We start from the raw sequence: 65,171 nt of genomic DNA, 5'->3' as shown, positions 1-65,171 counted from the left end.
ACATAGGAAATCTGTCAACTCAACCAAAAAAATTTGTCAGAACTAATCTACAAATTCAGTAACTTTGTAGGATACAAAATCAACATATAGAGATCAAATGCATTTCTACATGCTAACAAAGAAATATCTGATTCCTCCAGCTCCGTTTTTCTTTCTCAAGATTGCTTTGGCTATTCAGGGTCTTTTGTGTTTCCATACAAATTGTGAAATTTTTGTTCTAGTTCTGTGAAAAATGCCAGTGGTAGTTTAATAGTGGTTGCATTGAATCTGTAGATTGCTTTGGGTAGTAGAGTCATTTTCACAATGCTGATTCTTCCAATCCAGGAACATGGTATATCTCTCCATCTATTTGTATCATCTTTAATTTCTTTTATCAGTGTCTTGTAATTTTCTGCATACAGGTCTTTTGTCTCCTTAGGTAGGTTTATTCATAGATATTTTATTCTTTTTGTTGCAGTGGTAAATGGGAGTGTTTTCTTAATTTCACTTTCAGATTTTTCATCATTGGTGTATAGGAATGCAAGAGATGTCTGTGCATTCATTTTGTATCCTGCTACTTTAACAAATTCATCAATTAGCTCTAGTAGTTTTCTGGTAGCAACTTTAGGATTCTTTTTGTATAATATCATGTCATCTGCAAACAGTGACAGCTTTACTTCTTTTCCAATTTGTATTCCTTTTCTTTCTTTTTCTTCTCTGATTGCTGTGGCTAAAATTTCCAAAACTATGTTGAATAATAGTGGTGAGAGTGGGCAACCTGGTCTTGTTCCTGATCTTAGTGGAAATGGTTTCAGTTTTTCACCATTGAGGACGATGTTGGCTGTGGGTTTGTCATATATGGCCTTTATTATGTTGAGGAAATTTCCCTCTAAGCCTACTTTCTGGAGGGTTTTTACCATAAATCAATGTTGAATTTTGTCAAAAGCTTTCTCTGCATCTATTGAGATGATCATATGGTTTTTCCCCTTCAGTTTGTTAATATGGTGTATCACATTGATTGATTTGCATATATTGAAGAATCCTTGGATTCCTGGGATAAACCCCACTTGATCAAGTGTACGATCCTTTTATGTGCTGTTGGATTCTGTTTGCTAGCATTTTGTTGAGGAATTTTGCATCTATGTTCATCAGTGATATTGGCCTGTAGTTTTCATTCTTTGTGACATCTTTGTCTGGTTTTGGTATCAGAGTGATGGTCCCTGACTTCCGACTATACTACAAAGCTACAGTAATCAAGACAGTATGGTACTGGCACAAAAACAGAAATATAGATCAATGGAACAGGATAGAAAACCCAGAGATAAACCCACGCACATATGGTCACCTTACCTTTGATAAAGGAGGCAAGAATATACAGTGGAGAAAATACAGCCTCTTCAGTAAGTCGTTCTGGGAAAACTGGACAGCTACATGTAAAAGAATGAAATTAGAACACTCCCTAACACCATACACAAAAATAAACTCAAAATGGATTAAAGACCTAAATATAAGGCCATACACCATCAAACTCTTGGAGGAAAACATAGGCAGAACACTCTATGACATAAATCACAGCAAGATCCTTTTTGGCCCACCTCCTAGAAAAATGGAAATAAAAACAAAAATAAACAAATGGGACCTAATCAAACTTAGAAGCTTTTACACAACAAAGGAAACCATAAACAAGATGAAAAGACAACCCTCAGAATGGGAGAAAATATTTGCAAATGAAGCAACTGACAAAGGATTAATCTCCAAAATTTAGAAGAAGCTCATGCAGCTCAACATTAAAAAAACAAACAACCCAATCCAAAAATGGGCAGAAGACCTAAATAGACATTTCTCCAAAGAAGATATACAGATGGCCAACAGACACATGAAAGAATGCTCAACATCATTAATCATTAGAGAAATGCAAATCAAAACTACAATGAGATATCATCTCACACCAGTCAGAATGGCCATCATCAAAAAATCTAGAAACAATAAATGCTGGAGAGGGTGTGGAGAAAAGGGAACCCTCTTGCACTGTTGGTGGGAATGTAAATTGATACAGCCACTATGGAGAACAGTATGGACGTTCCTTAGAAAACTAAAAATAGAACTACCATGCCACCCAGCAATCCCACTACTGAGCATATACCCTGAGATAACCACAATTCAAAAAGAGTCATGTACCAAAACGTTCATTGCAGCTCTATTTACAATAGCCAGGACATGGAAGCAACCAAAGTTTTCATCAACAGATGAATGGATAAACAAGATGTGGCACATATATACAATGGAATATTACTCAAAAGGAATGAAACTAAGTTATTTGTAGTAAGGTGGATGGACCTAGAGTCTGTCATACAGAGTGAAGTAAGTCAGAACGAGAGAAAAAAATACCATATGTTAACACATATATGGAGTCTAAAAAAAAAACAATGGTCATGAAGAACCTAGGGGCAAGATGGGAATAAAGATGCAGACCTACTAGAGAATGGACTTGAGGATATGGGGAGGGGGAAAGGTAAGCTGTGACAAAGTGAGAGGGTGGCATGGACATATATACACTACCAAATGTAAAATAGATAGCTAGTGGGAAGCAGCCACATAGCACAGGGAGATCAGCTTGGTGCTTTGTGACCACCTAGAGGGGTGGGATAGGGAGGGTGGGAGGGAGGGAGATGAAAGAGGGAGGAGATATGGGGACATATGTATATGTATAACTGATTCACTTTGTTATAAAGCAGAAACTAACACACCATTGTAAAGCAATTATACCCCAATGAAGATGTTTAAAAAAAAAAAAAAGAAGTTCTGAAAAAGCTGATAAAACAACAGTCCCCACAGACCTAGTAGAGAAAAAACTTGAGGATACAGGGAGGGGGACGGGTAAGCTGGGACTAAGTGAGTGAGTGGCAAGGACATATATACACTACCAAATGTAAAATAAGTAGCTAGTGGGAAGCAGCCACATAGCACAGGGAGATCAGCTTGGTGCTTTGTGACCACCTTGAGGGGTGGGAGAGGGAGGGTGGGAGGGAGGGATACGAAAGATGGAGGAGATATGGGGACATGTATATGTATAACTGATTCACTTTGTTATAAAGCAGAAACTAACACACCATTGTAAAGCAATTTTACTCCAGTAAAGATGTTAGAAAAAAAAAAAGAAAGAAACAGTCCCATTTACTATAGCATCAAAAAGAATAAAATAATTAAGTATAATTTTGTCCAAGGAGATGAAAGATCTGGACACTGAAAACAAGACTTTGATGAAAGAACGTAAGACACAAATAAATGGAAAGATGACCCAAGTTCATATTAGAAAAATTAGTATTTTTACAATGTCCATAGTATGCAAAGCCATCTATAGATTCAGTGCAATCTCTCAAAATTCTAATGACATTTTTCACAGAAATAGAAAAACTATCCTAAAATTTATGTGAAATCACCAATGACCCTAAATAGTCAAAGCAATCCTCACAAAGAAGATCCAAGCTAGAAGCATCACACTTTTGATTTCAAATTATACTACAAAGCTATAGTAATAAAACAGAATGGTACTGGCATTAAAATAGACCATAAACCAATAGAAAAGATTTATGATCCCAGAAATTAAGTCTTCAGATACCATATGTGGTAAAGAAGCCAATAACAGTGTCTTCAGTAATGGTATTGAAAAAACTGTATAATCACGTAGAGAAGAATGAAGTTTGACCCCTATATACACAATTGAAAAAATTCACTCAAAATGGATTAGACTTACACAATACCCTGAAACAGTAAAATTCCTAGAAAAAAAGATAAGGACAAAGCCCCTTGACATTGGTCTTGAAAACAGTGTTTTGGATATATTAGCCTTCTGAACTGTCATAAGGGTACATCTCATTGTTTTCATTTGTAATTCTCTAATGATTAGAGATGTTATGCATCTTTTCATATACCTGTTCACTATTTCTGTGTGATCTTTGGAGAAATACCTATTGATTTCCTTTGCCCATTTAAAAAGTCAGGTTATTTGTGGATTTTTGCCATTGGTTGTAGTAGTTCCCTGTAAATTTTGGATAGTAACTCTTTATCAGCTCTATGACTTTCAAATATTTTCTCTCATTCTGTAGGTTTCCTTTTCATTGTGTTGATCATTTCCTTTGGTTTGCGAAGTTTTTTAGTTGGACATAATCCCACTTTGTTTTTCCTTTTCATGATGGTGTTCAGAAGCTTTTTAGTTTAAAATCTTTAGCTTAGCTATAAGGTTTCCTCTTCTTTCCTTAAGTTTCCACACTCATCACCTGTCATAACCCACTTCCACGCACAGCCACACATATCTATCACCCTATGCCCATATAAAGAGATCAATCAGCATTTTACTGTGAATCATCATAAAGGGTTCAGTTGGAAGACTGGCCAATATGAGCACTCTGACCCTGAAATCTTTTATGAATTACACTGAGGTGATACATTCAGAGTCCACAATTTTCAGCTGTAGGATTAAATGACGTTAGGCTTACAGACAACGAGGGATACTTTAAGCCTTTCACCTCCCCTACAGGAGACTTGCATGTATGGCTGCCATGGTTGTCCTCTTACTTTCAAATGATTACTGCCAGGCACAGAATAACCCAAACCTCTCACACACAAGTTATAACACCAGGGGTCTACAGATTAATTACCTTACACGTTTGCAAGTATTACCTCTAACGAGGCTTTTTTTTTTTTTTACAGAATCAAACATCCAGATTAGAGCCACGACATGTCTTAATTCAACTTCAGTACCAAATAACAAAGCACCAGGTTTCATAGAATGAATACTAATTACAGTGGGGTAACCACAGCATGATGACTGATGTAGGAAGCCACAACATTTAGCTCACTGAATCTGTAAGGTACTTAATATAGAAGCTATGGCAAAGGCCTGCATTCCTTTTACTTCCCATTGGCAACTCCTTCTCATCTTTATAAATGAAGTTTAGGGCAACTTGCCTCTAAATGCTGTTCTGAAATGTTCCCAGATCTCATAAAGAGGTCATTTCTGTCTCCAGTACAGAGAGCTCTGTGGCAACAAAATGGCATTTATCACAATGAGTCTAATTCTGCATTTCCATCTATAGCTGCCTGGGAACCAAGGCAACCCACAACAGTTTAAATTGTATACTGGGGGAGCTCGATAAAGACTTCTTTATGAAACAGTTAATCATAAACTGTGAAAACACCACAGAGGAAGGGCAGCAGTGCTCTGGAGACACTCACCTGTCTGAGAGATGGCCATATATGAGGCCCCCCACCAGCATTCCAGCCATGAATCGGGATTGAACCACTGGTTTCTGTGACTGATGATCACATACGAGGTCCCACCGGAAGAGAAGGAAACCAGCACAGAGGAGCTTCACAGCATCTTGTATCCCTTGATGTGCACTGACTCCAATAGCCCTCAGTGAACACACCCTCTGGCTTCCTTTACTACATCTACTCATCTGAATCATTCATGTCTCAGCTTAAGCATATATTTTCTAGAATTCCTCAGCTAACTCTCCTAGGTTATCTTGGGGCCAATCTTTACATTCACTTAGCACTGCATACCTCAGTAGACCTCAATATTTGCACACATTGAAAACACTGAAGTTTTTTTTTTTTTGAAGATGTTGGGGGTAGGAGTTTATTAATTTATTTATTTATTTTTGCTGTGTTGCATCTTCGTTTCTGTGCGAGGGCCTTCTCTAGTTGTGGCAAGCGCGGGCCACTCTTCATCGCGGTGCATGGGCCTCTTACTATCGCGGCCTCTCTTGTTGCGGAGCACAGGCTCCAGACGCTCAGGCTCAGTAGTTGTGGCTCACGGGCCTAGTTGCTCCACGGCATATGGTATCCTCCCAGACCAGGGCTCGAACCCGTGTCCCCTGCATTAGCAGGCAGATTCTCAACCACTGCGCCACCAGGGAAGCCCCACTGAAGTTTTTTTTCGACACTGTTTCCCAGATTTCACAGCCAGAGTGAAATGCACTCCGATCTGTTTCTCAGACAAGTAGCAGGACATGGAATTTTTTAAAAAACTAACAAATAGTTGCAATTTGCAACTAGGTTGAGAGCAAATGACCGAGAATAATTTTCCACAATTTATATCAAGTACTTATCCAACCATCAATCTTCACATTAAATTTAAAGCTTTGTGATAGTAAAATTCATGTCCAGTTTGTTGATTTCACTGTCATCAATTGTGCTGTAAGTGCTTGGCAATTAAATAGATAAGCAATCACTTTTCCTAAAAGAATGAAGGAGAGGTGGCTACATTATCCACTCAGCAACTGAACAGTTGAACTGTGTTTATTTTATGCTACTGTAAACACCCACAACATGAACTCACGAGAGGTAAATGGGGCCTTTACCTCAGTCACGATGGTGGAGGAGAAGGAGCTTCGGTCATACACCCAGCCGCCCACGCAGGGCTCCGTGTCCAGGTCAGTCATGTTAGGGAAGGTCCCATTCAGGTGAAGGAGATGCCACTGGGGGAGGAGGAAATGATGGCATTTCTCTGGTTTCAAGCTAGCATCTAACGGGATGGAGATTCTCAGGAGGACATCAGGGCTGAGGGTCCCAGTGTCATTATCAGAGACAGTGCCATTATCAAGGATGTGGACCCAGCAGCGATGACCAGGAATGGCTGCAGTGAAATTCTCCAACGGTAGATGACAAACTACTATCATGAGAGAAGGAAGAATTAAAACCAGCTGAAGGGGCTTCCCTGGTGGCGCAGTGGTTGGGAGTCCGCCTGCCGATGCAGGGGACGCAGGTTCATGCCCCGGTCCGGGAGGGTCCCATATGCCGCGGAGCGGCTGGGCCCGTGGGCCATGGCCGCTGAGCCTGCGCGTCCGGAGCCTGTGCTCCGCAGCGGGAGAGGCCACAACAGTGAGAGGCCCGCGTATCGCCAAAAAAAAAAAAAAAAAAACCAGCTGAAGGATCTGGAAGTTCCCCAGGTCACCAAATTCATCCAGGAGTTCCTCAAAGGCCATTGTGTACAGGTGATCCTCACGAAGAGTCAGGATGACTTTAGCTACAACTTCAAAGGGAGAAAAACATTTCCTTTCACTAATTGACACTAAGTCTATGCGACCTCACACCAGTTTCTCATCACTGGTTCCTGTGACCTCAGTACTGCAACAGAGCAGTGGAAGCAATTTCCCCAGTCCTTTTGGAATCAGGAGGTATTTCTTCTTTAGAAAAGTCACAGAGAAAATAATTTACCAAAGATACTTCTCTCTGATGACCATTAAATCTGTTTAAAGTTTTACTTTCTGAATGTGCTTGGGCTCAGTGATTTCTGTAAAGTCAAATTTGGACTTTGGCATGTACAATGGTCTCTAAACAAGCTAAAATAAGGCTGATACAGGGTCTTCAGTCACTTCCAGAAAATGGAATTTGAGACACACAGAAGTGAACTGCTTTATGATTTTCCGGTGGAAAGAACAGAAAACAAGTGTTTTTATTGTTTACACTGAATTTAGATTAAAATAATTAACAAAATACAATCTTTTTTTTTTCAGTTTTAGGATCAGCTTTATTCTGCATTTTATCTTCACCAGTGAGAAGAAGACAAAGAAGCTGGAGAACAGACCAGCCTGCACCACACAGTCACAGATCTCACATCTCTGAAGAGGAGACATGGTGGAAATTAAGGGCCTAAAGCAGGTCAGCAGTGAAGCACAAAGATCAACCACCAGGATCCCAAACATCTCATCTCGTCTTTCCTTATTGGCTGTTTGGAATCAGTCATTTATATTTCATTTAGTTTCCTTTTCTAAAGCACAACCAACATTCCAACAAATAATCGTTTTCTGTTCTTTTTTGGGGATGCAGAGACAAAATTACCCAGTTTTTGATTTTTTCAACATCACCAACTTGTTCTCCACAACCATGGTGATGGTGATCCACACAGTCCACAAAATTCAGTTTATTTTGAGGTTCAGGTGAGAGGTTGACACTCTGAAAGATGGATGGAGGCATCCTGGGCTGTTACACACCCTGGGCTGGGTGAATTTTTGCCCCAAAGGAGCTGAACTAGGTTTCTGTGGTCTCCCCTGATAACCACATCATTCCTACAGCTGAGACCCTCTTTTATTTTTTTTAACATCTTTATTGGAGTATAATTGCTTTACAATGGTGTGTTAGTTTCTGATGTATAACAAAGTGAATCAGCTATATGTATACATATGTCCCCATATCTCCTCCCTCTTGCATCTCCCTCCCACCCTCCCTATCCCACCCCTCTAAGTGGACAAAAGTACCGAGCTGATCTCCCTGTGCCATGTAGCTGCTTCCCACTAGCTGTCTATTTTACATTTGGTATTGTATATATGTCCATGCCACTCTCTCACTTTGTCCCAGCTTACCCATCCCCCTACCCGTGTCCTCAAGTCCATTCTCTATGTCTGCGTTTTTATTGCTGCCCTGCCCCAAGGTTCTTCAAAACCATTTTCATTTTTTTTAGATTCTATACACATGTGTTAGCATACGGTATTTGTTTTTCTCTTTCTGACTTACTTCACTCTGTATGACAGTCTCTAGGTCCGTCCACCTCACTACAAATAACTGAATGTCATTACTTTTTATGGTTGAGTAATATTCCATTGTATATATGCGCCACATCTTCTTTATCATCTATCGATGGACACTTAGGTTGCTTCCATGTCCTGGGAATTGTAAATGGTGCTGCATTGAACAGTGGGCTATATGATTCTTTTTTTTTTTTTTTTTTTTACGGTATGCGGGCCTCTCACTGTTGTGGCCTCTCCCGTTGCGGAGCACAGGCTCCAGATGCGCAGGCTCAGCGGCCATGGCCCACGGGCCCAGCTGCTCCGCGGCACGTGGGATCTTCCCAGACCAGGGCACGAACCCGTGTCCCCTGCATCGGCAGGTGGACTCCCAACCACTGTGCCACCAGGGAAGCCCCTGTTTGTGGATTTTTTGCTGATGGCCATTCTGACCAGAGTGATGTGATACCTCACTGTAGTTTTGATTTCCATTTCTCTAATGATTAGTGATTTTGAGCATGCTTTCATGTGTTTGTAGGCAATCTGTATATCTTCTTTGGAGAAATGTCTACTTAGGTCTTCTGCCCATTTTTGGATTGGGTTGTTTGTTTTTTTGATATTGAGCTGCATGAGCTGCTTGTGAATTTTGGAGATTAATTCTTTGTCACTTGCTTCATTTACAAATATTTTCTCCCATTCTGAGCATTGTTTTTTCATGTTGTTTATATTTTCCTTTGCTGTGCAAAAGCTTTTAAGTTTCTTTAGGGCCCATTTGTTAATTTATGTTGTTATTTCCATTTCTCTAGGAGATGGGTCAAAGAGGATCATGCTGTGATTTACATCATAGAGTGTTCTTCCTATGTTTTCCTCTAAGAGTTTTATAGTGTCTGGCCTTATATTTAGGTCTTTAAACTATTTTGAGTTTATTTTTGTGTATAGTGTTAGGGAGTGTTCTAATTTTACTCTTTTACATGTAGCTGTCCAGTTTTCCCAGCACCACTTATTGAAGAGGCTGTCTTTTCTCCATTGTATATTCTTGCATCCTTTATCAAAGATAAGGTGGCCATATATGCTTGAGTTTATCTTGGGGATTTCTATGCTGTTTCATTGATCTATATTTCTAGACAGTACCATACTGTCTTGATTACTGTAGCTTTGTAGTATAGTCCGAACTCAGGGAGCCTGATTCCTCCATCTCCATTTTTCTTTCTCAACATTGCTTTGGCTATTCAGGGTCTTTTGTGTTTCCATACTAATTGAGAAATTTTTTGTTCTAGTACTGTGAAGAATGTCATTGGTAGTTTGATAGGTATTGCACTGAATCTGTAGATTGCTTTGGGTAGTATAGTCATTTTCACAATGCTGATTCTTCCAATCCAAGAACATTGTATATCTCTCCATCTCTTTGTATCATCTTTAATTTCTTTCATCAGCATCTTATAGTTTTCTGTATTCAGGTCTTTTGTCTCCTTTAGTTGGTTTATTCCTAGGTATTTTATTCTTTTTGTTGCAATGGTAAATGCAAGTGTTTCCTTAATTTCTCTTTCAGGTTTTTCACCATTAGTGTATATGAATGCAAGAGATTTTTGTGCATTAATTTTGTATCCTGCTACTTTACCAAACTCGTTGATTAGCTCTAGTAGATTTCTAGTAGCACCTTTAGCATTCTCTGGTAGCATCTTTAGGAAACGCTATAGTTTCATGTCATCTGCAAACAGTGAGAGTTTTACATCTTCATTCCCTCTTAGAATTCCTTTTATTTATTTTTCTTCTCGGGTTTCTGTGGCTAAAACTTTCAAAACTATGTTGAATAATAGTGGTGAGAGTGTGCACTCTTGTCTTGTTCCTGATTTTAGTGGAAATAGTTTCAGTTTTTCACCATCAAGAATGATGTTGGGGCTTCCCTGGTGGTGCAGTGGTTGAGAGTCTGCCTGCTGATGCAGGGGACACGGGTTCGTGTCCCGATCTGGGAAGATCCCACATGACGCGGAGTGGCTGGGCCCGTGAGCCATGGCTGCTGAGCCTACACGTCCGGAGCCTGTGCTCCGCAACGGGAGAGGCCACAGCAGTGAGAGGCCCGCGTACTGCAAAAAAAAAAAAAAATATATATATATATATATATATATATATAGTCACCTTATCTTTGACAGTGGTGGCAAGAATATACAATGGAGAAAAGACATCCTCTTCAATAAGTAGTGCTGGGAAAACTGGACAGCTTTATGTAAAAGAATGAAATCAAGACACTTCCTAACACCATTCACAAAACTAAACTCAAAATGAATTAAAGACCTAAATGTAAGGCCAGATACTATAAACCTCTTAGAGGAAAACATAGGCAGAACACTCTCTGACATATATCACAGCAAGAGTTTTTTGACCTACCTTCTCGAGTAATGGAAATAAAATAAAAAATAAACAAATGGGACCTAATGAAACTAAAATCTTTTTTCACAGCAAATGAAACAATCAAAAATCAAAAAGACAACCTACAAAATGGGAGAAAATATTTGCAATTGATGCAGCTGACTTGGGGTTAATATCCAAAATATATAAACAGCTTGTAACACTGAAGAAACAAATAATCTGAACAAAAATGGGCAGAAGACCTGTACACACATTTTTCCAAAGGAGACAAATGGATGACTAACAGGCCAATGAAATGATGCTCAACATCGCTAATGACTAGAGAAATGAAAATCAAAACCACAGTGGGGTATTAGCTCACAGCTGTCAGAATGGCTGTCATCAAAAAGACCACAAATAACAAATGTTGGTGAAGATATGGTGAAAAGGGAGCCCTCGTACACTGCTGATGGGAATGTAATTTGGTGTACCCACTATGGAAAACAGTGTGGAGATTCCTCAAAAAAAACTAGAAAAGAAATTACTATATGATCCAGCAATTCCACTCCTGGGTATACATCCCCCAAAAACCAAAACACTAATTAGAAAAGATACAGGCACACTAATGTTTGTAGCAGCATTATTTACAATAGCCAAAACATGGAAGCAACTCAAATGCCCATCAGCAGATGACTGGATTAAGAAGATATATTCCATATGTGTATATAGAACATTACTCAGTCAAGAAAAAGAATGAAATATTGCCATTTGTAGCAACATGGATGGATCTAGAGAATATCATGCTTAGTGAAGTAACTTAGATAGAGAAAGACAAATACTATATGATATCAGTCACATGTAGAATCTAAAAAATAATACAAACGAATATATATACAAAACAGAAACAGACTGACAGACATAGAAAACAAATTTATGGTTACCAAAAGGGAGAGGGAGTGGGAAGGGACAAATTAGGGGTATGGGTTTAACAGAAGCAAACTACTATACATAAAATAGATAAGCAACAAGGATTTACTGTGTACAGGGAATTATACCTAATATCTTGTAATAACCTATAATGGAAAAAATCTTAAAAATCCCTGAAACACTATGCTATACACCTGAAAATGACACAATATTGCACATAAACTATATATGAAATTACAAAAAAAAAAAAACCCTAACAATCTGATTTAAAAATGGTCCGAGGAACTGAACAGACATTTCTTCAAAGAAGATATTCAAAAGGCCAACAGATGCATGACAAGGATTTCAACATCACTGGTCATCAGGGAAATGTAAATCAAATCTGCAGTGAGATACTACCTCACACCTGTTAGAACAATTATTGTATAAAAGAGGGGAGATGTTAAGTGCTGGTAAAGATGTGGAGGAAAAGAACACATGTAGACAACTGATAGCAATGTGAATTGGAACAGCAACTAGAGAAAACAGTATGGAGGGTCCTCCAAATATTAAAAATATAAACACAATATGATCCAACCATCCTACTTCTGGGTACTTAACCAAAAGAATGAAATCTCCATCTTAAAGAGATATCTGCACTACCATGTTCATTGCAGCATTATTTATAATACCCAAGACATGGAAACAACCTAAGTATCCACCAATAAGTGAATTAGAAAAATATATGTATGTACCACCTATGAGATATAGATAGATGAAATATAACAGATAGAGATATAATAGATAAATAATATGGAGAATATTATTCAGCCATGTGAAAAGTCAAGAAGTCCTGCCATTTACAACACGGATGACTCCTTGAGGGCATTATGCTAAGTGAAATAAGTCATAAAGAGAAAGACAGGGCTTCCCTGGTGGTGCAGTGGTTGAGAGTCTGCCTGCCGATGCAAGGGACACGGGTTCGTGCCCCGGGCCGGGGAGATCCCACATACTGTGAAGTGACTAGGCCCGTGAGCCGTGGCCGCTGAGCCTGCGCGTCCAGAGCCTGTGCTCCGCCACGGGAGAGGCCACAACAGTGAGAGGCCCGCGTACCGCAAAAAAAAAAAAAAAAGAGAGAAAGACAAACACTGTATAACCTTCCATATATGTGTAATCTAAAAAGCCTGAACTCATAGAAACAGGGAAGTGATTACCAGGTTGGTTGCCAGGGGTAGCAGAATTGAGTGACGTGTTCAAAGGGCACAGACTTCCAGTTTACACTTAATAAGTTCTGGGAATGTTATGTACAGCTTGTTGACTAGAGTCAGCAATATTTTACTGTAAATTTGAAAGTTCCTAAAATATTAGATTTTTAAAGTGCTCAACAAAAAAATATAACTATGTGAGGTGATGGATGTGTTAACATACCTTATTGTGGTAATTATTTCACAACATGTACCTATATCTAATCATTATGTTGTACATTTTAAATGTACACAATTTTATATAAATCTTATCTCAATAAGCAGAATTTTTTTAATTTTAAAAAAGAAATAATTTGATTTGTAATCTTTTGGAATTGGCTTTTTTCACTAAGCAAAATTATACAGCTATCCATCCAAGTTGCTATGTTTATCTATAGTTTGTTTTCTTTTTATTGGTGAGTACACAAAACGTATATGCAAAAGTTAGTTTAACCAATCTTCTGGGGAAGACCATCTGGATTGTTTCAAGTTTTTGTTTGCTTGTTCTTTATTGTAATATAATTGACATATAAGCTGTATAAGGTTAATGTACCCAACATGTTGATTTGATACATTTGTATATTGCAGTATGATTACCAGCATAGTGTTAGCTAACACTTTATTCATGTCACAAATTTATTATTTATTTTTTGTATTGAAACCAATTAAGATCTAACTTATCAAGTTTGACATTTATAAAATAGTATTGTCGACTATAATCACTAGCTGTGCATTACATCTCCAGACTTTATTTATCTACTAGTTGCAAGTTTGTAACATTGAACGTTTCCCCATTTCCCCCGTCCCCTGATAACCACTATCCTACTCTCTGTTCCATGAATTTTTTTTTCTTTTTTAGATCTGACATCTAAGTTACCTACAGAATCTGTCAATCTCTGTCTAACTTAATCTCACTTATCACAGTGTCCTCAAGGTCCGTCCATGCTGTCACAAAGAGCAGCACTTCCGTTTTTATCATGGCTGAATTATATTCCATTTTTTATACATATATCTTTGTCCATTCATCTGTGGATGGACACTTAGGTTGCTTCCATATCTTGGCTATTGTAAATAATGATGCAATAAACATGAGAGTGCAGGTAACTTTTCATTATCTTGCTTTCATTCCCTTTAGATATATGACAAGAAGTAGGATTGCTGGATTTTATGGTGTTTTTAAAAAAAAAATTTGTGGATCCTTCATACTGTTTTCTGTAGTGGCTGTACCAATTTACATCAGCATCAACAGTGTACAAGTATTCCCTTTACTGAGCATAACTTATTATCTCTCGTTTTCAGATGATAGCTGCTGATGAAAATTAATCAATCTTCAATCAAAAGGGAGAAATAAAGAATTTTATTCGAGCCAAGCTGAGCACTATAACCCAGGAGAAAGCCTTCCAGAAAATTCTGAAGCCTATCCTGTTTGTTAGAAGTCAAAGGCACAGTCACATACATCTTTGAGACAAAGAATTTTGCATCAAAATGACACACTGACATTTTACATCAAGTTCACCAAGGATACATAGTCCAGTTCTGCACATACCAAGCAAGCAGCAGGCCACCATGACCTGTAAAATCAAGCATGCATTCCCTCCTTTCAGGAGGTCTGGTTAATGTATAATGCAGAAGCACATTGCCTACTAAGGAGAGCCCAATATGGGCAGGGAATATGCTATGCTTAAAATTTCTCGTCCTGCCTTAAAACATAAATTTTTTTCCATCATAGTCATTCTAAGAGGTTGAGATGATTCCCCGTTGTATTTTTTTTTTTTTTTTTTTTTTTGCGGTACGCGGGCCTCTCACTGTTGTGGCCTCTCTCGTTGAGGAGCACAGGCTCCGGACGCGCAGGCTCAGCGGCCATGGCTCACGGGCCTAGCCGCTCCGCGGCATGTGGGATCTTCCCACACCGGAGCACGAACCCGTGTCCCCTGCATCGGCAGGCGGACTCTCAACCACTGCGCCACCAGGGAAGCCCCAATACGTTTTTATTTAACTTTTATGTCAGTGCTAAAAGGTAATTTACATATCACTGGTCCAGTATTACGTTATTATTTGTCTATATATTTCCCTTTCCCTTTATCAGTGAGATTTGCACTTTCTTATTCTTTCATATTGCTGCTTAGCATCATTTCATTGCAACTTAAAGATCTGCCTGAACTTCTCTGAGATGATTAGTTTGAATTCTTTGTCAGGCAGTTCATAGATATCCATTTCTTTAGGGTCAATTAGTGCAGCTGCATTTTGTTTCCTTGGTTGTATCATATTCCCCCAAGTCTTCATGGTCCTTGCAGCCTTGCATATCTGTCTGCCCATTTGAAGAAGCAGTCACCCTTTCCAGTCTTTACCGACTGGCTTAGGCAGGGAAAAGTCTGCACCAGACAGCTTGGCCAGAGATTCTGTACAGTCCAGTTGTCAGGGACCCTGGGCAGGCTGCCTGGTGACGTCCATGGTTGTGGCCTGATGCTAGAATCCAGAGTCTTTCTCTCTCCTTCACCAGTGAAAGAACTTGTGGGCCAAGGGGATCTTTCTCAGTGCTGCTCTGTGACTTGTTGGGAGGAAAGTGGAACTTTTCTGTTCACCCTTTCAAACAGGGCTTTTCTCATTTCTGTGCTGCACCACGCTGATGAACCCTCTCACCTGGATTCCAGGTATCTCATAAAGGAATTTTCATCATGGACAGTTGTTAAATTGGTGTTACTGTGGGAGAGGAGGGCTGGGACCTCCTATCCTGCTATCTTTCTGATGTCAATCTCTTTTATCATTTGTTCTTTTGTGTCACATTTAAGAAATCATTGTCTAACCAAAATTGTGAATATTTGCTCTTATGTTCTCTTCTGAAAATTAATAGTTTTAGTTCTTAGATTTAAGTCTATGATTCATTTTGAGACTCGTTTGTTTATGGTATAAGGTAGAGGCCCTGAAACTTTTTGTATGTGTGTATCTATTTCTCCAAGCATCATTTCTTTTTTTACTGTCAAAGTAAGATGAGCAGTTTATTAAAATAAGCAGCAAATTTGGGGTGGCAGGCCGGCGAGGGCTTGACCTGCAGAGATATGCGGAGATGGTCAATATAGCACAATACTTCTAAAAGTAACTTACATGGAAAGCTAACCAGGATATTGCTTAATTTCTATAACAAAAAATCAAGGATGTATCTTTTTGAATTAGTGTTGGGGGGATTTTTTTGGATAAATACCCAGGACTGGAATTGTTGGTTCATATGGTAGATCTATTTTTAGTCTTTTGAGAAACTTCCATAGTGAGTGCACCAATTTACATTCCCACCAACAGTGTACGAGGATTCCCTTTTCTCCACATACTAGGCAACATCTCTTATCGTGGTCTTCGACGATATCCATCCTGACAGGGGTGAGGGAACGTCTCATTGTGGTTTAAATTTGCATTTCTCTGCTGATTGAGGATATTGAGCATATTTTCATATGCCTATTGGACATCTGCATGTCTTTTTGGAAGAATGTCTATTCAAGTCTTCTGCTCACTTTTTTTTTTTTTTTTTTTGCAGTACGCAGGCCTCTCACTGTTGTGGCCTCTCCCGTTGCGGAGCACAGGCTTCGGACGCGCAGGCTCAGCGGCCATGGCTCACGGGCCCAGCTGCTCTGCGGCATGTGGGATCTTCCCGGACCGGGACACGAACCCATGTCCCCTGCATCGGCAGGCGGACTCTCAACCACTGCGCCACCAGGGAAGCCCTTCTGCTCACTTTTTAATCTGGCTTTTTTCTTTTTTGATGTTGAGTTGTATAGGCTGTTTATATATTTTGGATAGTAATTCTTTATTGGTCATTATTTGCAAATATTTTCTCACATTCGGTAAGCTGCCTTTTCATTTAGTCGAAGGTTTCCTTTGCTGTGCAAAAGCTTGTAAGTTTAATTAGGTCCCATTAGTTTATTTTTGCTTTTATTTCCTTTGCTTTAGGAGACAGATTCAAAAAACACTGCTATAATATATGTCAAAGAGTGTTCTACCTATGTTTTCTTCTAGGAGTTTTACGGTTTCAGGTTTTACATTTAGGTCTTAAATCCATTTTGAGTTCATTTTTTATATGGTGTTAGGGAATGTTCTATTTTCATTCTTTTACATGTAGCTGTCCAATTTTCTCAGCACCACGTATTGAAGAGACTATCTTTTCACTACTGTGTATTTTTACCTCCTTTGTCATAGATTAATTGACCATAACTGTGTGGGTTTTTTTTTTAACATCTTTATTGGAGTACAATTGCTTTACAATGGTGTGTTAGTTTCTGCTTTATAACAAAGTGAATCAGTTATACATATACATATGTTCCCATATCTCTTCTCTTTTGCGTCTCCCTCCCTCCCACCCTCCCTATCCCACCCCTCTAGGTGGTCACAAAGCACCGAGCTGATCTCCCTGTGCTATGCGGCTGCTTCCCACTAGCTACCTACCTTCCATTTGGTTGTGTATATATAATGTCCATGCCACTCTCTCGCTTTGTCACAGCTTACCCTTCCCCCTCCGCATATCCTCAAGTCCATTCTCTAGTAGGTCTGTGTCTTTATTCCTGTCTTACCCAAGCATCATTTCTTGAAGACTTCCTTCCTCCCACTGAATTTTCTGGTCCCCTTTGTTAAAAATCAATTGACCATAACTTTAGGGTTTATTTCTGTGCTCTCAATTTTATTCCTTTATGTTAAAGTCTATCCTAATGCCTGAATCACACTGTACTATAGATTTGCAGTAACCTTTGAAATTGTAAAGTGAAAGTCCTCTAAGTTTATTTTTCTTTTTCAATATTGTTTTGGCAATCTGGGTCCTTGAGTCCATATCAATATTAATGACAATGATATTATAAATTGACAATTAATGTCAATTCTGCCCAAAAGTAAGCCAGTTGAGATTTGGATAGAAATTTTGTTGAAACTATAGGTCAACTTGGGGGTGTTGCTTTACTGACAACACTAGGCCTCCCGATACAAGAATATGAGCTATCTTTCCATTTATGTAGATCTTCTTTATTTTCTCAGAACACTGTGTTTTGGTTTACAGTGGACAATTCCTGCACTCCTATTAACTTTTTCTGTGTATTTTATTCCCTATGATACTATTGTAAATTGATTTTTATAAGATTTGTTTTGGGGGCTTCCCTGGTGGTGCAGTGGTTGAGAGTCCGCCTGCCAATGCAGGGGACATGGGTTCAAAAAAAAAAAAAAAAGATTTGTTTTTGGATTGTCTATTGCTAGTGTAAAGAAATACAATTGATTTTTGCAATTTATTTTGTATTTTGCAAAGTTCATAAACTCATTTATTACTTCTAACAGATATTTAGTGGATCCTTGGGAATTTCTACATACAAAATTATGTCATCTACAGATAAAGACAGTTTTGCTTTTTCTTTTCGAATATGGTTATCTTTTATTTATTTGTCTTCTCTAATTACCCTCATTAGAACTTTTAATATTTTGTTGAATATACATGATGATAGCTGACATCATTATATTTTCCCTGAAGTTATGGTAAAGAAATCAGCCTTTCATCATTTAGGGTGAGAATTTCTGTAGGTTCTTTGTATTTGCTCCTTTTTAGTTTTACTGGGGTATAATTGATATACCAAATAATTTCACATTTTGTTGAGATTGTGCATATGCATACACTTATGATACCATCACTAAACTAAGGTACTAACCATATTGATCACCTGGAAAAATTCCCTTCTGTTCCTTTGTAATCTTTTTTTATTGAACACAACATAAGATCCACCCCTTTAACATATTATAAAATGCACAATACCGTATTGTTAACTATAGCCTTATTCATCATGAATAAAAAAACTTTATACCCATTGGAAAACAATTTCCAACTTCTCTCTCTCCCCAGCCCCTGACAACTACCATTCATTCTACTCTCTGCTTCTATGACTTTGACTATTTTAAAAACCTCATATAAGTGGAATCATGCCATATTTGTCATTCTGTAACTGGATTATTTCGCTTATAATAATGTCTGTATGCTTATCCATGTTGTCCCAATGGCAGGATTTGCTTCTTTTTTATGGACAAATAATATTCCACTTTTAAGCAAGATGTAAACACTGACTTGGAACTCTAAAACTCCTCAGAGAAAAACCTAGGGAAAAACTTCTTTGACGTAGTTGGTGGCAATGATTTCTTGGTTTTGGCATGAAAATCACAGGCAACAATGTCAAAAATAGAAAAGCGGACTACATAAAACTCAAAAGCTTCAAAAAGCAAAGGAAATAATCAACAAAATGAAAAGGCATATATGCTGTTTACCAGGGTGAACTCCCTTTCTTTTGCTCACTTCCCATCTATTTTCTAAAAGAGTTTGTGAAGGATTCATGTTAATTCCTTTTAAATGTTTGGTAGAGTTCACCAGTGAAGGTAAATTAGACTGAGCTTCTCTTTGTAGGAAGTTTTAAAGTAGTAACTTAAGATCTTTAATTTTTATAGTCTTATTCAGATTTTCTATTCCTTCTTTGAGTCAGTTTTGGTAAATTTTGCCCTTCTAGGAATTTGTCCATTTCATCAAATTATCTTATTTCTTGGCATTCAGTTGTTCACAGGATTACCTATCTGCTCTTTTTTATTTATGATTTTAGAAACTTGAGTCTCTTCTAATTCTTTTCTTGGTTAAGGCACTTAAAATTTTATTCACCCTATTTTGTTCACCTTTTCAAAGAATCAATTTGGTTTCACTGATTATTCTCCATTGTTTTTCTATTATCTCTCTCTTTTTTATCTTTGTACTAATATTATTACCTTCCTTCTGCTTTCTTTGGATTTAGTTTTCTCTTCTTTTTCAAGTTCAAAGATTGAAGGTTAGATTACTGATTTGTGCTCTTCCTTTTTCTTTAATATAGTCATTTTCTTCCATGTCTTTTCCCCTAAGAATTGCTTTAGTGCATCCTATAAGTTTTGTTATGTTATGTTTTCCTGTTCATTCATCTTGAAAAATTCTCTAATTTTCCATGTGATTTCTTCTTTAACTAATGGTTAGGTAGAAGTGTATAACTTAATTTCCTCATATTTGTAAATTTCTCAAAATTTATGTTGTTGATTTCTAATTTAATTCTATTGTGGTCGAAGAACATATTTTGCATTATTTCCATCCTTTACTGTGTCTAAAGGCTTGTTTGATGGACTAATTTATGGTCTATTCTGGAGAATGTTCCATGAGTTCTTGAGAAGAATATGTACTGTGATGTTTTAGGTGAAGTGTTCTATACTTGTTAGGTCTTCTTTGTTTATAGCATTGTTCAAGTCTTCTTTACACTTCCTGACCTTCTAACAAAGGTTCTATCCATTATATTTAGCAGGCTATTGATGTTTCCAACTATTATTGTTGAATTTTCTATTTCTACCTTCAGTTCTGTCAGTTTTTGCTTCATCTATTTTAGGGTTCTGTTGTTACATTTATGCACATTTATAATTCTTATATCTTCTCGATTAATTGACCTATTTATCATCCTAAAATGTGCAGATTTTGCTTTTGTCACAGTTGTTGTCTGAAAGTCTATTTTGTATGATATTTATATAGTCACACCAGCTATCTTGCAGTTGCGGTCTGAATGGTATTTCTTTTTCTATCCTTTTACTTTCAATCTATTGATATCAGGTCTAAAGTCTATTTCCTGTAGACAACATAGAGTTGGATATTTTTGTTTCTCATCCAGCCAGTCTCTGCTTTTAATTAGATTGTAAGTATTATTATTGATACAGTTGGAATCACATCAATTATTTTGATTTTATTTTTCTTTCTGCCTCATGACTATTTTATTCCTCTAGTCCTCTTTTGATACCACCTTTAAAGTAAATATTTTCTAGTGTATCATTTAATTTATTTAAGTATTTTAAACTCTTTTTTTTCTCAGTGGTTTCTCAGTAGTTGCTCTAGAGGTTATAATACACAGCATAAGCTATCAGAACCTACTTCATATTTATACTCACTGAATTCCATAATATATAGAAACTTTACTCCTATAGAGCTCTACTTCCTCCCCCATCCACTTTGTGCTATTATTTTTTAGACATGTTAATATATTACTATATATACTTTCACAGTCTAGAATAGTTGCCCCATGAGTTCTTTCATGGTGCATTTAGTCAAAAGAGAACAGATTCAGTATGCTTACTCTATCTTCTTCAGGATCAGAACCCTCCTCCTTTTGTAAGGGAAGCTCTGTACCACAGCAAACTAGTCATATATGTTTAATTTTGGTATATATGGTGTATATATGTGTCTTTTTAAAACTGTTTTCTGTAGATAATTAAGTTCCGTAATTAAAAATTTTTTAAAGAAAAAATAAAGAATAGGACAAAAGGGAAATTAACAGGAAGCAGAGAAACACATAAAGTTTGGTAGCAAGAGAGAGAAAGATGATGAAGAGGGAGAAATTATGAAACCATGCTCCATAGGATTAATGGAAGCTGGTGTTTAACAGAAATCATTGAATGTGTCTAACATAGCAGCAGATAAGGGAAGAGTTTCTTAGAAAACCCTCTGCTTGTAACCTGCCTTTACTGATTAAGCCTACTTCATTTGTATTTTTTCCCCTTTCTCTAACTGCAAACCCTCCAAACTTCATGAACCCTACATAGTTTATCATCAGACTTCTAACCACCCCTATAGATAATACTTCTGATGTATGAGTCACTATAGTAATGGGGGCTTAAGTTGTTTTCCAAAAATTTGGAGTCAGCTCCTGCCCAATACACCTGGCTAAGACTAGTTGAGCCCACTGACCCTAAAGCTGGGCCTGCACAGAAATGAGTTACTTCATCTTTCCCCAATCTCCAATCACCTTTCCAAATGCCTGAGACCACTCTGCTTCTTTATATCATAAATATCTCAAGCCTCTGGCCTTTGGAGATGCATATCTGAGATTTATTCTCCTGTGTCCTCACTTGGCTACCTCACAAATAACACTTTCTCTGTTGCAAACGTCAGTGACTCAGTGTTTGGCTTGTTGTTTGACGGGCAAACAAACCTGGTTTGGTTCCATACTTGGTGAGCAAGCCAGGAGATAACTCCAGACAATCCTTTTGCCCATGGTTCTTCAGCCCCTTACCAGTATTGATAGCCTGTGGATGAGTCCAAACAGCTGCCTGGTAGACACTCCACAGGATTTCCCCCAGACCCAAAAAGATCAGTGTTTTCAAGTCGCTTAGGCATATCCCAAACAACTCAATAATATTTTTAGGAATAAAAAGTATCTAGCATCCAAGAAGTTAAGACACAGTGCTTGGCATCCATCAAAAATCAGGTAAGTAAAGTTATAGGAAAATAAAATCCATGATAAGGAGAGAAACTATTAATGAAGAAAAAGATAAACTAAATAGTCCTATATCTATTACATGAAATAAATTTATAGTTAAACATTCTCCCACAAAGAAAACTACAGTGGAAATTTTACCAAATATTTAAGGAAGACATATTACCCATTTTACGCCAACTCCTTCAGGAATACAAGAGGAAAACATGTTTCCTAACATTCTACGTGGGCACCATTTTTCTGATCATGGAATTACATGTTCCAAGAAATCATATGTTTAATTGCAAATTAATGCCATGATTGTAAATGAGATTCATGTTCCAGTATACTTCCTTGCTAGTATGTAAAGATAAAGGAAAACTCCCATTTTTTTCTGCATATTTTTATTTTCCTCACCAGTCATCTCATGAAATCCACTTAAAATTTTGTCACTTTAATGTAGAAATCTTTTTCATGTGCTTCTCTTGAGAATTTTTTGCTGGAAAAACAAAACAGAAAAAACCAAATCAACCAACGAGTTAGCAAATAAAAACACACATTAAAAAATAGAAAATAATAAAAGTAAGTTTGGATGCCATCCGTGCACAAGTACAAACTGATCCTTAACCATCAGCTTTTTATGATACAATAAAATCCATGAGAGATTGACACTCGTCCTGCAAAAGGCTCTGCTGACTGTGCAGACCCAAGAAAGCAGTTAGAAAGTGCTACTCTCACTTGGTCTTTTTAGATCTCTGACAAAAGACACCTTTGGAAAGTCAAGGGGTGAGTTGAAAATCTTAATCCCATTTGTTATGCAGTGAAATGTGTCCCTTCAAAAATTCATATGCTGAAGCCTTAACTATCAGTATCTCAGAATATGAGATTACCATATTTAGAAACATGGTTCTTGCAGATATAATTAATTAAGATGAAGTCATACTGGAGTAGGTTGGGCCCCTAAACCAATTTGACTGGTGTCATTATACAAAGGAGATATTTGGACGTAGAGACATGCCAGGGAGATGCCATGTGGAGATTGGAGTTAAGCTGCCACAAGCCAAGGAACTACCAGAAACCAGGAGAGACCTGGAACAGACCCTTCTCTAGAGCCTTCAGAGGGAGCATGGCCCTGCCAACAACTTCAGCTCAGACTTCCAGGCTCCAGAACCGTGAGACAATACATTTCTGTTGTTTAATTCACTCAGTTTGTGGAACTTTATTATTGAGGCCCTAGATTACGAAGATAGCATATTTCTCATATTAAAAGACTTTTACTAGTTTCTTTTTTCCCCGTCCTTGATACTTTCCATTACTTGTAGTGACAAAATTTGCCTGAATCTTACAAGCACCTACACAAGATTTATTTCTTTATTATCTTATCAAAGAGAGTCTTTATATTTTTTCTTTAAAAAAATTTTTTAACATCTTTAATGGAGTATAATTGCTTTACAATGGTGTGTTAGCTTCTGCTGTAGGGCAAAGTGAATCAGCTATATATACACATATATCCCCATATCTCCTCCCTCTTGTGTCTCCCTCTCACCCTCCCTATCCCATCTCTCTAGGTGGTCACAAAGCACCGAGCTGATCTCCCTGTGCTGTGTGGCTACTTCCCACTAGCTATCTATTCAATATTTGGTAGTGTATACATGTCCATGCCACTCTCTCACTTCGTCCCAGCTTACCCTTCCCCCTTCCCGTGTCCTCAAGTCCATTCTCTACGTCTGCATCTTTGTTCCTGTCCTGCCCCTAGGTTCTTCAGAACCTTTTTTTTTTTTTAGATTCCATATACATGTGTTAGCATACGGTATTTGTTTTCCTCTTTCTGACTTACTTCACTCTGTGTGACAGACTCTAGGTCCATCCACCTCACTACAAATAACTCAATTTCATTTCTTTTTATAGCTGAGTAATATTCCATTGTATATATGTGACACATCTTCTTTATCCATTCATCTGTGAATGGACACTTAGTTTGCTTCCATGTCCTGGCTATTGTAAATAGTGATGCAATGAACATTGTGGTACATGACTCTTTTTGAATTACGGTTTTCTCAGGGTATATGCCCAGTAGTGGGATTGCTGGGTCATATGGTAGTTCTATTTTTAGTTTTTTAAGGAACCTCCATACTGTTTTCCATAGTGGTTGTATCAATTTACATTCCCACCAACAGTGCAAGAGGGTTCCCTTTTCTCCACACGTTCTCCAGCATTTATTGTTTGTAGATTTTCAGAATGGCCATCATCAAAGAGTCTTTAGCTCAACATGATCTTCCTAACATTGTTCCTTCACTGGTCATCCCATTTCTTTTCCCTTTATATCCCCTGCTCTTATGGATCTGAGGATCATGAAATACTATCATGAGGGCAGGTAGGATATGCCCTCACAGTAGAGCTAATTACTGTCTCTTCAGCACTAAAACTACCAATGAGAACAGGGCAGAGAGGAATCTCTGCAGTCTAGACTGGAACTCACAATGGTTAGAAATGACCTTGCCACTTGTGAAGGCCATGGCCCAAGATGGAAGTATCCCAGGCAGGCTCAGCCTTTCCAGTGATCTGAGGGACCCACTCTGTGTTTTGTCTTTCTCACTCACAGATCCAAAGCACACAGTCTCTCCCAGGGGATGGCTAGAAGCATTACTCACTTATTTTCCACATCCTGGATGGTGTCAAGCAGAGGCAGATTTCTGGTTTCAGGTTGGAAAGGGACAACAAGACTCGCAATAATGGGACATACTCCATAGATGATCCAGGGCAGAGTGGGTAGATACACCACCAGGGTCATCAAGAGGGGAGCCAGTGCTGACCCACACCTACTAGCCATTACATCTAATCCCAAAGCTTTTGCCCTGAAAGATAAACAAGGATACATAATAATCCAGTAAAAATCCACACGGGTAACTCATGATCTATTATTTTGATGTGATTATGGAACACACTAAAACACAATTATTACCTATGTGGGCTTTACGAAACACTGGTTTTTGTGATTCGCTCTGTGATTTTCTAGCTGTCTTGGACAGGGTCAAAATGTGTTAAGACGCATTTTCATCATTTTAATAAAAACAGATGTACTGAAGTACTGCTTAGCACAGTACACGGCACCAGGTCAGCTTTTCTGATAAACTGTGGTGATAATTGTTCTTTAGTATATTGTTACTATTACAAATAATTGCTTTATAATTAACATTTCTTATTATGTTATTCCACAATAAGCATCAATTAGCTGGGAAAGTCCTATTTTTTGGCCCTGGAGGGATATTCAAAGTTCTTGGTTTTTGATTTTTCATTTTCTATTCTAGTAGTACAGTTTACAGCTATTAGATGATAAACAATAAAAAGTCACTTTTTAGAAAATCCGTATCCAAAGCCAACCTCAAGTACACAGTAATTAAGGTTAAATCCACTTTTTTTGTTTGTTTTTATTTTCTAATATGTTTGGTGCTTTATATTTCTGTTTTACACTCATAACTGGAACTTACAAATGGGCAACTACTACCTTATTATTAGTGGAATTAGAACATTTTCCTGGTCCCTTTCCTAAACCACAAATTATATTAAACTACTGGACACTATATATCAATCTTTACTCAGGCTTTGGAAGGATATAAAAAATCCTTATACCTGAGGAGAGTGGGGATGAGTTCATTACAGTGGACAGAATAACTGGTGATAGAAGCGGCACCACAGCTGATTCCCACACTTGCCAAAGTCACACACAGGGTCTGCATTTCTAGAGAGAGGAAGACCAGTGAGATTAAGAACGCTGTGTTAAAGGAATCAGCCACCACCAACTTTATTCAGGACAAACAACTCTACAGGTTATTTGTATGTTTGAAATAGATTGTAGAAAATATCACAGTAGCAGGATCATGGAGTCTTATCAACTGAGAAAGATAAAGTTATCAACATAGGTTGTAAAATGTACATTAAAATATCTCGGTTAATTGTAGCAAATCTCTCTGTATATCTGAGATTTGCCAGAGAAGAAGAAGAAAAGGTGAGTGTGGCAGAAATGTGCTTTTAGTTATTCTGTCCAGTACTTGCTCTATGCTTATTATAGAAGGTAGGACTGGCACGTGGACAATTACTGTGTCTAAGCCTCAGCTTTAACCTTGAGGACTTTACAATTAAAGGGCAGAATTTAAAGTGACCAGTCATCCTGGTTTTCCTGGGAATTAGGAGGTTTTAGCGATGTGAGATTTTCATTAATAAAACCTGGAAAGTCCCAGACAAACCTCAGTGAGTCAGTCAACCTCGTGTAGATACAGAATTGCCATGGGGTGAGTATGGCCCAAGAGAGTAATAGAGGGACAGGGCTTTTCTGTCAGGGGACAGGCTGAAGAGAAGCTGAGTCTACATCAATGTTAGACATGAGGAACCAGGAACGGAAACTTCTATTTGGAAAAAAAGAATTGGGGACCACTAAAAAAAATTTCAGAGGAACAGTTTTCTGCACAGTATAAAAAGAAATCTAATTATAGCTTTATAATATTGGAAAGAACTCTCGTGTAAGGGAGTAAGCCTGCATCATTAAGGATATTCTAAAGAGCAGAGTCCGCCCATCTGTAATGCTGTGAAGCATATTCTTGCATTGGGAGATGGTGAAGCATAGCGCTCACTAAGGTTCTACTAATCATATCACTTTTCTATTAACTTGTAAAGTAATCTAACAGGGAATGGACAAGGATTTTTTTTAATACCTATTTTAATTAATTTATTTATTTTTGGCTGTGTTGGGTCTTCGTTTCTGTGCGAGGGCTTTCTCTAGTTGTGGCAAGCGGGGGCCACTCTTCATCGCGGTGCGCGGGTCTCTCACTATCGCAGCCTCTCTTGTTGCGGAGCACAGGCTCCAGACATGCAGGCTCAGTAGTTGTGGCTCACGGGCCTAGCTGCTCCGCGGCATGTGGAATTTCCCAGACCAGGGCTCGAACCCATGTCCCCTGCATTGGCAGGCAGATTCTCAACCACTGCGCCACCAGGGAAGCCCCGGACAAGGATTTTAATCTGCTTAAATTCTATTCCAACTGTTCACTCCTTCATTCCTTGAAAAAGGGGGATTTTTTTCATTTCCTGGGAGACTCTCATGAGCAAGAGCTGCAGTCATGGTGACTTAACACCACATTCATATGTGGGTATGTAGAGACGGGGAAGTGACTAGTCATCAAAGCTGGTAATGAAGAACCCAAACAGAGGGAGTGACCATGCTGTGTCCTCACCTGGGGGATCATTGCAAGGCCTCACTCCTCCACACTTGTTATTTGAAGTGTGAATGGACAAAAGGCAGGTAAACAATTGCTGTCTTAGAGAAATAACCTGGGATAAATTGTACCAGTTTAAGACACTTCACAATGTGATGAGATGAACATATGCCTGATTTGCCCCTCGCTGACCTTTAGTTCTTTTCCCAAAAAATTTCTAGCAGAATTTCTCATAAACCATCAGATTGGTTTGGGGGGAATACTTAGCACATAACTGGTACCTCTTTTTTTTTTTTTTTTTTTTTGCGGTACGCGGGCCTCTCACTGTTGTGGCCTCTCCCGCTACAGAGCACGGGCTCCGGACGCGCAGGCTCAGCGGCCATGGCTCACGGGCCCAGCCGCTCCGCAACATGTGGGATCTTCCCGGACCGGGGCATGAACCCGTGTCCCCTGCAGCGGCAGGCAGACTCTCAACCACTGCGCCACCAGGGAAGTCCCTGGTACCTCTTTTTAAACCTGACTTCAGACAAGTGTGACCAATACAATCCCTGAAGGGTGGGAAAAAGACACTTTTTTCCCCAAAGTCCAGTCTTCTCTCACCTTGGGGCACAAACGTGTTGGTCAAAATGGAAAGTCCCACCAGGAACATGAAAAGCATCTGGGTTGGTCGACGGCCCATATAATTCAATACTAGAAGTGCAAGACATCGGGCTAAGGCAGTGAGAACGCCAAAGATTACCTGGAACAGGAAAATATTGCTCCCAAAGTGCTGTAGGTTGATAAAGATGCCAAAAACGGGTATTGTGCTTGCAAATCTGTAGTGAACAAAAGAGGAAAGACACAAGCTGTAAGATTTAGAGCCAACATGTTGCAGTCGATTGTTATATTGACACAGGTAGCCAATGACCAATGTTTGACAATTAAGGTGTAGTCTGATTTGTATAACACTTCCTTTTAGGGTGATAAAGTTACCATTAAAATAACAAGGAAAACGATATTCCTTTTGTCCTTCTTTTTTGAGTCCCTAAGCATAGAGTTAGCAGTGACGGGAAAACATAACCTGACTCAATCACCGAACTGGATGGTATAGAGAATTTGAATATACAAGCATTAAAACTTAAAATTTAGGGAAATCATTTCTTTTTGAGAGTTGTCTGTATGCTGTGAGTCCTCCCTCTATTCCGCCAACCCCAATACTGTAAAGCATTTCCCTTTCCTCAACTAGTGACTGGAACTGCAAAGAAACTACCTGTGTCCCTTGACTGGGAGCATAGTGTCCTGGTTTCAAACACAGTTCTGGGAAATTTAAAGTTCATAACAGAGTTCTTGGGGCTAAAAGAAAATGTAAGAATTCAGGAAAGCAAACATGTACCAACTGTACCATCAGAAATGGAATCAAAGATTCCCACTGAGGATCTACCTTTTACCCAAAGAGCATCTAAGGGAAAGGAGTCCACATAAAAGATCTATTTCACCCAGAGAGAGACAGATTTAGGTATTGCCATAGGAGAAACCATCACACTAAATAGACATTTCTCCAAAGAAGATATACAGACTGCCAACAAATACATGAAAGGATGCTCAACATCATTAATCATTAGAGAAATGCAAATCAAAACTGCAATGAGATATCACCTCACACTGGTCAGAATGGCCATCATCAAAAAATCTACAAACAATAAATGCTGGAGAGGATGTGGAGAAAAGGGAACCCTCTTGCACTGTTGGTGGGAATGTATACTGATACAGCCACTATGGAGAACAGTATGGACGTTCCTTAGAAAACTACAAATAGAACTACCATACGACCCAGCAATCCCACTACTGGGCATATACCCTGAGAAAATCATAATTCAAAAATAGTCGGGGATTCCCTGGTGGCGCAGTGGTTGAGAGTCCGCCTGCCGATGCAGGGGACACAGGTTCGTGCCCCAGTCCGGGAAGATCCCACACGCTGCGGAGCGGCTGGGCCTGTGAGCCATGGCCGCTGAGCCTGCGCGTCTGGAGCCTGTGCTCCGCAACGGGAGAGGCCACAACAGTGAGAGGCCTGCGTACCGCAAAAAAAAAAAAAAAAAAAAAATAATGTACCAAAACGTTCACTGCAGGTCTATTTACAATAGCCAGGACATGGAAGCAACCTAAGTGTCCATCAACAGATGAATGGATAAAAATGTGGCACATATACACAATGGAATATTACTCAGCCATAAAAAGGAACAAAACTGAGTTATTTGTAGTGAGGTGGATGGATCTAGAGACTGTCATACAGAGTGAAGTAAGTCAGAAAGAGAGAAACAAATACCGTATGCTAACACATATATATGGAATGTAAAAAAAAGAAAAAAAAAGGTCAGAAGAACCTAGGGGCAAGACGGGAATAAAGATGCAGACCTACTAGAGAGTGGACTTGAGGATACGGGGAGGGGGAAGGGTAAGCTGGGACAAAGTGAGAGGGTGGCATGGACATATATACACCACCAAATGTAAAATAGATAACTAGTGGGAAGCAGTCGCATAGCACAGGGAGATCAGCTCGGTGCTTTGTGACCACCTAGAGGGGTGGGATAGGGAGGGTGGGAGGGAGCGAGATGCAAGAGGGAAGAGATATGGGGACATATGTATATGTACAACTGATTCACTTTGTTATAAAGCAGAAACTAACACACCATTGTAAAGCAATTATACTCCAATAAAGATGTTTAAAAAGAAACCATCACAGAACACAGCAATTGCAAACAGATCTTTTCTTATCATTGTAGGTACTTTTTCCTTCCACTGTGATTATCTAGAATTCAGAAACGTAAGTCTGTGTCCTAGTGGATGTGAAAAGGTCAAAAAGCACAATGGAATTAAATGAATAAGCAGTCTACTAGGATATGTCCGGGAAAGATAAATTACACTATTCAATAGTCACTTTCTTAAGCTTGGCAGTGGGTGTTTATCGTCCTGTGTGCCTTTTGTCCATGTGTGTGAATCTTCAAAAATTCAGAATTTAAAATTTCTCCTCCTGACGATACCAAAGTAAATACTTATGTCCCCTCAAGAGATAATGAGCAAGACTTTAACAGAAGCCCTTGTGCTAACACACAAAAAACTGTATCCAAATTGGAAACAAATAAAAGTCCATCGATATTGAAGTACATAAAGAAATTGTAGTGTATTCATCCAATGGAGACTAAAGCACTGGGGAGGAGAACAACCTACTGTCACGTGCAACAGAATGGATGAATCTTCATGAATGAGCATGAGGAGAGACGGCCTGTCACAGAACCCTTCCATCATTTATATTATGTGAAGGTCAAGGTCAGGCAACACTCATCTGCAGTGAAGGAGATCAGAACCACTGTTAAGTTTTATTTGGCACAGGAGAGGGCGATGAGCAGAGAACAGTGTCGGGCAAAGGTGTGGAGGTGAATATTGCTGAACCAGAGAGTTGAGGGGAAGTCTTGGGGAATTAGGATTCTCTATCTTGATCTGTATGTTGGCTACCTTTTTACATACTGACATATTCATTGATTTGTAGATATTTCTGACCTCTTCATGTTTCTGTTTGCAACGTTTGCTTCAATTAAAATTGAAAGAAAAATGCAGAAAATTAAGTGCCCAAATCTGTACCGTGATGGAAGTTCTCAACATCCATCTCCAGAGAAAAGACTGATAGTGTGATACGACCTAACTAAATTTTCATCATATAAGCAGTTCCATGTGAGTGTTATTTGGTGTGATTTCCTCATTTTTTCTCCAAATCAGCACCTCCCTCTCACAGCACTGTTAAAACCTATGAAATACATAGATTCATGTCCCCACTCTTTGAATGTTGTCATGCACTGCATGGCGCCCACCTCACAAAGAGCAGGAGACAGATCCTCTTACGCAGGTTGGGTGTACGGAACAAGTCAAATACAGTGGTTTGGGTCTGTGCGGCCTCCAGCTCCTCCTGCATGGTCGCTCTCAAACCCTTCAAGAACGACAAACGTGTCATTTGCCAACACAGTGCCAGGTACTGTGATGAGCACTGGCACCCGATAGGAGAGGAGAGATGTGTTCCCTTTCTTTATAACGTAACATATTACACATGCAATCACAGGAGTGAACATGGTATGAAGAAGGATGCAGGGAGTTAAGGGAGACTCCAGGAAATTAAATGGCAACAATGATATTTTGAAAATGAGGCCGCAGAGGTGGGTAGGGCACCCAGGAGAGTACATAGGGTTTAGAGTCAGATCAGGAATTGAGCTATAGGAAGAAGCTCTGTACAGTGCTCACAGCTTCTTTTCTATGAGATGGCCATGAAAGACCAGGGAATTTGCATTCTCGACTAGCTGCCCTTGTTAGAAAAGCAGTTTGTCTATAATAAGGAGAAGGCACGTGTCAATTTGTATCTTCTCTCCAACCCAATAACCACCTTCCCCTTCCTGCTCACCTCCATGTTCAGGGCTGCTTCAGCATTCTTTATTCCATTTCTGTGAGCAACTTTTTTAAGTTCCTTTAAGCCCTCATCTGGTTTATTGGTGATAATCAGCCACCGAGCAGATTCCACCAGCCACCTGTTGAGAGACGGGCCCACTAGTGCAGGCAGCTATCTCTCGCTTATTCGTCCTGCGGTTAATTACAACATCTGCTTTTTGCCTTCCATCCAATATCCACCACCAATTGAAGTGGTGGCTATTAGATGGAAGGCAAAAAATGTACTACATGCATAGGATCACAGACTTTGTTTTCAAATTGCCTCTCTGCTTATTCACCAGGAGATTTTCCAAGAGGCTTATGAAGCTTAAGTTTGAGAGTCCCTCACTTGCATAATTCCCTTCCAAAGCTTAGCATGAGATCTGGCAAATTTGTGCCGTAGTATATATTCTATATATAGTATATATAATGTATATTATATATATATTATTATATATAGTGTATATAATGTATATTATATATATTATTATATATAGTGTATATAATGTATATTATATATAGTATATATAATGTATATTATTATATATAGTATATATAATGTATATTATATATATATTATTATATATAGTGTATATAATGTATATTATTTTGACAAAAGAAGTCCCCAAATTATGTAAACTTTTAGGCCAACAAATATTGTGAATACTCCTGCCACTACCAGAAGTGTCGGTAACTAACTACATAAATGAGTCACTTATTTACATCTGCTTTAGTTTTCTTATAACTAAATGGAAACAATAAGCACATCTTCTTTGTTATGAGAAAAGAATGACTTAGCAGATGAGTCTGACATGGATTACACTCTTCTTTCTCTCTGTACTCATCTCACTATAGTAATCCTGTAGTCATCTTTCTGCGATCTACTAAAGCTAATTCTCCCTAGAGTGGTTTTAAGTGTAGGGATGGAATTATCCATAAATAAATATTTGTTAAAATTATTTAAGGGAAGAGGGAGTGTTGAACACGTAATGTAAGTCGTCCAATCTGCATGTCATTTTCACTTCTGGAGAAATTCTGTTGCTATTTTGTTAAATTGCTCTATGAATAAGTTTTCTGCCTCTTCCTTTATCCAATTTCATCTGCAACATAGAAGATCATGGAAAACTTTATTGTACCTTATTCATTCCAAAGCCAAAAAATTGAAGGTATATCTTCAAGTCTATAAGAAAAATAATACTGGAATAACTCAATGACCACAATACTGGGTAAGACTTAGGAAGCAAAATGGCAGAAAATACCTTGAGCTCCCTGGAAGGAAGATCACTGTTACTCCCTATTCTACTTCTCAAATCTCAAATTGATCAGAGTGAACAAATGAGAAATGCTGGTTTATGTCAAAACAACAGGAAATGGTCCAGGGAATAAGAAAATCAGTATATCCCAATTCAATATGCATTTTCATCCTAGGTTCCCTTAAGTGGAGTGAGAGAGAGGCTCATACCTTGAGGAGAAAAAGAAGACAAAGAATGGTATAGACACCACCAGCTGCAGGGTATGCCAGTCTCGAAAGACAAAAGCCAGTCCTCCCAGCATTATCTGTCCAATACTAATGGCACAGGTTATCAGTGTTATTACCATGGCTTTTGACTGGGACCTTGTCCACTCTACAACTGAAAGAAAACCCAAATGAGATATTAATGTTACATAAGGGTGAAATTTCAAGGTTAAATTCAAGGCTTGCAAAATCAAGAAAATCAAAACTGTTGACTTACTGAGCATCCAGTTATTTGTTATGATGACCACAGCAGAACAACCTGACCAGAAGCGTAGTGAGCAGTAAATGAGGAAGGTGGGAGCAAAGGCTGCACAGGTCCCAGAGACGGCGAGCTGGAGCGAACACCATCTGAGAATCAACTTTCTTCCAAACCTAAGAAACAGAGAGGCAGGTTAGATTATGGGAGCAATGATAATTTGTGGTAAAAAAAAAATTAAGAAAACAAAGCATACATTGAAATTTAGACAATGTTTTAGCAAGTGATTCTTTGTACCTGAAACTTTGAGTAAACAAGAGCTAAATCAACAACGGAAATCGCTTCATATTAACACTCTGGTTTACAGACTAACATTACTAAAACTTCATCATCCAATCCCCAGGAGGACTCTGACAGGAAGTGATACCATACGAAAGAAACTACAATGTTGGAAATTGGAATATACCATGAGCATTCATTGTACTACCATATGTATTTACCATAGTGGAGAGTCTGTATAGTGAGCTAAAAGTGTACTTTGGTCTCTAGCACCAGACAGGTGAAGATGCAACTGATACAAATGATCAGTGAAGCAATGCATCAAAGTTGTTGAAGATTTATGTAAGAGTCACTCTTTGTTGAATCTGTATTTATAAACCTCAAGTAATGTGCTTTCCTAGAATAGAATATAGGAGCGCCATAACCCAGACAGTGACTATTGTATCAACCTCTCACAGGAAAGAATTATGTAAAATGGAGAATGAAGGGAAAAAGAATGTGAAAGACAAATAAGGAAAAGTGAATTTTGTCTTTCATTGGGCATCAAGAGAAGAGGGTCTTAGTAGAGACATCGTGGACTAAACGAGATGTGGTAATGTAAATATAAGCCCATTGTCTGAAATAAAAACAGACAGACAGTGTTTGGTATTAGGAATTCCTCTGCAATATTTTAAAATAGAATCAAATAATTTCCCCCCAAACAGAAAATGCGATACATAAGAACAAACACAACACCAAATAATCATGTTCATAATCACTATCATCATCAAGAAAATAATTTAGAAAACAAAAAATGAAATGGTAGATGGAAAGAAAATTCCAAAACAATCACATCAAACTAATTGCTAATGACCTAAACACTCCATCGAATGATAGAGATTACCAGAGTGAGTTAAAAAACAGATGTACTAGGCTTCCCTGGTGGCGCACTGGTTGAGAGTCTGCCTGCCGATGCAGGGGACACGGGTTCGTGCCCCGGTCCGGGAAGATCCCACGTCCCGCGGAACGGCTGGGCCCGTGAGCCATGGCCGCTGAGCCTGCGTGTCCGGAGCCTGTGCTCCACAATGGGAGAGACCACAACAGTGAGAGGCCCGTGTACCGCAAAAAAAAAAAAAAAATTTCATTCTTTTACATGTAGCTGTACAGTTTTCCCAGCACTTCTTATTGAAGATGCTGTCTTTTCTGCATTGTATATTCTTGCCTCCTTTATCAAATATAAGGTGGCCATATGTGCATGGGTTTATCTCTGGGCTTTCTATCCTATTTCATTTATCTATATTTCTGTTTTTGTGCCAGTACCATACTGTCCTGTTTAGTGTAGCTTTGTAGTATAGTTTGAAGCCAGGCAGCATGATTCCTCCAGCTCCGTTTTTCTTCTCAAGATTGCTTTGGTGATTTGGGATCTTTTGTGTTTCCATACAAATTGTGAAATTTTTTGTTCTAGTTCAGTGAAAAATACCATTGGTAGTTTGATAGGGATTGCATTGAATCTGTAGATTGCTTTGCGTAGTATAGTCATTTTCACAATGTTGATTCTTCCAATCCAAGAAAGTGATATATCTCTCCATCTGTTTGTATCATCTTTAATTTCTTTCATCAGTGTCTTATAGTTTTCTGCATACAGGTCTATTGTCTCCGTAGGTAGGTTTATTCCTAGGTATTTTATTCTTTTTGTTGCAATGGTAAATAGTAGTTTTTCCTTAATTTCTCTTTCAGACTTTTCATCATTAGTGTATAGGAATGCAAGAGATTTCTGTGCATTAATTTTGTATCCTGCTACTTTACCAAATTCATTGATTGGCTCTGGTAGTTTTCTGGTAGCATCTTTAGGATTTTCTATGTATAGTATCAGGTCATCTGCAAACAGTGAGTTTGCTTCTTCTTTTCCGATTTGGATTCCTTTTATTTCTTTGTCGTCTCTGATTGCTGTGGCTAAAACTGCCAAAACTATGTTGAATAATAGTGGTGAGAGTGAGCATCCTTGTCTTGTTCCTGATTTTAGGGGAAATGGTTTCAGTTTTTCACCATTGAGAATGATGTTGGCTGTGGGTTTTTCATATATGACCTTTATTATGTTGAGATAAGTTCCCTCCCTGCTTACTTTCTGGAGGTTTTTTTAAATCATAAATCAGTGTTGAATTTTGTCAAAAGCTTTTTCTGCATCTATTGAGATGATCATATGGTTTTTCTCTTTCAATTTGTTAATATGGTGTATCACATTGATTGATTTGCATATATTGAAGAATCCTTACATCCTGGGGTAAACCCCACTTGATCATGGTGTATGGTCCTTTTAATGTTCTGTTGGATTCTGCTTGCTAATATTTTGTTGAGGATTTTTGCATGTTTGTTCATCAGTGATATTGGCCTGTAGTGGTCTTTCTTTGTGACATCTTTGTCTGGTTTTGGTATCAGGGTGATTGTGACCTCGTTGAATAAGTTTGGGAGTGTTCCCCTCTTTGCTATATTTTGGAAGATTTTGAGAGGGATACGTGTTAGCTCTTCTCTAAATGTTTGATAGAATTCACCTGTGAACCCATCTTGTCATGGGCTTTTATTTGTTGGAAGATTTTAAATCACAGTTTCAATTTCAGTGCTCGTCATTGGTCTGTTTATATTTTCTATTTCTTCCTGGTTCAGTCTCTGAAGGTTGTGCTTTTCTAAGAATTTTTCTATTTCTTCCAGGTTTTTCATTTTATTGGCATATGGTTTCTTGTAGTGATAAAAAAAAGTGATGTACTTTTATACTGCCCACTGTAGTACTTAAAATATTGTCAGTTGAAAGATGGACCTAGAGTCTGTCGTACAGAGTGAAGTAAGTCAGAATGAGAAAAAAAAATACCGTACGCTAACACACTTATATGGAAACTAAAAAAACAAAAAACGGTACTGATGAACCTAGTGGCAGGGCAGGAATAAAGATGCAAACGTAGAGAAAGGACTTGAGTACACAGACGGGTGAAGGGAAAGCTGGGACGAAGCGAGAGAGTAGCATTGACATATATACACTACCAAATGTAAAATGGATGGCTAGTGGGAAGCTGCTGCATAGCACGGGGAGATCAGCTCGATGCTTTGTGAGGACCTAGAGGGGTGGGATAGGGAGGGTGGGAGGGAGGGGATATGGGGTTATATGTATACATATAGCTGATTCAACCTTTTATACAGCAGAAACTAACACAACATTGTAAAGCAATTATACTCCAATAAAGAGGTAAAAAACTGTAAATTGACAGAAAAAGATATAGAATTAAAATAATAATAATAATGTGGGAGTCTTTATATTAATATAAAATAAAATAAATTTCAAAACAAAATACATTTCCAGAAAAGATAATGCTGGAAATGTCAAATGTACCTTAACTTAAAAAAAGTTTGAAATACATGAAACAATATTGACAGAATTAGACACATAATTCACAATGATATTTGGAGATATGTTTGAATGTTTTTAATGTCATATGATAGATACAATACTTGTCATTTTAATCTTTTTTAGATGTACAAACCTGTGATTAATTACATTCGTCATGTTGTGCTACCATCATTGTCTTTTTTTCTGAGACATTTACGTCAACACAAAGAGAAATTCTATCACCATCAAGCAGTAATTTCCCATTCATTCCTGCCCTCTTATTCTTCTGATATCACTAATTTACTTTCTGTCTCCCTTAATTTGCCTATTCTAGATATATTTCATATAAGTGGATGCCTACAACATTTGTTCTTTTGTGTCGGGTTTATTTCATTTAGCATAATTTTTTCAAGGTTCATTCATGTTGTACCATGTACCAGAACTTCATTCTTTTTTGCTGTATTTGATATACAGCTGTCTAAGTCCCTGTGTTTAGAGTATACACCTAGGAGTGGAATTGCTGGTTCAGATGGCAATTACATGTTTAGATTTTTGAGGATCTGTCAAACTGCTTTCCACAGTGGTTTCACCAATTTATATTCCCACCATCAATGGACAAGAGTTTCAATTTCTCCACATGCTCACCAACATTTGAAATTTCTAATTTTTTTGAAGTACTGTTGATTTACAATATTATATTAGTTTCTGGTGTACAGCACAGTGATTCAGTATTTTTGCAGATTATATTCCATTATAAGTTATTATAAGATAATGGATATAATTCCCTGTGCTTTAAAATATATCCTTGTTGCTCTTCTGTTCTATGCACAATAGTCTTAACTATCTCTTAATACCATACCTCTAATATCTTCCTCCCCACTTTCTGTCCCCTTTTGTAACCACTAGTTTGTTTTCTGTATCTGTAAGCCTGTTTTTTTTTTTTTTGCATACATTCATTGGTATTATTTTTTAAGATTCCACATATAAGTGATGTTATAGAGTATTTGTCTTTCTCTCTCTGACTTATTTCACTAGCACAATATTTTCTAGGTCCATCCACATTGCTGCAAGAATTTCATTTTTATCATGGCTGAGTAATATTCCATTTTAAATATATACTACATCTTCTTTATTAGTCTGTTAATTGCTCCCATGTCTCAGCTATTATAAATAGTGCTGCTATGAATATTGGGGTGCATGTATCTTTTTGAATTAGTGTTTTCAGTTTTTTCTAGATATTATCCCAGGAATGGAATTGCTGGGTCATATGGTAGCTCTATTTTTAGTTTTTTGAGAACCTTCCATACTGTCTTCCACAGGGGTTGCATCAATTTACATTCTCACCAATAGTGTACAAGAGTTCCCTTTTGTCCACATTCTCACCAATATTTGTTATTTGTATTCTTGTTGATAGCCATTTTGACAGGTATGAGGTGATATCGCATTGTCTTTTTAATTAACATTTCTCTAATGATTAAAGATGTTGAGCATCTGTTCATGTGCCTATTGATCATCTGTATGTATTCTTTGGAGAAATGTCTATTTAGATCTTCCTATTTTTTTATCTAGTTGTTTGGTTTTTTTGATGTTGGTGTGTATGAGTTATTTACATGTTTGGATATTAACCCCTTATCAGTCATATCATTTGCAAATATTTTCTCCCATTCAGCAGGTTGTCATTTCATTTTGTTGATGATTTCCTTTACTGTGTGAAAGCTGTTAAGTTTAATTTTGTCCCAACTGTTTATTTTTGGGTTTATTTCCTTTACTTTAGGAGACAGATCCAATAAAAACATTGCTTTGATTTATGTCAGAGTGTTCCACATATACTTACTTCTAGAAGTTTTATGGTTTCTAGTCGTACATTTAGATCTTTAATCCATTTTCTTTTTTTATTTAAGTGTATATGGTTTTAGAGAATGTTCTAATTTCCTTCTTTTACATGAAGCTGTCCAGTTTTCTGAGCACCACTTATTGAAGTGACTGTCTTTCCTCCATTCTATATTCTTGCTTCCTTTGTTGATCATAAGTGTATGGGTTTATTTCTTGGCTCTCTATTCTGGTCCATTGATCTATATGTCTGTTCTTGTGCCAGTACCACATTGTTTTGATTACTGTAGTTTTGTAGTATACTCTGAAGTCAGGGATCATGATTCCTCCAGCTCCGTTCTTTCTCAAGATCATTTTGGCTATTGATGGCCTTTTCTGATTCCATTCAAAATTTTAAACTATTTGCTCTAATTCTGTGAAAAATGTTCTTGGTATTTTTATAGGGATTACTTTGAATCTGTAGATTCCCTTGGGCAGTATGGTCATTTTAACATTAATTCTTCCAGTCCATGAACACAGCATATCTTTGCATCTGTTTGTGTCCTCTTCAATTTCTTTCATCAGTGTCTTGTAGTTTTCCAAGAACAGGTCTTTCATCTCCTTAGGTAGGTTTATTCCTAGGTATTTTATTCTTTTTGATTGATTGGAAATTGAATTTTGTGTTTGATTTCTCTTTCCGATAGTTTTTTGTTAGTGTATAGAAATGCAACAGATTTCTGTATGTTAATTTTGTATCCTGCAACATTGGTGAATTCATTGGTGAGCTCTGGTAGTTTTCTGGTGGCATCATCGGATTTTCTATGAATAGTATGACATCTGCAAACAATGGCAGTTTTTAAAAAAAATTGTTTTCTTTCATTTCTTTTTATTGTATTTGCATGGTTAGGACTTCCAATACTATTTTGAATAAATGTGGCAAGAATGAGCACACTTTTCTTGTTCCTGAACTTATAAGAAATGCTTTCAGTTTTTCATCAGTTATTATGATGTTAGCTATGTGCTTGTCATATATGGCTATTATGATGTTGAGGTATCTTTCTTCTATGCCCACCTTCTGAAGATTTTTTACTGTAAATGAATGTTGAATTTTATCAAAATCTTTTTCTCCATCTATTTAGATGACCATATTGTTTTTCTTAATTCTTCAGTTTCTTAATGTGGTGTATCACATTGATTTGTTTGCAGAAACTGAAAAATACTTTCATCCATGCAATAAAGCACACTTGATTATTGTGTATGATCCTTCTGATATATTGCTGGATTCAGTTTCCTAATAACAACATGTTATCCAGGATTTTTGCAACTATGTTCTTCAGTGATATTTGCCTCTAATTCCTTTTTTTGTGACAGCTTTGTCTGGTTTTGGTGTCAGGGTGATGATGGCCTCATAGAATATGTTCAGAAGTGCTCCTTCCTCTGAAATTTTTTGGAATAGTTTGAGAAGTATAGATGTTTTTGTTTTTTATTTTATTTTATTGAGGTATAGTTGTTTTACAATGTAGTGTTAATTTATGCTGTACAGCAAAGTGATTAGTCATATATATACATGACTATATATATGAATATATATATATTCATTCTTTTTCATATTCTTGTCTTTTTTTGTTTATTACAGGACATTGAATATAGTTCCCTGTGCTATACTGTAGGAACTTGTTTGTCCATTCAGTATATAATAGTTTGGATCTGCTAATCCCAAACTCCCAATCTATCCCTCCCCCACCACTCCTGCTTGGCAACCACAAGTCTGTTCTCTGTATCTATGAATCTGTTTCTGTTTTGTAGATAAGTTCTTTTGCATCTTATTCTAGATTCCATATATAAGTGCTATCATATGCTGTTTGTCTTTCTCTTTCTGACTTACTACACTTAGTATGATAATCTCTAGGTCCATCCAAATTGCTGCAAATGGCATTATTTCATTCTTTTTTGTGGCTTAGTAGTATTCCACTGTATATATGTACCACTGTATATATTTACCTTCTTTAGAGAAGGATAGATATTAACTGTTCTCTACATGTTTGGTAGAATTCCCCTTTGAAGCCATTTGACCCTGGACTTTTGTTTGCAGGAAGTTTTTAAATTAAAGATTCTATCTCACTTCTACTGATCAGTCTGTTCAAATTGTCTGTTTCTTCTTGACTCAGTATTGGCAGGCTGCATGCTTTTAGAAATGTGTTAATTTCTTCTAGGTTGTCCAATATTTAGATGTACAACTAGTCATAGTATTCTTTTATGATTTTTTTGTTTCTCTGTGGTATCAGTTGTTATTTCCCCTCTTTCATTTCTTATATTGTTTATTTGGGTCCTCTCTCTTTTCTTCTTAGTGAGCCTGGCTACAGGTTTATCAATTTTGTTTATATTTTCAAAAAACCAACTCTTGGTTCCATTGATCTTTTCTATTCTTTTAATCTATATTTATTTATTTTCTTTCTGAACTTTATTACTTCCTTCCTTCTAGTGACTTGTGTTTTGTTTGTCTTTCTTTTTCTAATTACGTTTAGGTGATTTATTTGAGAATTTTCTTGTTTTGGGGGGAAGACCTGTATTGCTATAAACTTCCCTCCTAGAACTGCTTTTGATGCATCTCACAGTTTATGGAAAGTGTGCTTCATTTTCACTTGTCTCAGGGTATATTCTGATTTCCTCTTTGATTTTGTCATTGACCCAGTGGTTTCTTAGTAGCATGTTATTTAGTCTCCACATGTTTGTTGTTTTCCCATTTTTCTTCCTGTGGTTGATTTCTGGATTCATACTGCTGTGGTAGGAAAAAATGTTTTATATTATTTCTATCTTAAATTTGTTGAGACTTGTTTTGTGGTCCAATATGTGATCTATCCTGGAGAACATTCCATGTGCACTTGAAGAGAATGTGTATTCTGATTTTGGGGGGAGGGGGATGTACTGTCCTGTAGATATCAACCAAGTCCAACTGGTCTATTGTGTCTTTAAGACCACTTTTGCCTTACTGATTTTCTGTCTGGATGATCTGTCCACTGATGTCAGTGGAATGTTAAATTTTCCTACTATTATTGTATTATTGTCAATTTCTCGCTTTATGTTTGCTAGTGTTTGCTTTATATATTTAGGTGTTCCTCTATTGAGTGCATATATGTTAGCTAGTGTAATATCCTGTTCTTGTATTTATCCGTGTATTATTATATAAAGCCTTCTTTGTCTTTTTTTGTAGGCTTTGTTACAAAATCTATTATGTTTCATATGAGTACTGCTACTTCTGATTTCTTGTCGTTTCCCTTTGAAATATCTTTTTCTATCCCTTCACTTTCAGACTCACTCTCAAGTTGTCTCATGTGGGCAGCATACTGAATGTCTTGGTTTCTTTTCCCAATTAGCTACTCTATATCTTTTGATTGGAGCAGTTAGTTAATTGATATTTAAAGTAATTATTGATAGTGGTGTACTTTTGCAATTTTATTACATATTTTCTGGTTGTTTTTATAGATCTGCTTTCTTCATTTTATCTTCTTTTAGTTCCTACTATTGTGATTTGATAATTTTCTTTTTTAAATATTTTTCTTAATTTTTATTGGAGTATAGTTGATGTACAATGTTGTGTTGGTTTCAGGTGTACACACTGCTATATATAAAATGATGATTTTCTTTAGTAGTGGCTTGGCTTTCTCTCTTTTTGATTTTTTTATATTCTTTTTATAAATTTATTTATTATTTATTTTTGGCTGCGTTGGGTATTCCTTGTTGCACACAGGCTTTCTCTAGTTGCAGCGAGCAGGGGCTGCTCTTCCTTGCACTGCACGGGTTTCTCATCGCGGTGGCTTCTCTTGTTGCGGAGCATGGGCTCCAGTCATGTGGGCTTCAGTAGTTGTGGTGCATGGGCTTAGTTGGTCCGTGGCATGTGGGATCTTCCCCAACCGGGGCTCGAACCTGTGTCCGCTGCCTTGGCAGATGGATTCTTAACCACTGTGCCACCAGGGAAGCCCTAAAAATATTTATTTATTTATTTATTTATTTGGTTGCACCCTGTCAGTTGCGGCAGACGGGTTCCTTAGTTGTGGCATGCATGTGGGATCTAGCTCCCTGACCAGGGATTGAACCCAGGCCCCCTGCACTGGGAGCATGGAATCTTAACCACTGCACCATCAGGGAAGTCCTGATTTTTGTGTATTTACTATAGGCTTCTGATTTATTTTTACCATGGGGTTCGTGTATGTTGACTCATAATTATACCCACTTGTTTTAAACTGGCTGTTAATTTAAGTTCAAACACATTCTAAGACATACACATTTTTATTCCCCTCCCCCACATTCCCCTCCCCCACATTTGTGGTTTTGATGTCATATTTTACATATTCATGTTTATCTCTTAACTGTTTATCTCATAGTAGTTATGGTTGTTTTTACAATTTTTTGACTTTTAATGTACAACTGGCACACTTAGTGATCTTAAATTCTTTCTATATATTTGTGTTTCCTAATGGGATTTTCCCTTTCTTATAGATCCTTACTTCTTTTCTATTTGGAGAAGAATATTCAACATTTCTTTTACGATATGTTTATTATTGATTAATTCTTTCAGTTTTGCTTTTCTAAGAAGTTCTTTATTTCTCTTTCTATCCTAAATGGTACTCTTGCTTGGTAGAGTATCCTGGGTTGCTGTTTTTTTCCTTTCAGCACTTTGAATATGTCATGGCACTCCATTCTGGCTTGCAAATTTTCTGCAGAAAAATCAGTTGATAGCCTTATGGGAATTCTCTTGTATATAACTCATTGTTTTTCTCTTGCTGCCTTTAGAATCCTTTCTTTATCTTTCACTTTTATCATTTTAATTACGATATATCTTGTTGTGGGTCTGTTTGGTTTAATCTTTTCTAGGACCCTCTGTGCTTCCTGTGCCTGGATATCTGTTTCTTTCTCCAGGTTTGGGAAATTTTCAGACATAATTTCCTTATATCTATTTTCAATCTACTTATCTTTCTCTTCTCCCTCTGGAACCCCAATAATGCAAATGTTGTCATGCTTCATGTTATCTCAGAGATCTTGTAGATTGTGATCATTTTTTTTTTTATGTGTCCGGAGCCTGTGCTCTGCAACGGGAGAGGCCACAACAGTGAGAGGCCCGCGTACCGCAAAAAAAAAAAAAAAAAAAAAAAAGACAGTTGGCTGTAAATGTATGGGTTTATTTCTGAACTCTCAGTTCTATTACATTTGTCTGTATGTCAATCCTTATACCAGTACCATAACATTTGGTAGCTGTAGCTTTATTGTAGTTCTGAAACCGAGATGCATGAGTCCCCTGAATTTACTCTTCTTTTTCAAAATTGTTTGGCTATTTGGAGCCCTGATTTCATATGAATATAAGTTTCAGCTTTTCTGTTTCTAGAAAAACATTACATTGGAGTTTTGATTGTGATTTCATTGAAACTGTAGCTGCATTAAATATGATTGACTTCATTGATAATATTAGGTCTTCCTACCTCATTAACATGGGATACTTTCCATTTATTTAGGTCTTCTCTAATTTCTTTCAACAACGCTGTATAGTTTTCAATGTGCAAGTCTTTCACATCCTAGGTTAAATTTATTTCTAAGTATTTTATTCCTTTAGAAGATGATGTATGGGTAATAAATTTCCTAATTTCTTTTCAAATTGTTCACTTTGAAAAACAACTGATTTTTGTGTGTTCGTTTTGTACTCTGCAACTTTCTTAAATTCGTTTATTAGTTCTAATGAATTTCTTGGGCATTCTCTATATCTATATGATCATGTCATCTATATATATATATATATATAATTATATTATTATTCTTCCTTTTTACTTTGGGTAAATTTTATTTCTCTTTCTCTCTAATTGCTCTACATAGGTTTACAGTATGATGTCAAATGGCAGCAGTGAAAGCAGACCTCTTTATCTTTCTCCTTACCTTAGTGTGAAAGTTAATATTCTTTCACCATTGACTATAGTGATAGTTGTAGCTTTATTCCTAAACACCCTTTAAAATATTGAGGAAGTTACATTTAATTCCTATATTATTTTCACCAAGAAAATTGTTTGATTTTATAAAATGTCTCCTAAGCATCAGTTGACATTATATAGGTTTTTTTCCTTCATTGTATTGATGTGGTATATTATATTGGATGATTATCTTATGATGAACCACTTTGCATTTCTGTGATAAATCCTATTTTTTTACAGTATATAAACATTTTAATATGAAGTTGGATTCAGTTTGCTTGCATTTTGTTGAATATTTTTAGGTCTATATTCAGAGGGGATATGGCTCTGTAATTTTCGTTTTTCTGAAGTCATTATCTAGCTTTGATATCATAAGAACACTGGTCTTATAGTATAAGTTAGGAAGTTTTCCTACTCTTCTGCTTTATGGAAGAGTTCAAGAAGTATTGGCATTGGATTTGAGATAGTGGAGTAAAAGGACTTGCACTCACTCCCTCTTGCAAGAGCACTGGAATCACAACTAACTGCTGAACAATCATCAACAGGGATACACTGAAACTCATCAAAAAATATACCTCACATCCAAAGACAAAGGAGAAGCTGCAATGAGATGGTAGGAGGGGCACAATCACAATAAAATCAAATCCCATAACCACAGGGTGCATGACTCGCAAACTGGAGAACAATTATACCACAGAAGTCCGTGCACTGGAGTGAAGGTTCTGAGCCCCAGGTCAGGCGTCCCAACTTGGGGCTCTGGCAATGGGAGAGGAATGCTCAGAGAATCAAACTTTGAAGGCTAGCAGGATTTGATTGCAGGACTTTGACAGGACTTGGGGAAACAGAGACTCCACTCTTGGAGGGCACACACAAAGTAGTGTGCACATCAGGACCCAGGAGGAAGGAACTATGACCCCATAGGAAATTGAACCAGACATACCTGCTAGTGTTGGAGGGTCTCCTGCAGAGGACAGGGCTGTGGCTTACAGTGGGGACAAGGACACTGGCAGCAGAAATTCTGGGAAATACTCCTTGGCATGAGCCCTCCCAGTGTCTGCCATTAGCCCCACCAAAGAGCCTGTAGCCTCCAATGCTATGTCATCACAGGCCAAACAACCAACAGGGAGGGGACTCAGCCCCACTGATCAGCAGACAAGCAGATTAAAGTTTTACTGAGCTCTGCCCAAAAGAGCAACATGCAGCTCTACCCACACTAGCCCCTACCATCGGGAAGCTTCCACAAGCCTCTTAGATAGCCTCATCCACTAGAGGGCAGACAGCAGAAGCAAGAAGAACTAAAATCCTGCATCATGTAGAAGGAAAACCACATTCACAGAAGAACAGACAAAATGAAAATGCAGAGGGCTACGTACCAGATGAAGGAACAAGGTAAAACCCCTGAAAAACAATTAAATGAAGTGGAGATAGGCAACCTTCCAGAAAAAGGATTCAAAATAATGATAGTGAAGATGATCCAGGACCTCAGAAAAAGAATGGAGGCAAAGATCGAGAAGATGTAAGAAATGTTTAACAAAGACCTAGAAGAATTAAAGGACAAACACCTAGAAGAATTAAAGAACAAACAAACAGAGATGAACAATACAATAACTGAAATGAAAAAAATACACTAGAAGGAATCAATAGCAGAATAACTGAGGCAGAAGGACGGACAAGTGACCTGGAAGATAGAATGGTGGAAATCACTGCCATGGAAAGAATAAAGAAAAAAGAATGAAAAGAAATGAAGAGAGCCTAAGAGACATCTGGGACAACATTAATAAACCAGCATTCACATTATAGGGGTCCCCAAAGGAGAAGAGAAAAAGAAAGGACACAAGAAAATATTTGAAGAGATTATAGTTGAAAACTTCCCTAACATGGGAAAGGAAATAGTCACCCAAGTCCAGGAAGCACTTGGATGATTGTTCATCCAAGCCAGAGACTCCCAGGCAGAATAAACCCAAGGAGAAACATGCCAAGACACACAGTAATCAAATCGAAAAAATTAAAGACAAAGAAAAATTATTGAAAGCAACAAGGGAAAAATGACAAATAACATACAAGGGAACTCCTATAAGGTAGTGGCTGATTTCTTAGCAGAAAATCTACAAGGCAGAAGGGAGTGGCATGATATATTTAAAGTGATGAAAGGGAAGAACCTACAACTAAGATTACTCTAGCCAGCAAGGATCTCATTCAGATTCAACAGAGTAATCGAAAGGTTTACAGACAAACGAAAACTAAAAGAACTCAGCACAGCCAAACCAGCTCTACAACAAATGTGAAAGGAACTTCTTTAAGTGGGAAACACAAGAGAAGAAACGGACCTACAAAAACAAAACCAAAATAATTTTTAACATGGTAATAGGAACATACATACTGATAATTACTTTCATTGCGAATGGATTAAATGCTCCAGCCAAAAGACACAGGCTGCCTGAATGGATACATAAAGAAGACCCATATATATGCTGTCTATAAGAGACCCACTTCAGACCTAGGGACACATACAGTCTGAAAGTGAGGGGATGGAAAAAGTTATTCCATGCAAATGGAAATCAAAAGAAAACTGGGGTAGCAATACTCATATCAGACATAATACTCTTTAAAATAAAGAATGTTATAAGAAACAAGGAAGGACACTACTTAATGGTCACGAGAGTAATCCAACAAGAAGTTATAACAAGTATAAATATATATGCATCCAACTTAGGAGCACCTCAATACATAAGGCAAATGCTAACTGCTATAAAAGAGGAAATCTACAGTAACACAATAATAGTTGGGGACTTTAACACCTCACATAAAACAAAGGACAGATCATCCAAACAGAAAATTAATAAGGAAACAAAGGCTTTAAATGACACAATAGACCAGATAGATTTCACTGATATCTATAGGACATTTCATCCGAAAACAACAGATTTCACTTTCTTCTCAGGTGCACACGGAACATTCTCCAGGTGAGATGACATCTTGGGTCACAAATCAGGCTTCAGTAAATTTAAGAAAGTTGAAATCATATCAAGCATCTTTCTAACCAAAACTCTATGAAATTAGAAATAAATTGCAGGGGGAATAAAGTAAAATACACAAACACATGGAGGGTAAACCATACGTTACTAAATAACTAAGAGATCACTGAAGAAATCAAAGAGGAAATCAAAAAATACCTAGAGACAAATTACAAAGAAAACACGATGATCCGAAACCTATGGGAAGCAGCAAAAGCAGTTCTAAGAGGGAAGTTTATAGCAAATATAATCCTACCTCAAGAAACAAGAAAAGTCTCAGATAAACAATCTAACCTTACACCTAAAGGAACTAGAGAAAGAACAAACAAAACCCAAAGTTAGTAGAAGGAAAGAAATCATAAAGATCAGAGCAGAAATAAATGAAATAGAAACAAAGAAAACAATAGCAAAGATCAATAAAACTAAAAGCTGGTTCTGTGAGAAGATAAACAAAATTGATAAATATTTAGCCAGACTCATCAAGAAAAAGAGGCAGAGGACGCAAATCAATAAAATTACAAATGAAAAAGGAGAAGTTACAACAGACACTGCAGATATACATAGCATCCTAAGAAACTACAACAATCAATTCTATGCCAATAAACTGGACAACCAGGAAGAAATGGACTAATTCTTAGAAAGGTATGACCTTCCAAGACTGAACCAGGAAGAAATAGGAAATATAAACAGGTAAACACTACAAAAAAAGAAAATTGCAGACCAATATCACTGATGAATATAGATGCAAAAATCCTCAACAGAATACTTGCAAACAGAATCCAACAACACATTAAAAGCATCATAGACCATGATCAAGTGGGATTCATCCCAGTGATGCAAGTATTCTTCAATATACACAAATAAATCAGTGTGATTCACCGTATTAACAAATTGAAAAATAAAAACCATATGATCATCTCAATAGATGCAGAAAAAGCTTTTGACAAAATTCAACAACAATTTATGATAAAAACTCTCCAGAAACTGGGCATAGAGGGAACCTATCTCAACATAATAAAGGCCATATGTGACAAACCCATAGCAAACATCATTCTCAATGGTGAAAAATTGAAAGCATTTCCTCTAAGACCAGGAACAAGATAAGGATGTGTACCCTCGCCACTATTATTCAACATAGTTTTGGAAGTCCTAGCCATGACAATCAGAGAAGAAAAAGAAATAAAAGAATACAAATTGGAAAAGAAGAAGTAAAACTGTCACTGTTTGCAGTTGACATGATACTATACATAGAGAATCCTAAGATGCTACCAGAAAACTACTAGAGCTAATCAATGAATTTGGTAAAATTGCAGGATACAAAATTAATGCACAGAAATCTCTTGCATTCGTATACACTAATAATGAAAGATCAGAAAGAGAAATTAAGGAAACAATCCCATTCACCTCTGCAAAAATAAGGATAAAATACCTAGGAATAAACCTAGCTAAGGAGGTAAAAGACATGTACTCAGGAAACTGTAGGACACTGATGAAAGAAATCAAAGATGATACAGATGGAGAGATATACCATGTTCTTGCAATGGAATAACCACTATTGTGAAAATGACAATACTACCCAAAGCAATCTACAGATTCAAATTACCAACAGAATTCTTTACAGAACCAGAACAAAAAAATCTTAAAATTTGTATGGAGACACAAAGGCCCCATATAGCCAAAGCAATCTTCAGGGAAAAAAACAGAGCCAGAGGAATAATACTCCCTGGCCTCAGACTATACTACAAAGCTACAGTAATTATGACAATTTAGTACTGGCACAAAAACAGAAATATAGATAAATGGTACAGGATAGAAAGCCCAGAGATAAACTCACACACATATGGTCAACTAATCTATGACAAAGGAGGCAAGGATATACAATGGAGAAAAGACACACTCCTCAATAAGTGATGCTGGGAAAACTGGACAGCTTCATGTAAAATGCTGAAATTAGAACACTCCCTAACACCATACACACACACACAAAAAAAACTCAAAATGGATTAAAGACTTAAATGTAACACCAGACACTATAAAACTCTTACAGGAAAACATAGGAAGAACACTGTTTGACATAAATCACAGCAAGATCTTTTTTGACCCACATCCTAGAGTAATGGAAATAAAAACAAAAATAAACAAACGGACCTAACAAAACTTAAAAGCTTTTGCACAGCAAAGCAAACTATAAACAAGACAAAAAGACAACCCTCAGAATGGGAGAAAATATTTGCAAAAGAAGCAACAGACAATGGATTAATCTCCAAAATATACAAGCAGCTCATGCAGCTCAATATTAAAAAAACAAACAACCCAATCCAAAAATGGGCAGAAGACCTAAACAGACATTTCTCCAAAGAAGACATACAGATGGCCAAGAGACACATGAAAAGCTGCTCAACATCACTAATTATTAGAGAGATGAAAATTAAAACTACAATGAGGTATCACCTCACTCCAGTTAGAATGGACATCACTAGAAAGTCTACAAACCACAAATACTGGAGAGGGTGTGGAGAAAAGGGAACCCTCTTGCATCTATTGATGGGAATGTAAATTGATACAGCCACTATGGAGAATGGCATGGAGGTTCCTTAAAAAACTAAAAATAGAGCTGCATTACAACCCAGCAATCCCACTACTGGGCATATACCCAGAGAAAAACCTAATTCAAAAAGTCATATACACTCCAATGTTTATTGCAGCACTATTTACAATAACCAGATCATGGAAGCAACCTAAATGCCCATCGACAGATGAATGGATAAAGAAGATGTGGTACATATATACAATGGAATATTACTCAGCCTTAAAAATGAACGAAATTGGGTCATTTATAAAGACGTGGATGGACCTAGCAACTGTCATACAGATTTAAGTAAGTCAGAAAGTGAAAAACAAAAATAGTATATTAACACATATATGTGGAATCTAGAAAAATGGTACAGATGAACCGGTTTGCAAAGCAGAAATAAAGACACAGATGTAGAGAACAAATGTATGGACACCAAGCGGGGAAAGTGGGCGGGTGTGTGGTGCGATGAATTGGGAGATTGGGATTGACATATACACACTGATATGTATAAAATAGATAACTAGAGGGGGACCTTCAAGAAGGCAGACTAGTAAGAGGTGGAGATCACCTTCTTCCCAACAAATACATCAAAAATGCATCTACATGTGGAACAACTCCTACAGAACACCTACTGAGTGCTGGAAGAAGACCTCAGGTTTCCCAACAGGCAAGAAAATCCACACGTACCTGGGTAGGGCATAAGAAAAAGAAAAAACAGAGACAAAATAATAGGGATGGAACAGGCACCCCTGGGAGGGAGCTGTGAAGGAGGAAAAGTTTCCAACACTAAGAAGCCTCTTCACTGGCAGAGACAGGGAGTGGGTGGGGGAGAATCTTCAGAGACCCAGAGGAGAGCTTAGCAACAAGGGTGCAGAGGGCAAAGCAGAGAGATTCCCACACAGAGGATCAGTGCTGACCAGCACTCATCAGCCTGAGAGGATTGTCTGCTCACCCCTCAGGGCGGGTGGGGGCTGGGAACTGAGGCTTGGGCTTCAGAGGTCAGATCCCAGGGAGAGGACTGGGGTTGGCTGCATGAACGCAGCTTGAAGAGAGCTAGTGCACCACAGCTAGCTGGGAGGGAGTCCGGGAAAAAGTCTGGACCTGCCAAAGAGGCAAGAGACCATTGTTTCAGGGTGCGTGAGGAGAGGGGATTCCTTCCCTGTCTGCCCACAGAAGGCAGAGCACTGCCTAAACGAGCTCCAGAGAAAGGAAAGAAATGCTAACACTGCTGCTGCAGCCACCAAGAATCCTGTGTGCAAGCACAGGTCACTATCCACACACACTCCCCCAGGAACATGTGCAGCACGCCACTGCCAGGTCTCGTGATCCAGGGACAACTTCCCGAGGAGAAAACACTACACACCTCAGGCTGCTGCAACATCACGGTGACCTCTGCCACCACAGGCTCACCCCGCATTCCAGTTAAAACTACCGTACCCCTCTCTGCTCCTGGCATGAGTAAGCAAGAGCCCCCTAATCAGCCACTGCTTTAACCCCTTCCTTCCTGTGGGGAACAGATGCCTGAGAGCGACGTACATCCAGAGGTGTGGCCAAAACCAAAGCTGAACCCCAGGAGCTGTGCAAACAAAGAAGAGAAAGGGAAATTTCTCCGTGCAGCCTCAGGAGCAGTGGACTAAATCCCCACAATCAAGTTGACGAACCCTGCATCAATCAATAGCAGAAAAATTGAGGCAGAAGAATGGATAAGTGACCTGGAAGATAAAATAATGTAAACAACTGCTGCAGGGCAGAATAAAGAAAAAACAATGAAAAGAATTGAGGACAGTATCAGAGACATCTGGGGCAACATTAAATGCACTACCATTTGAATTATAGGGGTCCCAGAAGTAGTAAACAAAAAGAAAGGGTCTGAGAAAATATTTGAAGAGATTATAGTTGAAACTTTCCCTAATATGGAAAAGGAAATAGTCAATCAAGTCCAGGAAGTGCAGAGACTCCATACAGGATAATTCCAAGGAGAAACACGCCAAGACACATATTAATCTAATTATCAAAAATTAAATACCAAGAAAAAATATTAAAAGCAGCAAGGGAAAAGCAACAAATAATGTACAAGGGAATCCCCGTAAGTTGAACAGGTGATCTTTCAGCAGAAATTCTGCAAGCCAGGAGGAAGTGGTAGGATATATTTAAAGTGATGAAAGGGGAAAATCTACAACCAAGATTAATCTACCCAGTAGGGATCTCATTCAGATTCAACAGAGAAATTAAACCTTTACAGACAAGCAAAAAATTAACAGAATTTGGCACCACCAAACCAGCTGTACAAATGCTAAAGGAATTTCTCTAGGCAGGAAACACAAGAGAAGGAAAAGACCTACAAGGACAAATGCAAAACCATTAAGAAAATGGTAATAGGAACATACATATTGATAATTACATAAAATGTAAAAGGATTAAATGCTCCAATCAAAAGATATAAACTGGCTGAACGGATATGAAAATAAGACCCGTATATATGTGGTCTACAAGAGACCCACTTCAGACCTAGGGACACATTCAGACTGAAAGTGAGGGGATAGAAAAAGATATTTCATGCAAATGGAAATCAAAAGAAAGCTGGAGTAGCCATTCTCATATCAGACAAAATAGATTTTAAAGTAAAGAGTATTACAAGAGATGAAGAAGGACAGTACCTAATGATCAAGGGATCAATCAAAGAAGAAGATATAACAATTGTAAATATTTATGCACCCAACATAGGAGCACCTCAATACATAAGGCAAATGCTAACAGCCATGAAAGGGAAAATCAACAGTAACACAATCATAGTAGGGGACTTTAACACCCCACTATCACCAATGGACAGATCATCCAAAATGAAAACAAATAAGGAAACACAAGCTTTAAATGATACATTAAACAAGATGGACTTAATAGATATTTATAGGACATGCCATACAAAAACAACACAATACACTTTCTTCTCAAGTGCTCATGGAACATTCTCCAGGATAGATCATATCTTGGGCCGCAAATAAAGCCTTAGTAAATTTAAGAAAATTGAAATTGTATCAAGTATGTTTTCCAACCACAGCGCTATGAGACAAGATATCAATTACATGAAAAAATCCATAAAAAATACAAACAAATGGAGGGTAAACAATACACTACTAAACAACCAAGAGATCACTGAAGAAATCAAAGAAGAAATCAAAAAATAACTAGAAAAAATGGGCCTGCGTACCATCCCCCCCCCAAAAAAAAACTACAATGAGATATCATCTCACACCAATCAACAAGGACATCATCAAAAAATCTAGAAACAATAAATGCTGGAGAAGGTGTGGAGAAAAGGGAATCCTCTTGTACTGTTGGTGGGAATGTAAATTGATACAGCCACTATGGAGAACAGTATGGAGTTTCCTTAAAAAACTACAAATAGAACTACCATACGACCCAGCAATCCCACTACTGGGCATATACCCTGAGAAAACCATAATTCAAAAAGAGTCATGTACCAAAATGTTCACTGCAGCTCTATTTACAATAGCCAGGACATGGAAGCAACCTAACTGTCCATCATCAGATGAATGGATAAGGAAGATGTGGCACATATATACAATGGAATATTACTCAGCCATAAAAATAAATGAAATTGAGATATTTGTAGTGAGGTGGATGGACCTAGAATCTGTCATACAGTGTAGTGAGTCAGAAAGAGAAAAACAAATACCGTATGCTAACACATATATACACGGAATCTAAGGAAAAAAAATGGTCAGAAGAACTTAGGGGCAAGACAGGAATAAAGATGCAGACCTACTAGATAATTGACTTGAGGATATGGGGAGGGGGAAGGGTAAGCTGGGACAAAGTGAGAGAGTGGCATGAACCTATATACACCACCAAACGTAAAACAAATAGCTAGTGGGAAGCAGCCACATAGCACAGGGAGATCAGCTCGGTGCTTTGTGACCACCTAGCAGGGTGGAATAGGTAGAGTGGGAGGGAGGGAGATGCAAGAGGGAAGAGATATGGGGACATATGTATATGTATAACTGACTCACTTTGTTATAAAGCAGAAAGTGAACACACCATTGTAAAGCAATTATACTCCAATAAAGATGTTAAAAAAAAAAAAGAAGATATACAGATTGCCAACAAACACATGAAAGGATACTCAACATCACTAATCATTAGAGAAATGCAAATCAAAACTACAATGATGTATCACCTCACACCAGTCAGGTGTGAGGCCAACATCAAAAAATCTACAAACAATGCTGGAGAAGGTGTGGAGACAAGGGAACCCTCTTGCACTGTTGGTGGGAATGTAAATTGATACAGCCACTATGGAGAACAGTATGGAGGTTCCTTAAAAAACTAAAAATTAAAAAAATTTTAAAAATAAACTAAAAATAAAACTACCATATGATCCAGCAATCCCACTATTGGGGATACACTATGAGAAAACCATAATTCAATGAGTCATGTACCACAATGTTCATTGCAGCACTATTTACAGTAGCCAGGACATGGAAGCAACCTAAGTGTCCATCGACAGATGAATGGATAAATGGGATGTGGCACATATATACAATGGAATATTACTCAGCCATCAAAAGAAATGAAAATGAGTTATTTGTAGTGATGTGGATGGACCTAGAATCTGTCATACAGAGTGAAGTAAATCAGAAAGAGAAAAACAAATACCGTAGGCTAACACATATGTTTGGAATCTAAAAAAAACCAAATGGTTCTGAAGAACCTGGGGGCAGGACAGGAATAAAGATGGAGATGTAGAGAATGAACTTGAGGACATGGTGAGGGGGAAGGGTAAGCTGGGAAGAAGTGACAGAGTAGCATTGACATATATACATTATCAAATGTTAAACAGATAGCTAGTCGGAAGCAGCTGCATAACACAGGGAGATCAGCTCAGTGCTTTGTGTCCACCTAAAGGGGTGGGATAGGGAGGGTGGGAGGGAGACGAAGAGGGAGGGGATTTGGGGATATACGTATATGTATAGCTGATTCACTTTTTTATACAGCAGAAACTAACACAACAATGTAAAGCAATTATAGTTCAATAAAGATGTTTTTTAAAAAAAAGCTCTCAAATAACATTAATTTACACCTGAAGGAAGTGGAAAAGAGGAGAAACTAAGCCCAATGTTAGCAGAAGGAAAGAAATAACTAATAGCAGTTCAGAAATAAATAAAATAGAAACTAGGAAAACAATAGAAACCATCAACAAAACCAAGTCGCGATTTTTTGGAAAAGCAAACAAGATTGAGAAACTTATTTGACTAAGAAAATGAGAGAATATTTAAATTAAAAAATTTAAAATGAAAGCAGATAGATTACAGCTGATACTACAGAGATACAAAGAGGCTACTGCAGATATTTATAAGTGACAACGTGGATAACCTAGAATAAAGGGAAAAATTTCTAGAAACATACAATCTACCAAGACAGAAACATTAGCAAGTTCAGTATCTGAACACACCAATAATGATGAAAGATATTGAATCACTAATCAAAACCTCACCCATCCTCAAAAGAAAATATCCAAAATATTTAAACAACATATATAACTCAAATCAAGAAAAGTAAACAACCCTATATAAAAATGGGCAGAAGAACTGATTAGACATTTTTCCAAATACAAAAACAGATGACCAACTGGCACATGAAAAGATGCTCAATGCTAGGAATCATCAGATAATGCAAATCCAAATCACAATGAGGTATCACTTCAAAGCTATCAAATACTTATCATGAAACAGACCACAAACAACAACTCTTGGTGAAAATACGGAGAAAAGGGAACTTTTATACATTGTTGGTGGGAATGTGAATTGGTGCAGAAACTATGTAAAACAGTATGGAGTTTCCTCAAAAAACTAGAAATAGACTACTGTATGATCCAGCAATACCACTTCTGGATACATATCTGAAAAGAAACAATACACCATTCAAAAAGATAAGTGCATACAAATGTTCATAGCAGCATTATTTACAATAGAAAAGATATGAAAGCAACCTAAGTGTCCATCAACAGATGAATGAATGAAGAAGATATTATATATATATATATATATATATATATACACACACACATATATCTACATACAATGGAATATTACTCAATGATAAAAGAAGGAGGGGCTTCTCTGGTGGCGCAGTGGTTGAGAGTCCGCCTGCCGATGCAGAGGACACGGGTTCGTGCCCCGGTCCGGGAGGATCACACATGTCGCTGAGCGGCTGAGCCCGTGAGCCATGGCCGCTGAGCCTGCGCATCCGGAGCCTGTGCTCCGCAATGGGAGAGGCACAACAGTGAGAGGCCTGCGTACCGCAAAAAAAAAAAAAAAAAAGGAAATTCTAAAATTTGCAACCCTGTGGATGGGCCTACAGAGTATTATGCTTAGAGAAAAAAGTCAGACAGAAAAAGACAAATACTCTGTGCTTTCATTTATATGTGGAATCTAAAAAATAATACAAATGAATTATGTAATTATACAGAAACAGACTCACAAACTAGTGGTTACCAATGGGGCAAGGGAAGGGCGGGGGAGGCAAGATAGGGGATGAGATTAAGAGACATAAACTACTATGAATAAAATAGATAAGCCACAAGGATAAATTGTAGAGCACAGGTAAATGTAGCTGTTAATTTGTAATAACTTTAAATGGAATATAATCTATAAAAATATTGAATCACAGTTTTATGTACTTGAAACTAATACAATACTATAAATTGACTATATTTAAACTTTTTTAAAAAGACCTGATAATTTAACAGGTGAATTCTTACAAATATTTGAAGAATAAACACCAACTCTTCTCAAACATTTCCAAAACACTAAAGAGGAGAATACAGTCTCAAACTCATTTTATTTATTTATTTATTTAATATCTTTATTGAAGTATAATTACTGTACAATGCTGTGTTAGTTTCTGCTGTACAACAAAGTGAATCAGCTATATGTATACATATATCCCCCATCCCTTCCCTCTTGAGCCTCCCTCCCACCCTCCCTATCCCACCCCTCCAGGTCATCACCAAGCACCGAGCTGATCTCCCTGTGCTATGCAGCAGCTTCCCATTAGCCATCCATTTTACATTTGGTAGTGTATATGTCAATGCTACTCTCTCACTTCATCCCAGCTTCCCCTTCTCCCTGTGTCCTCAAGTCTGTTCTCTATGTCTGCGTCTTTATTCCTGCCCTGCCACTAGGTTCATCAGTACCATTTTTTTAGTTTCCATACATGTGTGCTAGCATACATTTTCCTGTTGTTTTTCTGACTTACTTTACTGTGTATGACAGACTCTAGGTCCATCCACCTTACAAATAACTCAATTTCGTTCCTTTTCATGGCTGAGTAATATTTCATTGTATATATGTGCCACATATTCTTCATCCATTCATCTGTCGATGGACATTTAGGTTGCTGCCATGTCCTGGCTATTGTAAATAGTGCTTCAATGAACTTTGTGGTACATGTATCTTTTTCAATTATGGTCAAACTCATTTTAGAAGACCACCATTTTCAAGATATCAAAATAAGATAAGGACACAACAAGAAAACTACAGTCCAACATCTCTGATGAATATAGATGCAAAAAATTTCTCATCAAAATAATAGCAAACCAAATTTAACAGCACATTAAAAGGGTCATACAATATGATGAAGTGTGATTCATCCCTAAGATGCAAGGAGTTCAACATATGGAAATCAATATACGTGATACACTATATTAATGGAATGAAAGTTAAAAATCATATGATCATTTCAAAAGATAAAGAAAAATCCATTTATATAATACAATATCCTTTCATGGTAAAAATGCTCGATTAATTAGGTGTAGAAGAAACATAACTCAACACAATAAAAGTGATATATGACAAACCTTCAGATAACATCATACTCAGTAGTGACAGTTTGCAAGATTTTCCTCTAAGTTCAAGGGAATAAAGGGAGCCCACTCACACCACTCCTATCAGCATAATCCTGGAAGTCCTAATCAGAGCTATCAGACAAGAAAAAGAAGTAAAATGTATTCAAATGGGAAAGAAGGAATTATATTCTTTTTGTTACAGATGATATGAACTTGTATATAGAAAACCCTGAAGACTCAACCAAAAACTTTGTTAGAACTTGTCTACAAATTCAGTACAGTTGCAGGAAACAAAATCAACTTATGAAAATCAAACACATTTCTATATACCAACAATGAAATATCTGAAAACAGTAATAAAAGAAACAATCCCATTTACTATAGCATCAAAAACAATAAAATGATTAAGGAGATGAAAGATCTGGACACTGAAAAAAACAAGATGATGAAAGAAATTGAAGTGGACAAAAATAAATGGAAAGAACTCATGTTCATGGATGAGAAAAATTAATATTTTTAAAATGTTCACACTACCCAGAGCCATCTATAGATTAAGTGCACTATCTATCAAAATTCCAGTGGCATCTTTCACAGAAACAGAAAAAAACTGTCCAAAAATTTATATGAAATCACAAATGAACCCAAATAGTCAAAGCAATCCTGACAAAGAAGATCCAAGCTAGAAGCAGAACACTGTCTATTTCAAGCTATATTACAAAGCTATAATAATCAAAAGAGTATGGTACTGGCATATAAAGAGACAGATAAACCAATAGAACAGAATCATGATTCGAGAGGTGACACATTCAGAGTCCACAATTTTCAGCTGTAAGATTAAAGGACGTTAGGCTTACAGATGACAAGGGGTACTTTAAGCCTCCCATTTCCCCTATGGGAGACTTGAGTATGTGGCAGCCATGCTGGTCCTCTTACTTTTGGATGACCCCTGCCAGGCACAGGATAACCCAAACTTCTGACTCCAAAAATTATGACTCCTGAGTTCTATAGATTAGTTACCTTATATTGTTGAAAGTATTACCTCTAATGAGGCTTTTTATCTCTTACAAAATTAAACATACAGATTATAGCCACAATTATTTCTAATTCAACTTCAGTACCATCTCACTGAGCACACAAATTTTATAGAAATCAATACTAATTACAGTGGGGTAACCATGATATGAGGACTAATGTGAGAACCCACAAACATTTAGCTCACTGAATCCTTGGGAAAGGCCTACAATGCTGTTTCTTCAAACAGGCAGAACCTCCTATCTTGAAGCACCTTCCTCTCACTTCCCATTGGTAACTCCTTCTCACCTTTATAAATGAAGTTTATGGTAACTCACCTCAAACTACTATTCTGAAATGCACCCAGATCTTACGAAGAGGCCATTTCTGTGACCAGTACAGAGAGCTCTGTGGCAACAAAATGACACTCATCACAATGATTCTAATTCTGCATTTCCATCTATAGCTCCCTTGGAACCAAGACAACCCACAACAGTATAAATTGTATATTGGGACTCAATAAAGAATCTTTATGAAGCAATTAATCATAAACTGTGAAAACACCACAGAGGAATGGCAGCAGTGATCTGGAGACACTCACCTGTCTGAGAGATGGCCATATATGAGGCCTCCCACCAGCATTCCAGCCATGAATAGGGATTGAACCACTGGTTTCTGTGACTGATAATCACATACGAGGTCCCACTGGAAGAGAAGGAAACCAGCACAGAGGAGCTTCACAGCATCTTTTACCATTCGATGCGCACTGACTCCAATAGCCCTCAGTGAACACGCCCTCTGGTTTCCTTTACTACATCTACTCATCTGTATCATTCATGTCTCAGCTTAAGCATAGCTTTCGCTAGATCCTCAGCTCACTCTACCAGGTTATACCAGGGACAGTCTTCATATTGACTGAGCACTGCATACCTCAGTGGTTCTCAATCTTTGTCACACATTGGAAAAATTGAGGTTTGTTTATTTTTTTTTAATCATTGATGCCTGGATCACACCTATAGTGAAATACATTCTGATTTGTTTCTCTGACAATTAGTCAGGAAAAGGAATTTTTTTAAGTTAATACAAATATTTCCAATTGCAACTAGACTGAGAACAAGTGACCAAGAATAATTTTTCAGGACTTCCCTGGTGGCGCGGTGGTTGGGAGTCCGCCTGCCGATGCAGGGGACACGGGTTCGTGCCCCGGTCCGGGAGGATCCCTCATGCCACGGAGAGGCTGGGCCCGTGAGCCATGGCCGCTGGGCCTGCGCGTCCAGAGCCTGTGCTCCGCAATGGGAGAGGCCACAACAGTGAGAGGCCCGCGTACCACAAAAAAAATAAATAATAAATAAGAATAATGTTTCACACATTATATCAAGTATGTCCTTGTCTAAACGTCAATCTTCACATTAAATTTTAAGCTTTGTGATAGTAAAATTCATGAGCAGTTTGTTGATTTCATCATCCTCAGTTGTAATGTAAGTGTTTGGCAATTAAAAAGATAAACAATCACTGAAAGAATAAAAGAAAGCTGGTTATACTAGCTACTCAGTAACTGAATATTTGAACAGTGCCTATTCATGTTATTCTAAACACCCACACCACGTACTCAGAAGAGGTAAATGGGGCCTTTACCTCAGTCACGATGGTGGAGGAGAAGGAGCTTCGGTCATACACCCAGCCGTCCACACAGGGTTCCGTGTCCAGGTCACTCATGTTGGGGAAGGTCCCGTTCAGTTGAAGGAGCTGCCACTGAGGGAGGAGGAAACGATGACATTTCTCTGGTTTCAAGTTAGAATCCAACGGGATGAAGATTCTCAGGAGGACATCAGGGCTGAAGATCCCAGTGTCATTATCAGAGACAGTGTCATTATCAAGGATGGGGACCCAGCAGCGATGACCAGGAATGGCTGCAGTGAAGTTTTCCAGCAGTATGTGACAGGCTGCTATCATGACCGGAGGAAGAACGAAAACCATCTGAAGGATCTGGAATTTTCCCAGGCCACCAACTTCATTCAGAAGCTCCTCAAAAGCCATTGTGAAGAGGCAATTTTCAAGAAAACTCACAATGAATTTGTAGAGGTAAGTTCAAAGGGGGAAAAATGTTTCCTTTCATTAACTCACACTAAATCTATGTGACCTCACATCAGTTTCTCATCAATGGTTCTCGTCACTTCGCTACTGCACCAGAACATCGGAAGCAGTTTCCCCAATCTGTCTGGAATCACGAGGTATTAGTTTTTTAGGTAAAGTCATAGAGAAAATTATTTACCAAAGATACTTCTATCTGATGAACATTAAATCTGTTTAAAGGTTTACTCACTTAACGTGCTTCTTCTCAGTGATTCTGTGAAATCAACATTGGACTTTGGCGTGTACATGGTCTCTAAATAATCTAAAATATGCCTGCTACAGTCTTTAGTCATTTCCAGAAAATGGAATTTGAGAGACACAGAAGTGAATGCTTTATGATTTTTCTGGGGAAAGAACAGAAACAAGTGTTTTTCTTGTTTATACTGACTTTAACTTACAATAATTAACAAAATATAATCCTTTGTTTCTAATTAAAGCATAGTGGAATATGGTGCAATTGCTACCTTTTAGCAACTGATATGTGCTTCAGTTTCAGTCACACCCAGAACTCAAAATAATTTTAAATTCCTTCAAATAAAGATAGTGGAGAAAGAGAGGTGAGCTCACCTAAGGATTTATCTTCTGAGGTTTTCCCTTACAGAATATATTAAGGATCTTTTATGTGTTACCGGTCAGAATCCTGATGAATTCGTCACTTTATCAAGATGCTCCTGGCCTCTTTACGTCTAGTAATGCTTCTCAATTCCCAGTATGTATTTTACTTATATTAATATAACAGTTCCAGGTTTCTTATACTTACAGTTTACATGCTACAACTTCCAATCTGGTATACTTTTAATTGAAGTGTTTATTGGTATTATTGAAGATTCACATGCAGTAGCAAGAAAAAATATAATGAGAATCTGCCTACACTTCACTCAGTTTGCCCCAATAATAATATTTATAAAATTATAGTATAATAATCACAGCGAAGATATTGAGAGTGACACAGTCTACTGATCTTATTCAGATTTCCCCAGTCAGGTTTTCCTGTACTTGTGTTTGTGTGTGCATGTAATTAGAACTGTATAGTGTTATCACCCGTAGCTTCCTGTGTCCACCGCCATAGCCCAGATACTAAATAATTCCCTCTCACAGGAAATCCTGTTTTAGTACTCTTATAAATGTACCACCAACCCTTGCTCCCGTCATTCCCTTTCCTACCTTTGGCATCTAGTGATCTGTTTTCCATTATTTAACCTCTGTCATTTAAAAGTTGCTATATAGAGGGGAGGGATCAAAAGGGTGCAGTGGGAGGATGTGGAGCTCACCAATCCTAACACACATGAAAAATACATCAACATGTGGAATAATTCTCACAGAATACTGAATGCAAATTGTCAGAAGAACTCCTAAACAAACAAAGCTTCAAGAAAGATTTCCACGTAACAGAGGAGGACAGAAAAAAATGCCTATGGTCAGGATCCAGCCCTGGAAAGGGATCTTCAAGTAAGAGAGAAATTTTGCAGGGACAGACCCTCACCCTGAGGAGCTATCTGGTTGAGTCACAGCCTGGACATCCCAATCTGGGTTCCTGCGTGGATGAGACAAGACCTCTTGGTGGCTGGGAGAACCTCTGGGACAGATAGATGAGCTGGAGGAGCCTTGACTCTACACACAAGGAGAGCACACATTTTGGCTCCAATAATCAGGGTGGACAGAACTTTGAACTGGCAGCTACCGCCTCGCTGCACTCCCCAATCTGAGGGGGCAAACATCCCACCCCCACTCACTCCACAGCACATCTTACTGCTGCATCTGGGGCAGAGAGGTCCTGGGAGAATACTGCCAGTGAGGCAGCCCATATACCTGACAGAAGTGCAGCCACCTCGATTCCTGCAGCCATAGAGCCCTGACCCCAAGCCCCGGTCTAGTGAACGCGCCAGCCTGGCCCCTCCACACCACAGCCTTGCACTAGATTTGGGATGAACACATCAGGGAAAAGGATGGGGTGCATCTGAGTGGAGCTGTAGACACCAACACGGCAGTGCTTCAGTTCTCTGTGAGCACACGGACCTCTATTGCTTCCATACTCCCCTCTTTTGGGGCAGGGCATGCACTCAAGGGGAAAGAAACCAGATGGAACCTGACTTTCAGAGCTTCTACTCCAAAAACTGGGGAGCAGACCTGCCCATGAGAGCATGGTGATAGGCATGGAGCAGAGAGGAATTCCTGCCTCACTCTGGACTGGCTTTAGATCCCCCAAAACCAACCGCACCAACCTGAGAGAAGACATGGCTAGCATCCATTACAAACCAGCCCTTGAACCAAAGATATTGGACACACAGGGTCTACACCAGTATGCGCCCATCTAAAACACCCCTTCAACAGCACAATACATAACTGTTTCCCCTAAATTCATAGAGATAGAGAATGTTAAGTAAAATGAAAATTCAGAGGAACTACTCCTAATTAAAAGAACATGAGAGATCCTCTGAAATAACAAAGCAGACCTCACCAGTCTATTACAACCCCAGTTTTAAAAGGAGGTAATAAAGATGCTAAAGGAATTAAGAAAATATATCAGTAGAAACACAGATCACTGTAACAAGGGACTAGAAACTATATAATAACACTTATCTGTTATTACAGAATATTGAATATAGTTCCCGGTGCTATAGAGTAGGTCCTTGTTTGTTATCTATTTCATATATAGTAGTGTGTATATGTTAATCCCAACCTCCTAATTTATCTCTCCCCCCACCCCCTTTCCCCTTTGGTAACCATAAGTTTGTGTTCTATGTCTGTGAGTCTCTTTCCGTTTTGGAAATAAGTTCATTTATATCTCTTTTTTTAGATTACACATATAAACGATGTCATATGATATTTATCTTTCTCTGTCCAGTTTACTGCACTTAGTATGACAATTTCTAGGTCCATCCATTTTGCTGCAAATGTTATTATTTCATTCTTTTTTATGGTTGAGTAATATTCCATTATATATATGTTTATATACATACATATATATATATATGTTTATACACATGCATATCCATTCATATGTTGATGGACATTTAGGTTGCTTCCATGTCTTGCCTATTGTAAATAGTACTGCTATTTACATGGGGTGCATGTATTTTTTCAAATTATGATTTTCTCCAGATATTTGCCCAGGAGTGGGATCGCAGGATAATATCGTAGCTCTATATTAGTTTCTTGCAGAACCTCCATACTGTTCTCCATAGTGGCTGTACTAATTTACAATCCCACCCACAGTGTAGGAGGGTTTCTTTTTCTCAACACTCTTTTCAGCATTTGCTACTTGTAGACTTTTTTGATGATGGCCATTCTGAACGGTGTGAGGTGATACCTCATTGTACTTTTGATTTGCATTTCTCTAATAATTATCGATGTGGAGCATCACTTCATGTGCCTTTTGGCCACCTGTATGTCTTCTTTGGAGAAATGTCCATTTAGATCTTGTGCTCACTTTTTTGATTGGGTTGTTTGTTTTTTGATATTGAGCTATATGTGTTGTTTGTATATTTTGGAGATTAATCCCTTGTTGGTTGCATCATTTGCAAAAATTTTCTCCCACTATGTATATTGTCTTTTTATTTTGTTTATGGTTTC

The 65,171-nt window shown here is 37.9% G+C and overlaps 1 protein-coding gene across 1 annotated transcript; it reads right to left on the bottom strand.

The window, feature by feature from the left end:
- Window positions 1-22,674: 22,674 nt before the first annotated feature.
- Window positions 22,675-61,502, bottom strand: LOC101331356 (solute carrier family 22 member 10-like). Its single transcript, XM_019932616.1, has 10 exons — window positions 61,101-61,502; window positions 60,067-60,170; window positions 33,623-33,777; window positions 33,352-33,520; window positions 31,867-31,990; window positions 31,286-31,401; window positions 28,044-28,258; window positions 25,867-25,975; window positions 24,888-25,091; window positions 22,675-22,735 (listed from the first exon to the last, which is right to left on the bottom strand). The coding sequence occupies exons 1-10, from the start codon at window positions 61,500-61,502 to the stop codon at window positions 22,675-22,677; spliced, it is 1,659 nt and encodes a 552-aa protein (XP_019788175.1).
- Window positions 61,503-65,171: the final 3,669 nt, after the last annotated feature.

This window comes from Tursiops truncatus, chromosome 8 (assembly GCF_011762595.2).
Source record: "Tursiops truncatus isolate mTurTru1 chromosome 8, mTurTru1.mat.Y, whole genome shotgun sequence".
NCBI classification, from domain to species: Eukaryota; Metazoa; Chordata; class Mammalia; order Artiodactyla; family Delphinidae; genus Tursiops; species Tursiops truncatus.
Note: the sequence above shows the minus strand (reverse complement) of the source record. Positions and strands in the feature narration are given on the sequence as shown.

Coding starts and splice junctions, on each gene's coding strand:
- LOC101331356 (XM_019932616.1), bottom strand. CDS start 61,502: ATGGCTTTTGAGGAGCTTCTGAATGAAGTTGGTGGCCTGGGAAAATTC. Junction 60,171..61,100: donor CCTCCACCATCGTGACTGAG/GTAAAGGCCCCA, acceptor CTTCTCTTCCAG/TGGGACCTCGTATGTGATTA. Junction 28,259..31,285: donor TGTCTCCTGCTCTTTGTGAG/GTGGGCGCCATG, acceptor TGTTCACTACAG/ATTTGCAAGCACAATACCCG.